General features: G+C 41.9%; 1 protein-coding gene across 1 annotated transcript; it reads right to left on the bottom strand.

The window, feature by feature from the left end:
• Window positions 1–36033: 36033 nt before the first annotated feature.
• LOC131225293 (thaumatin-like protein 1b) lies at window positions 36034–46667 on the bottom strand. Its single transcript, XM_058220802.1, has 3 exons — window positions 46647–46667; window positions 37338–37364; window positions 36034–36717 (listed from the first exon to the last, which is right to left on the bottom strand). The coding sequence occupies exons 1-3, from the start codon at window positions 46665–46667 to the stop codon at window positions 36034–36036; spliced, it is 732 nt and encodes a 243-aa protein (XP_058076785.1).
• Between the last annotated feature and the right edge of the window lie 25422 nt (window positions 46668–72089).

The following is a 72089-nucleotide window of genomic DNA, read 5'->3' as shown; positions in this document are numbered from 1 at the left end:
CATGTCAGGATGTCCCAAACGACGGCCTACTCTCATTAATCCGTCTTGTTTGCTCCTTCTCTCACTCTGAAGCTCGAGACTCACGAATCACTTGTCTAAAATCACTCCTTTCTCGAGCTGTAACACAGTCATCGGGGTATGCGATCACCTCATCGTCGTCGTCGTCATGCTCGTCGATAGCACCTAGGCCCCGTTTAGTGCCTCGTAGATCTTCCCTCATATCCCTCTCCCAATCATTTTGCTACAGCTTGCGTGACTTCACTTCAGTCAACACTCTTCTCATCTCCTCTCTCACTGGCCTTGTACACTTGGATAGTCTTTCACATTCTTGTATCCCCCTGCCAAATGTTCTTTTAGCCTAGACACTCCCCCACTCCGTATCACTTGGCCGCAATAATTGTATATGGCTCCATATTTATTCCCCTCCACTGGTCGTCCATGTTTCCATCTTACGTCCCTTGCTCCTCCTTTTCTCGATCCAGACGACATTTTACTCCCTAATAGTATACAAATTTGTAATAATCGATAAAAAAAGTGCGGACGGGTTGGATTTTACTTTATGAATGCATGTGCATGTGTGGCCCCAGCCTCATCCACAACAGTGCGGTCCTGATTATGGGGCCGACCTTGATGTATTTATTCTTCCATCGCAAGTTTGATGCATGGAGCATTCACATTTGGGCCACTATATCAATGGCTTAGATTACTGAATCATGGGCCCTACTTGTACAAGTAACAACTGTAACCTAAACAAGTCAGGTTCCCAGATCGAGAATATTGCTTCATCCTTCAAAGCTATTGATGACGAATGAGATCTGGATCATTGGTAACTAAATGGATGGATGATCCAGGCCAATTAGAGGGAGCGTCCACAAATTCAATGGCAATAACAAGTTCTCTGATCAAATACTGAGAATATCCGACAAGTATCGGAAATGGGCTATGGACCATCAATAACAGGTCCCAACACATGAAAGGTCCAGATTTTCTAAATGTGCACACATGTAAAGAGATGAGAGGTGCTTGATGGCAAAGATAAAAGCATTTAATTAGGTATTATACAGCTAAAGTGCACCATACTGCCAACAGATGCTTAACACTTTTTCCCTAATCGGGTCCCACCGTTGAAACATTTATAAGGCCCACCATTATGTATTTTTTAGATCCAACCTATTCATAAGTTAACATAGAAATAGATGAAGTGAAAAGAAAAATATCAGCTTTATGGGAAACTTCTTTGGCCCCTGGAAAGTTTTAAATGGTGGATCACTATCCCCACTATTTTTTATGGTGGGGTCCATTGAACTTTAGATCTATCTCATTATTTTTCTCATGCCATAAAACTATCTCTCCAAATGGATGGATGGTATGAATTCAACACATGCATCATGGCGGGGTCCACAAAGCTTGGTGATGTCACTTCAGTAGCGCCCCCTTTGGCGGATTTGGATTGCGTACTGAGTAACTCGGCACCCTAAGCGTATTGAGTAAACTCTGTGGGGCCCAACTTCATTCATGCATGTTATCCAACCTGTTCATCCATTTTACTAGATAATTTTAGGGCTTTAACCAAAAAAAGAAGCCTATAAAAATGTCATGTGGACCACACCAACGTAAACAGTGTGAATTGAACTTCTACCGTTGAAAAGTTCTTGGGGGCTACAGAAGTTTTAGATCAAGATGATATTTGTTTATTTCCCTTCATCCATATCTGTTTGATCCTATGAACAGGTTGGATGAAAAATAAACATCAACGCATGCCTTAGAAAGGTTTCAACGGTGGAAATCAATATTTACACTGTTTCATGTGGTATGGTCCAGTTGCGGTGTGGATATACTTCAATTTTGGTCTTAACGCCTACAATGATCTTTAAAAACGTATGAACGGCATGGATGAACCACATGCATTCACGGTGGGTCCAACAAAGTTTACTCAGTACCATAAGAGCGCACTGAGTAACTCAGTATGCAATCCAATTTCCTCTTTGGCTAGGAATCCTGTCACTATCCAATCCGTGCCCAATTTGTAGGCGTTGTGCTGCAAGCTCAGGTGGGGCCCACTGTGATGTTTGTGAAAAATCCTCCCCGTCCATTTGTTTTGTGAGTTCATTTTAGGACATGATGCCAAAAATGAACTGTATGTAAAGCTCAAGTGAGCCTAAAATATGATAATTAAACATCCACAGTTGAAATATTCGTGGGGCCATAGAAGTTTTGATTCATGCCAATATATTTGTTTTCAATTCATCACAATAGTATTGATGTTATTAATGGTATGGATGGCATCTAAACATCACTGTTGAACCCAGGAAGGTTTCAACGGTAGGAATTTCCCAAACCACATTTTCCTTTAGTACGGCTCACTTAAGCTTTGGATACCTTTCATTTTTTTTACAAGGAGTCCTAAAATGAAATCACAAAATGGATGGACGGAGAGGATTTCTCACAAACATCACAGTGGGCCCCACCTACCCCACCTGAGCTTGCAGCACATGAACAGGAAAAGTATTTTGTAGGAAATCCGCGTCCCTGATCCGCACGCTGCTGAAAGGGATTTGGCTACTCCCCTGCCGTGCTCTATGGGCCCCACCATGAGGTATGTATTTCATCCATGCCGTCCATCTATTTTTATAGATAATTTTATGATATGAAGAAAAAAAAGAGGTATATCCCAATCTCAATTGGACCACATTACAAGAAACAATGCTGAATGAACTTTGACCATTAAAAACTTTTTGGGGGCCATAAAGATTTTAGAACAACCTGATCTTTGTTTTTTCCCTTAATCTGAGTCTTTATGAGCTGATTAACAGATTGGATGTCAAATAAACAGTACAGTGGGCCTTAGGAGGATTTAAATGGTGGATATCTAATCACTACTGTTTTCCCGTGGTGTGGTTCACCTGAGTTTTAGATCTACCTCATTTTTTGTTAAAGCTCTAAAATAATATTTAAAAATTAATGGACAGAATGGATACAACAAATGCATCATGGTGGGGCCCACATAGCACCAGCATGCATCCAAAGCTCAAGTCGGGTGGGGTGGTGTGCAACCAAGTGAGCTTGCACCGTCCAAGCCCACCTGTGGGGTCTAGCATGATTTATGTAATTTATCCACTCCGTCCATCCATTTTAACAGATAATTTCAGGTCTTGAACCTAAAAACTAAGTATATCCAAACCTCAAGTGGACCACACCATAAGAAACAGTATAAATTGAACATTTACCGTTGAAAATATCTTGGGGGCCACAGAAGTTTTGGATCAAACTTCTATTTGTTTTTTACTTTCATCCATGTCTATGTGATCTTATGAACAGGTTGGATGAGAAATAAACATCACTGTGGGCCCTAGAAAAGTTTTAATGGTGGAAGTCGTTATTCAAACTGTTTCCAATGGTGTGGTCCACTTGATCTTTTGTTGCCCTTAAATTTTGGTGGACCGATGGATAGATCAGATGCATTCTTGGTGGGCCCAATAGCATGTACTCAGTACGATCAGAGCGTACCGAGTAACCAAGTACGCATTCCTATTCACGCCCGTGGCCCTCCCGATCCCCAATTTGCGATAAAAACCCCAAATTCCCTCACCCCTTCCGAAATTTTTGAAATTTCATTCCTTCCCAGCGATTTCTCCAAGATTTTCAACCTGAAAGTCTCTCTCCCTCATCCCAAATCAAACAAAACCTCTATTTTTGAACAAAATCTCGGCCCGCAAGCGGTTTCCACAACTTGCAGAGGATTTTTCAATGGAAGAAAAGATATTTTTAGGGTTGAATCTTGCCAGAAATGCCGATCTGCACTCAGCAGTAGTTGAACTCGCATCTTCCTCTAAATTTGGGTGAAAAAACAGGTATTTCTTATGTTTTTTGTGACTTTTTCGCTGACAACCCCCCTTTTATCGATAAAAGTGGGTTGTTGGCTACAGTTCCCACCCGTGGTTGGTGGGAATAGCGATATATCGTCCTGATCTTAAAAATACCGATAATATTGGCAAGATTTTGGTAAAATTTGGAAACGAAACGAAATATTTTGGTTTCGGTGTCGCCAGTGCAGCGACACCGAAATTATCCGCGATATTTCAATAATATCGACGACAATTTGAACACTGCATGCATCACATCCAAATTATGATGAATGGGCATATGCTCCCAATGCGACAATGTAAAGAAGATTGATCTCTTCGAACAAGCAGTAAGGTTAGACTCCTCATCCGTGGTCTTCTTCATCTTATTTCCTATATGCTTTCCGAAGTTGTTTTGTATATTATTCATTTTAACCAATACATGTTATCCAGACAAATGCTTTGGAGCCTACCGATTTTCATCATTCCCATTGAATCGAGATCTTTGGCTCCTAAAGATATGAGCTCTTGGGAGGAATCTTCTGTGCCCCATATAAGCAAACTTCTTTCCATGTTTTAGCCAAACAAAGTCAGTCTCCTCACTACAAACAGGACATGCATACTATCCTCCTGTCCTACACCCAGAAAGGTGTCCATAGGTTGGAAAATCATGTATTGCCCATAATAAAATCGCCTTCATTATAAACCTGTTCTTCCTGAATGAGTCATATGTTATCGACCCTTTCCACAATTCATTTAATTCTTCAATTAATGGTTGTAAATATACGTCGATGTCATGCCGTAGACCATTTTTTTCAGGAATTAAAAGTATTAACATAATGAATTCCTTCTGCATGCATAAATGAGGTGGAAGATTATATGGAACAATCATAACAGGCCAGCAACTATATGAGATGCTCATATGCCTAAAGGGGTTGAATTCGTCTGTTGCAAGTCCCAACCGAACTTTACATGGATCCGCAGCAAAATCACTAAATTTTCTATCTATAAACTTCCACATAGAAGAATCCACAGGATGACACATGTACGAGTCATTTTTAGCCCCATTTGAATGCCACAACATATTCTCTGCAATCCATGATACGCTATAAAGTCTTTGTAACCTTGGTGTTAATGGGAAGTATCTTAGCACCTTCCATGATACATGTAAAACTCTTGATCTTACAACACTATTCACTTTCCATCTGCTTGCTTTACATGTAAGACAACATTCCTTATTAGCGTGATCCTTCCAGTACAGAATACAATCATTATGGCATGCAAGTATCACCTCATAGTTCATACCCAACAAGCTGATCAATCTCTTTGCATTATAGGTACTATCTGGAAAAGAGTTCTCGCTTGGCAAAATCTTCTTAAGCAGTTGCAATAAACTCGTAAAGCTATTATCTAACCATTGATATCTAGCCTTCATGCTCATCAACTCAACTGTCACTGACAACTTTGTATACTCACATTTACACGATGGATATAGGGGTTGTACCGCATCCTCTCTTAATTTATTGTACTGAGTATCATTGTCTATGTCATCTTGAGGCTGACTACCATGTTCCTCATTGACCTCATTCATACATGCATCAAGTCATCGAGTTGAACACGACCAAAAGTATCATTAACCAAATCAACCATTCTAGGCAACAACTCTTCATTACAATTAGTGGCAGATGTACTAGGGGCCTTGGCATTGACACCCATATTGGGAAGTTGTTCTCCATGAAAAAACCAAGTTGTGTATGTATGATCTATACCATTCATAATCAAATGCTCAGAAACTATACTTAGTATTTTCTTCCCACGCACATTACAACATCTAGCACAAGGACAACTATACCAATCAACACCTCTCGAATTCCTTTTCACAAAAATAATAAATGATTCAACGCCTTTAATGTATTCATCACTCAATATATCTTTTGTCATCCAATTCTTGCTCAGGGGCATCAAATCCATTTTTGATATCATGTGCATGCAGCATATAAAAAGTGAGATACAATAAAAAAAAAGAGGCTTTTCATAAACTGTCAAAACATACATACATAACCACATGCATGATGATCCATCCATCCATGATCTAACAATCCATCCATCTATCCATGCATGCATACACACATACACACACATGCGTGATGATCCATCCATCCAGTCTTCCATCCATGCATGCATACATACATACATATACACACACACATAAATCCATCCATGCATGTATGCATGCATACACACACATGCATAATCTGTCCATGCATGCATGCATGCATGCGTTTCATCCATCCATGCGTGCATGCATACATATACACACATACATACATGTGTTTTATGATAAAACCATGCATGATGCATCCATACAAAAATTTAAAAAAAAACCAAATGGAAATTTGTTTTATATAAACAGATTTTTTTAATATTATTATAAACAAAAACTGATTTCCCACCAACAAATGCAACCTATTGATCATAATCATAGACCATAAATAAGAAAACATTGAAATAAAACAGATATCTAAAAAAAAAGGTTGCAATTATTCTTATTCTTATTAAACAGATTTTTTAGAAAAAAATACAAATAATTAAAATTTTCAAAAAATTGAGAGATGAACATGCTTCATCATCATATTAAAAAGTGGGGCCCCGAATACTTACTTTAGAAAAGAAAATTTCCCCTGTTTTCCCAAATTTTCCATTTCGATCTTTTTTGGCCTAAATCCATGTCAATGCATGAGAATTATGCATAAACATTGATTTTAAGCAAAATGCATGAGGGGAATACATTTATTGTCATGGAGGGACTAAGATAACCCGACTTTAATGGCAACAATGCGGGTATAAATGGACAAACATAAGGAGCAGCTGCCATTACCAAGCAGCTACATCTTCATTGGACATTTGGATGAATGGGAAGCATCCCATGGTTCACTGAAGATGTAGTTGCCGGGTTCACTAGTATGATTTCATCATTGATACTAGTTGAATGAACTGACTATGATGGAGTTAGCTAAGTTTGTTTCAGATTGTTTCAGTAATCTCATCGCTTTGATTTTAAAAAAGGATATGCTCCTTGTTATTGTATAACTATAGTTTCTAAATTTGGTTATAAGTTTACATTTTTTTTATTTGCCACAAATGTGTTGTGTTCTAGTGGTGACATGGGGGTATGGTGAGGTTACCAGGGGTTCCCTTAAATACAGGTTGCTCCACTGCATAGTACGGGAACGCATGAAGTACCTCCAACACATTATACATTGGGGGTAGGCTCCCTTCAGATCACTCCAATAAAGTTACTCAGTAAACGGATTATATTTACATGTCAAAATCTATGTTGTAATCCCTACATGGAGTGATGAATATCATTTATAATAAATAATACACACACAGTATTATATAATGCCTACTACTGCATTAACTGAAGTATAAATTTTCACATTTAAATCAAAGTTCAAACTACAACTTAATCAACAAAAAACATGCAGAGAACCATAAGTTTGGCACTAAATCAGCAATCTAATACAAACTAACAAACTGGATCACACCATCCAGATATGCTGGGGGCTGATGGTCTAGGTAATATTGGGGGCTAGTAGCTTGAACCAACAAACCCAAGCAGCTTGAACCAACAAACCCAAGTAGCTACATCTTTAGTGAACCATGGGACGCACATTTTTTCCCTTCTCAAAACCATGAGATTTTTTTTCCTGAAATTTAAAAACAAAATACCCGTCTGAAAAAATTATCAGCAATCATATAGTAGATTCTGAGAGCAGAGACATTTCATCAAACACATGTTGTGCACACCTTAAACATTCATGAAAAGCTTCAGAGGAAGAGCTGAATAGAGATTGGAAAGGAAAGATAGATCATATTCTTTTGGAGGAAAAGAGAAAGAAACACAAGAGGTCAGATTTCCTACAAGAATTTAGTGAAAATGAGCAAGACAAAGGTCTGGAAACTCTAGAGATCCGAGCTTCCGCGCTGATTGAGCTCCAATCCGAGAAAAAAAAAAATGGTATGTCTCTAAAAAGGAGATGGGAAAACTCAAATTCTGAGGATTCAGTGTCATTGAAGCTAGCAACCCGAAAACCTCTCGATTCCTCTCCAAAAAACTATGAAGTGACAAACACAAAGACCTTGAAGATCTCCGATGGTCAGATCCACCTCTACAAACAGGAAAACAGAACAGATTTCTAGAAATTTCAGGAAAAAATCATGATTTCAGAGGCTTCCATTCTTTCTTAGCTATAAACCCTAGAAATCCCCCATTTTCTCTCTAGAAAATCCTGATAATGCAGATTAAGGAGCACGTGGAAGAAACTTAGGATGGAAATTCTAGGGATTTTCATAATGTAGGGCGTTGGAGAGAGAGAGAGAGAGAGAGAGAGAGAGAGAGAGAGAGAGAGAGAGAGAGAGAGAGAGAGAGAGAGAGAGGGCAGAGGAGAGTGGTGTCTCTCGCCGAGAAATGGGGGGAGATATTGGGCACGGCTCTATTTTGAGCGCGCGCCCAATTTTGGGCAGGACCGTGGCTGGTGGTCGGTGCTCTGTGGGCCCCACCATGATGTACATGTTTCATCCATTCCGTTCATCCATTTTTATAAATCATTTTAGTGCATGATACAAAAAATGATAGGGATATAAATCCTAGGTAGGCCACACCACAGGACAAAAATAATGAATGGATATTCATAATTAAAATCCTCCTAAGGCCCACTGTACTATTTATTTGACATCCAATCTGTTGATTTGGTCATAAAGACCCAGATAAAGGGAAAAAATAAGTACCAGCTTGATCCAAAACTTTTATGGCCCCCAAAACGTTTTTAATGGTCAAAATTCATTCAACACTATTTCCTGTAATGTGGTCCACTTGAGATTGAGATATAATTCATTTTTTTTTTCATATCATAAAATGATATATTAAAATAGATGGACGGCATGGATGATACACATACATCATGGTGGGCCCCACAGAGCACCGACCACCAGCCAATGGCTGGTGTTAGGGGGAGTAGCCAATCTGTTCCCCACCATAGCAAACACATGTGATTTAATCTCCATGTTTCCTACCGTATGGTCCACTTTAGCCTTCGATCTAGATGATTTTTGGTTTCATGCCCTATAATAATATTTCAAAATATATTGACGGCTTAGATAGGACACATATTTTTTTAGGCCCTATAGGGCCCCTTATACCCTAAGCGTATTAAGTAAATCCTATGGGGCCCACCATGATTTATTCATCTTATCCACTTCATCCATCCATTTTAACATATAATTTTATTACATAAGCTCAAAATTGAAGCCTATAAAAATCTAAAGTGGACCACATCATAGGAAACAGTATAAATTGAACGTCTACTATTGAAAAATTTTGGGAGGCCACTAAAGTTTTGGATCAAGTTGATATTTTAGTTTTCCCTTCATCCATGTATTTGCGATCTATTGAACATGTTGGATGACAAATAAAAATCACCATAGGCCATAGGAAGATTTCAACGGTGGAAATCATTATTCCCACTGTTTCCTGTGGCATGGTCCACTTCAGCTTTGGATATGCTTTAATTGTGGACTCAACCACTAAAATGATCTGGAAAAATGGATTGATAGTGTAGATAAACCATGACTTTGGGCCACGAGCTTAAAAATAAAGTCAATCCATGACTTGGGTAGGCCACACCACATACTATAGTTGAGAGGGTTACCCACCCATTAAAACATTCATAATCATTTATTGGGCCCACCTAAATGTGGTTCATAGATCCAACCCATTCATTATGTGTGTCCCACTTAAATGAGGAGTCAGCCCAAGTTTCATACACATCCAAAACTCATGTGGGTCATGTGGGCCCCACCAATTAAATGCTTTTATATGTTTTGGGGATGTCTTCACATAGTTTTAGATGCTATGGCCCACCTGAGTTTCGTATACGACTGATTTTTGGACTTAAAGGGGACACATCAAATGCATGGTGTTGATGTTCTACACACATCATGGTGGGGCGCACACAGATTAACCTTATTGGAAGTTCCCATGAGGTGACCTTATAGTACCATTTCATTATTTAGGTAACTCCTTCATGGGTGTTACTTTAACCGTGTAGGGCCCACCTTGATATATTTTATGTATATCAACACTGTCCATATATTTTTCCATCATATTTTAGGATGTGATTTCAAATCATAAGAACTCAATAATATCAGGTGGGCCATACCAATTAAAACAATGATGAATAACTATTAAAAACCTTTTGAAGGCCACAAAAGTTTTGGATCAATTTGATCATTGTAGTTTACCTTCATCTAGATCTTCTTTACATTATCAACAAGTTGGATTGCAAATAAACATTACTAAAACCTTACGATGGGCTCTTTATAATTTTTAATGGCGAGGTACTATATTATCATTCTTTCTAGTGGTGTGGTCCACTTAAGATTTAAATCTACATAATTTTTTATACCTGGCCCAAAAATGGGTTAGAGAAACATAGGGGCGGCAAGGATCATCAAAATCTCACTTTTGTTATCTAACTTCTCAATTTTTCTTGTCAAAATACAAAATCTAGTTTTCTTTTTTAAAAAATATATTATTTTACAATTTGTCAATTTTTTCACAATTTTGTTTAATTTTTAAAATTTTCTTTTTCAAAATATCATTTTTTTATCGAAACCTCACTTTTGTTATCTAACTTTTCAATTTTTCTTGTCAAAATACAAAATCTAGTTTTCTTTTTTAAAATATATTTTTTTTTACAATTTGTCAATTTTTTCACAATTTTATTTGATTTTTTAATTTTTCTTTTTCAAAATATCATTTTTTTAATCTCACTTTTGTTATATAACTTTTCAATTTTTCTTGTCAAAATACAAAATCTAGTTTTCTTTTTTAAAAAATATATTTTTTTACAATTTGTCAATTTTTTCACAATTTTGTTTAATTTTTTAAATTTTCTTTTTCAAAATATCATTTTTTTATCGAAATCTTTTTTTTTTTCAAAATTATCAACTGTTTTTTTTTTCCTTAAAAAAAATTAATTTTTCTTAAACATTGTTAATTATTTTTCTAAGCTTCTCAACTATTTTATTTTCGAAATTCATAAATTTTTTGAGCTTCTTAATTTTTGACCTGAGCATTAGAATAGAGACGGTCTTTGACAATCTTTAATAGAGATGGTCTTTGACAGGGCTATAAGACGGCTAAGGACCATCTCTAATAGAGACAGTCTTTGACGGTCTCATATTACTAGTAAAAGACGGCCAATGACCGTCTCAGATGACCGTATATAAGACGGTCAAAGACCGTCTCTAATGCGGATGGTGTTTAACCGTCTCAGATGACCGCATATAAGACAGTCGAAGACTGTCTTAAATGATTTGTGGACGTTCAACATTTTAAGACTATTAGGGACGGTCAAGAGCCGTCTAAAATTTTAGAGACGGTTTACGGCTGTCTCTAAACCGTCTTTAAACCAAAGAATTTTAGAGACGGTCCACAACCGTCTCAAAATCCATCCTTTTTTTTTCTATTTTTCACGTAGTATCATATGCCAAAGATCCAAGGAAACCAAGTAAGGAATGAAAAGAATCAAATAGTTGAAGTGAAGAAAAGGAATCCTGAATATTGGTCAGAAAAAACATATTCCAAAACTCTTAGTCTAAAAAATGAAAGTTCTGAACGTTTATTTTGGGAACATGCGCAGAAAATTTGAGGCGGTTTGCAAACTTTTTCGAAGTTTGTGCAAAAGTGTGAGTTGCAAAACTATTTAAAGGAGTCCTTAGGCTATTCCAAATCATCTTCTAGGGTTTGGAAAGAGAGAGAAGGCCTAGGTGGAGCGCCGACAACGTTCTTCCACTTTGATTTCTTCATGGATTCTAGTATATCTTTTAATTTTTCTTTTGTTTTTGAGTTATTTATGACTACATAATCTCTTAGCTAGGGCTAAGAGGTGAAGCTGAAGTTTATTTTAATGCTTCATTTGCTTTGATTTAAGTATATGTGGAATTCTTTTTGATTTATAGTTTGATTAAAGGAATATTTTTAGTTTTCTATGGTTTATTGTGACTCAAATTACAATAGATGTTGTGGTAGCTTTAAATATCTTCTTAATTTGTTTTGAGAAGTGTATGATCTATAAAATTCATGATTCATCATAGTCTAGGGCATGGTGGATGATTGGATTCCCTGATATTATCACATGAATGCTTCATGAGAGAATTATGTTGATGGAAAATTTAGATTTTTGGATTTTTACTGCTCTATCATCCAACTAGATAGGATAGGACTCTAATTCCAGTTGTAGCTCTTTGAATTAAGTAAGGTAGCATCTTAATAGCTACATGCGGATCCTTGGCGCCCTAGTTTCCCTTTTATTTTTTATTGTTAAATCATTGATCTCTCAATTCTTCATATTATTACTTAACTCTAGTTTCTAGTTCTAGTTCTAGTTTCTTTTCAGAAAGATACATATATAAGTCCCTATGGATTCGACCTCGGTCTCACCGAGTTATTACTACATCATGACCCTGCACTTGGGGTTGTGAATAGTCGACCTTGGATATAGACCTCGATCTCGGGTACCAACCTCATCCTTGGAGGTCGGCCTCGGGTACCAACCTCAGCCTCGGAGGTCAGCCTTAGATATCAACCACTAGCTCGAAATACAAATATACTTAGAATGTATTGAGATAAAATCTTCCTGATATCTTCGTCGTGGATATCAGGGAGATAACCATGACGTATCCGGAAGAAGATCTCTTCCGTAATACGCAATCACCATCTAAGTGGCATTTCTATATACGCCACCGCTCCCAAAAGCCTATAAATAGACTCATTGCCATGAGTAAAGGTAGACAACAAATATCCCAATTTTTTACTCCTCCTGCGAAACTACCTGACTCCGGCATCGGAGGATCCCCTGCCTTAACCGACGCCCTCAATGTCTTTTCTTGTTTTTCAATAAATCACAGGTACTCCGATTAATAGGAGGTGAGGCAGGATCGACTAGATTTTAGCATCAACATGTCTAATGCCCTCTCAAATGAGAGCTTATTACATTATCAAAGTGTGTAGCCAAAAATAAATATAAATGTAATGCTATCCTTCTCATTTATTTAGAATAACCTTCCATAGAGCAATCAACATCCACATATTTAGTATTTGCTTCACCTGCAATGTCTGTATGGTTGGAGATGGTCAATGCACTACTCATAGTGATGGTTATTATTTAAGATTAACAATAATTTAAGAGATTCATAAGACTAATGTGAGGTTCCGATACATTTCGTACTCCACCACTATGAGTCTTATCAATACGCGCAACCAATATACATGAATGCATGCCTAACATAGTGTGTGTGATCCATCATACGTAGTGATTATCACAATGTGGAATATAGTTCATAAAAAACCCGGCTTGCCCCAAATCCCATACTACGGAGATTCTTCGGTGTGTCCAATGCTACCATGGATTTACGTGAACACCTTAAGACAACACAACACATAAATCGAATGAATTATGTGACACAATTTGTTCATAGAGCGACTATTTGCGACATCTAATCCCAGAAGTGATGTGACACCCCTTACAGATTAGTTACATCGATTCGTGCACTACTGCTCATAATCCATGAAATTACATATTAACTAAGAGGGTCACTTCCTAGAGCGCATTACATCCACGATAAAAAATATATGAATCACTATATGTGAGGCATATAACATATCACTTGTATCAATGAGGAAATAAATCGAATCATGGGAGTATTGAAATTCCAATACACATGCCCAAGCCATAAAGGGAGGAAGCACAAGATGGACCTAATAAAGAAGAAGAGTATCGATAAGCTAACTCAATAAAAGAGAAGAGTAGTAAATAGGCTAACTCAACAAAAATAAGGGGAGATGATCAAAAGCCAACTCAATTTAAGTGGAAACACGTGTCGCTCTCAAAATTTATGAAGGGTAAGCTTATATCCATCACCTCACATAAATTCATAAAAATCATGCGTAATTAAAATCATACATTAACCATAATTCTCAAAAGAATAAATAATTGATAACAATCCATCAATCAATTGCGTGGAAAATCATAGTAATATGAAAGTATGCAAAAATAAGATAAATCATATCAACTCAAATTAGTGTAAGCTTAAAGGAATCTCTCACCTTAGCCTTAGATTAAACCCTAGATCTTGATGTACGTAAACTTCTACATGAACCACGACATCGCTTGAGCAAGAGAGAGACACCATACGAGTGGAGAAGGAAGATGATGATGGCGTCTACGCTTTTTGTTTCTCTTTCTCTCTTTCTCTCTTTATCTTTCTCTCTCTCTCTCTCTCTCTCTCTCTCTCTCCATTGGATGTGGGAGCATGGGTGTATGAGTGGAGAAGGGGATGCACAACCCTTCATAAAGGAGTGGGCGTTTGAGAGGGGTGTGTTTCACATCCCATTTAGATTGAGTTCTCCAATTTGACCTTTTCTGTCGATCTTTCTTTAAATCTAATTTGTCCATTGTATCTAGATCATCGAATAGAGATGATGTATATAATTTTCTTGGTGAACCGAAATTTAGATTGGCCTATCTTGGAAATTCTCTTTGCCAAAACGATCGTAATCTTAATTAATGGTCTATGCTTAATGATTGGGACCTAAATTTGAAGAAAATGTGTAGTCAGGACAAACAAATGATTGGGAAATTTTTGGTGGTTGATCGATGGTGGAAAGAGCCTAAATATGAAATTTGTCACGCCCCGAACTCAGAAACCGGGCTCACAAAGTTTCTGATCGTCGAATCCGGCACCAACAACCTCTGTAGAACCCCATTCTCGGCTCCCAGCACCCATACACCGGATTCCGATCCAGGGATCCTACAAGGAGGATTTTGAAAATAAAATTTCATAAAGAGAAGCATAGCCACAGCATAACCCATAACAATAACAAGAAACATCACCACATATCCACTATAATAAAAAACTTTGAGTATAAGGCATGAAGAGAAATACACTATAGAGATATCAAAAACTTAAGAAGCTTAGCTGCATGCTCCTGCCTCAACTTGACTGCATCCTAACGTTAGCTACAAGCATCTATCATGCATAAGCTTATAGAAAGCTTAGAGGGTAGTGTTAGTGTATGCGCAATATAAGTGTGCTCAGAATGCAAATATTAGAGCAATGTAGAAACATGCTGGCAAGTCCATAAATACCAACAACCTTATTCATGCTATGCAATGCAAAAACATAATAGGCTAATGACATATCTCGACCATGTAATGTATAATCATAGTAACCCAAACACCGAGGGTGCAATGCAATATGTAAAGCAAAGGAATGACGAAGCTTGAGTTTGTAGTGGGGATGATAGTACGTGGTATCGCAAGCTGTGGGGTTCATCACAAGGGACTTCTATCTAAACCAGTCTCATACCTAAATTTGGATAGCTAGACTCAATGTGGTAAACTCCTGATCTCAGGTTGGTCACGCGCCCCAACCGAAATCCTGGCCATTGCGAAGGTACACTTAATGATTTGGTTGCACACATCAGCCCTAGTGGATAGTGGATGAATGAATGAATAAGTCAAATACTGAGTACGCAACCACTTACACAGTAGCCTGCCAACAACTGGTAGCTTACCCAGGCCCTTAAGCCCTGCCCACATCAGCGTCTGCCCACGTGTGCCCACCCATGTGTGTAATAGTGACGGGGTGTCATCATATCAATACCATGCATCTTTAGGATCATCATTGGGGTTTAGTACAATGCTGTCAGTTATACCAAGGCTATGTAATGCAAGGCCTACGTGACCAAGTCATATACAAGATGCAATCATATATCATGTCAGTTCTCGTCTGAATCCACATATCAGTATGGTTCATCTCTGAAAAATCACCGGGGTCTAGTACGCTCTAAATGGCACTGCCCCTCCCCTAGGCACACAGTCCAAGTGAGCATAAGAGACCTCACTATCTGCCTGGCCAGTAGCCTGTCAATACGTATCCGGCACGTCGATAGCAAACCCATTTATGAGCTGGTTAGACTCAGCCTATCATTGCCCCTACCCTCGGACGGGTAAGGCCACACTCCCTTCTAACCGACCACGACATAGTGGGAGATACGGCCTAATAGTATTCGGCACTCGTGCGCTCATACATCCACTCGGTGTCGATGTTGGAGCATCCTCTTGGTACCATAAGGGTTTAGGGATTTTCACTCAGGGACATCTATGGCCTCCCATGTAAAACTAAAATATTTTCAGTGTCTAATCTTGCCATCCACGATATGCCTGTGGAGGCCTCAACCCTGATGTCACTAGGGCGAACAGAAATCATATCACATAAATGCAAGATGCACGAGTCATACAATCCAGTCAAGCATCAGTCCTGCACATACCACGCGCTCATGTGGGGCAACTCCGTCTCTCAGGGAGTCCCAAAAACAACTAGCCCAGTGGCATATGTTATGGTCAATCACTCTTCATAACAAGCATGCAAATGATGCGTATAGCATGTGTCATGATGCATGCTATGCATGATTATCAAACATAACAATGATCGGCCTCACACAATCACAATGGGTCTCACACATCGTAATAGGCCTCATACAATCATAATGGGCCTCATACAATCACAATGGGCCTCAGTTATCGTAATGGGCCTCAAAGAATCACAATGGGCCCCATACCATCACAATGGCCTCATACAATCACAATGGGCCTCGCATAATGGGTCTCATACAATCACAATGGGCCTCACATATCGCAATGGGCCTCATATAATCACAATGGGCCCCATACCATCATAATGGCCTCATACAATCACAATGGGCCCGCACAATGGGCCTTATACAATCACAATGGGCCTCATACCATCATAATGAGCCTTATATAATCACAATGGGCCTCATACCATCACAATGGGCCTCATACAATCACAATGGACCTTGCACAATGGGTCTTATATAATCACGATGGGCCTCATACTATCACAACGGGCCTCATACAATTATAATGGGCCTCATATAATCAAGATGGGCCTCATACCATCACAATGGGCCTCAAACAATCATAATGGTCCCCATGCCATCACAATGGGTCTCATCATGGCCACAAGATGGGTTCCAAGGTTTGAGTAGTACTACAAGGTATGGTGGAAAGCATTATTCTCAATGAGGGCCCAATAAGAGAAAAATGGAAACGGGCTTAACAATGGGCCCTAGGGAGTATGCAACATGGACATTTAACTATCATTGCTCCTAAAGTATGACCCACCTTAGATTCTAACTTACAATAGGGTATGGGCTAGCTATGGGCTCTAGGGAGTTTGCAATGTGGACATTTAACCACCATTGTCTCCTAGAATGCGGCCCGCTATAAAGATATCTCACAATGGGACCTATGGCTCTTAACTAGCTAGAAAAATGGATGGGCATCATAAACATTATGATATACATCATGGTGGAATGAACATCACAAATGGGCCTCACACCATGGTCTCATGTATATCACAGTGGGCCTCGCCACATAGGCCTCAAATACATTGCAACGGGCCTCACCACATAGGCCTCATTACCCGGGCCTCTTATATATCACAGTTGGCCACATCCCATGGGCTTCACATACATCACATTGGGCCACATCGCATGGGCTTCACATACATCACATTGGGCCTCATACAAGGGTATTAAAAACAGCTCATGGCCCATACAATAGCTAGAAAATAAATGGGCATCATATACAATATATTCACACATCATGTTAGGCCTCAAGCAACAGCCTAAAGCCTAAAATACATCAAAATGGGCTACATGAGGGGCAACCCATGGCCCAAAAACATCATGACCAAAGAGAACATCCCATTCATGCATTATGTTGGGCCTCATGGGCCACCCATATGCCCCAATTAAATAGACAAGGCATAACCAATATCCACCAATGTGGGCTTTATAAATCAATCCAAAACTAGACAAGTTGGATGGGCAACAAAGATTCAACCACATACATCACATTGGGTTTATAATCAGCCCACAAGGACCAATACAATGGATGGGCAGCACTGGCATGTGGAGAGACACTAAGGCGGGACGTCCAGCCCCATTTGGGCCTGCCTGGATGTCCAAAAATCTGGACAGCAAGGTCCTTGTGCAATTAGATGGTTAGTGGGCCGTACAAGGTATAAACGGGGCCCATAATCACATAGAAAACACAGGCATAGAGAGTACTCAAAATACCCTCAATCTGGTGGGCCACACTACTTCAAAACAATCAACTAGATGTAGAATTATCTGGGCCTTTGCTGGACATCCAGCCCACCCAACTTCCTGGGCCTACTAGGGTCCTGTAATTACATTATTTGGGCAAAACAATTAATTCATGGTGGCCCGTAAATATCGCAGTGGGCCCCACCAGATGGAAACATGCATAGAACTCATAAAAACAAGGTGGGCCTGCTGCTAGACTACAGGTCCAACAACACCCCAATCAATCTGGGCGTCCATAGGGCCTGGACGGGTAGCCCATAACAAGCACATGGTGGGCCCCAACACTGGACGTCCCACTAGGGATGGGCCACGTCTAAGTGGGCCACACAAAATGGGAGAAACGGCTAGGCACAACACATCATCAAAGTGGGCTATATGGGATAGCCCTTAACTCAGAAAATAAATGGGCAACAAGGTCAATATACACATCAAGGTGGGCCTCACCAATCAGCCCTATGGTCTAAAAAAATAAGTGGATAGAGTGCCTACAATACATGCATCAAAGTGGGCTTGTTGCAACACGAAATGGGCCTCACACAAGGGCCTAATGAAACAGCCCATAGCCCTCACAATGGCTGGAAAATAAACGGGTTCCACTCATATTACCTCATACATCAATAGTGGGCCTCTTGGGTCAGCCCATAGCCCACATACATCAAGGTGGGCCACATGGGGTAGCCCAAAGCCTAGAAAAATGCTAAAGAAGGCTATGTCTAGTACATCCAATGTGGCAGGCCTCTTTGGGCAGGCCATAGGCTTCAAAAATATAGCTGGGCCAAGTGAACAATATACCCAATATAGTGGTTTACAACTTAGCCCATGAAGTCCACCATAATAGATGGATAGTACCTCACCAATAGGAAATTCTAAGGCTGGATATTCAGCCCATTTGGCCCACTAACATCATGAAAAATTTGAGCAATCTGGCCCTTATACAATTAAGTGAAAGGTGGGCCTAACAAGGCATCAAAGGGGCCCAAATACTGTTCAACAAGGAGGTATATATCATACAAGGAGATGGGCCTGCTGCTGGACTTTTAGGCCAGCAGCAGTCCAGTCAATCTGGAGGTCCAAGGGCTGGATGGTTGAGATTAAAATACACATCAAATGAGTCCCACATCCAGGGGGATGGATGACATAGATACAACACATCAAGGTGGGCCTGTTGCACCACAAAATGGGCCTCACTCAAAGGCCTAACATATATCATATTGGGCTTAATGGGACAACCCATGATCCAACCAAATAAATACATCATGGTGGCCCTGCACATGCCAAATGGGCCCCACCAGATGGACAGCCTAAATATACAACACATCCATTAAGTGGGTCGTCTGCCCCAAACGGCGAGGATAAAACATGTACAACCTGGTGGGCCCATGATCAGGACGATCTGGATGACCACATATACATGGTGGGGCCCACGTCTAGCAATGGACAGTGTGGATATACATCATGTGGGCCCCATGTTCCCAGCCTTGGACAGTGTGGGAGAACACATACATCAAGGTGCCTCATGTCTAGGCCCTTGGACTGACGGCCTGGATATAAAACACATATATCATTGGGGTTGGTCCCACCGTCCAGAGCGCTGGACGGTGTGGATATAAGACCCATACATCATGGTCAGCCCCACACAACACCATCCTAAGATGGACGGTGTGAATATACATACATTCAAGGTGGGTTCCTACCGTCTAACAGTTGGACGGTGTGGATAAGACCCATTCATCATGGCTGGGCCCCATTGTGGATAGCATGGACGAAACATATACATCAGAGGTGGATCCACACGCGTGGGACCCACCAGCTTTGAAATAAGATGATATTTATGATTTCTATTCATCCAGGCCTGCTGGATGGTACCAACAGTGCTGGATTGTCCAACTCGTCGTTGGACGTCAGCAGGGTGGGCCCAACACGTGGAAGTTTGGGATAAAATACATGCATCATGGTGAGGTCCATGCAGGTGGGCCACCTTTGGATCAAGCTGATCTTTATATTTCCCATCGGACAGCCCTGCATGATCAACTACTCATGCATACCTATACCGGGCAACAAGTGGTCTACTTGCTGGATTACAAGGTGGGCCAGTCGGTGGTCCCATTGGATGGACAACTACTTACATCAGGTGGTCTGCAAATCAGGGGAGAAAGTGAGAGAGAGAAACACCCACCTATGATCTTGGACTTCTTCCACCAATGGGTTTCAATGCTCCAAGGGAACAAGATTCAATGGTTGAGATGAAGTTTGGAGGGTTGGATTATGAGGGCATAAGGTTGGAATTGGTTGGATTTTTGGAGAAGGGTGGGACGTCAATGGCTCTTGCTAGTGGAGACTGAAGAAGGAAAGAGAGAGGGAGAGAGATAAGAGAGAGAGAGAGGTGTAGCTTCCTAGGCAATGATGATAGGTGTAAGATAATAATTAGTTTTGTAAGAGGTGTGACTCATGGGGAAGAGAAAGGTAATCATGGGCTAGGGGCTAGGGTGGCTAGAGCTAGGATGATGTCATCCTAGCCTAGGCATCATGATTTCTTGCTAGAAAATCTACTTAGATACCTTGGGTCCCGCAACATGCGATCAATGGCCGGGATAATGCACGGGCCGGGTCTCACAATCTAAGCGTCGCATTGATGCACGAGACGTGGCATTGGAACCGCGGTGATGATGTGGTCGCAATGACATAAGTCTCCGGTCAAGCCGACTCAGGTTCACAGGATGCAACTCAGGGTTGCTAGCAAACACTATTTACAGGTCGCGGGTCACCAGAATTTGACCGGAAGAACCACGGGATCTTAAGGAATGATGGGGTACTAGGACACAGGCCTGACAAAATCTCACCTTTTGCGTCAAAAGGAAGGAATTAGTTTTAAGGTGGTTAACATTCAACGGTATAGGATCGTAGATCGAGGCCTAAATTTTTTATAATTTCGTAGTCACATGAGGCAAAAGGATGGGCCAAATTTGAGTGGTGATTGATGGTATCAAGTGAGTAATTTGGAAGTCTAGATTTAGAAAGAGTTGATAGGTGTAAAAGAGCTAACTTCGTGCGCATAACAAGGCGGGGTTCTCACATTTCGCACTCAGTCTATGTGATTAGAAATCTAAGTCATTTATATGAAGGAAAATATCCTACTATGAGTACCCACGAGCTTTCCTCACTTGATAAACACTAAAATCAATGGTTAAGGGACTGATTTGTCAATTGGGCCACTTCTACAATGATCTAAGGACTGAAATTCGACGTGTGTAGTTAATTTATATTTTATAGGAATGGTATAAAATTTCACATCAAACGAACTATGAAAACCATGTGATCTAGAATCCCATGGTCTAGGTAATGGTATTAAGTATTTACGATTTTGCCATATTTTATTTCACCAACTTCCACCATCTATAACATCTGTCTACACCATCCAAATGCATTGAAATTTGGCAGAAATTCTTTTATTTTCATGCTCTTTCCATCGCCTCAGTTTAGGCTTTGATTGCTTATAGATGACGAAGATGCTTTTTTAATGTGTTTTACTGCCACGAGGTCTAAATCAACTATTTTATACATCTAATAGAGAAGTTACCCGATAGTTATGGCATATACCTTACGATTTTCAAACTGAGTAATTTATTTCAATATTTGGGTGGTCCATTCGGCAGATCCAAATATGATGGATGGTCAAATGACATGTTAAAAATAGAAAAACTTGAAGTTTAGTACTCTGATCATGTATGTAGGTGGTTGTATGGTCAATTTTATAAACGGATGAACACAAGTGGGCTTTTAGAGTAATCAAGAGGTAGAACATTTATATCGTTAGATTCAAGTGACTTGTCCATATATGTAAGTGTAATGACCCTGGAAATTTTGTGCTAATCTTTCCTTAGTAGCTTTTTGGGGTAATTGGCGCTATACTCGATTGCTTGTGAAATTTGCATCAATCACTTTAAATTGTATCTGCATGACTCAAGACCTGTAGATTAGTTAGCGCTATGTTACTCTGAAATCTAGGATCCATTGCTAAATCCAGTTGTTCTTGGGAATTTTTGGAAGTTCTGGATCAGACCTGGACCGCGCGTCGAAAGTCCGATAGCGATGATCTTAGGCTATTGCGGTCACCATGTTGGACTTGGCCATCACCTCAAAAATCAAGTCCAGATGATATTCTGGGTCGATTTGATTGAGTCCGGAGTGAAGAGTGTGAGAACGGTTGGAAATTTAATAAGATTTTATGAAATCTGAGTCGTGTCACTTGCGCGACGATTTTAAGCAATCTGACCGTTGGATTCTGACCCAATTTCACCCTTTGATCAGGGAAGGTGGCCCAGGCATGTCCTTGTGCTTGTGGACCTGATCGAGATTCAGTGACCGTTGAATTGAGTGTGGTCTGCCATGGCTGATCTAAAGATCCGGTCGGTACGAAAACTCAGCTTGACCTAGATCCATGGTCAGTGAGCTTAAGTCCGACCTTTCGTGGTAATAGGCCCACCAGAAGTGCTTCGTTGGATCGTGAGAGGCCGGTTTTGGTTATACCCTAAGTATACCTTAGCCCTGGGGTTATTTTCATCAATATTAGGCCTATTTATAGACCTTAAAACCCTAGCTCTCTTTTCCATACGAATTTTTTAACCCTACCTAAGAAAGAGAAAGGAAAAGAGAGAGAAAGTGAGAGAGAAGTTGGTGAATCATCTTAAATTCTTTCTTGTTCTTCTTCATCCTTAAATCTTTACTTTGAATCGTTATTCTGGCGATTCTGAGTTCATCTTTGGGTAAGTTAACCTAACCCTAATCTGTGTTAGAGCTTAGAATAGCCTTGGTGTTGTTGTATCTCATTTCTATTCTTGTCTTAGGTTATCTTGTCGCCATTGACGAAGACATATCGTCTGAAATTAGTTTGGTGTTCTTTTCTGGCTTAAGGTGCGGACTTTAAGTGTATAGGTTATGGTTTTCAAGGCTTTCAATGCCAGTTAATGGTTTATTCTTGCTATGGATGAGATTTCATATGCTAAATGTTATGTTTATGTTGCGTTCCTGATATGCATGTGTTATATTGAGATTTGTGTATTCTATGTGTATGTAGAAAGTACCGTATGCGTATAAAATATGAACCTGTGTTTGCCATGATTATTTGTCATGTATGTATGCTAATTGTATGTGTGACAACTCCTTGGCAAAAGGAATTGTCCAAATGCGTGTATTTCAACATACGTCATGTATATTGAACTATGTATTCTAAGTGTTTGTAGAAATGTCTGAATGATCTAAAGTGTGATATATCAACTTAGTATGGGCGTTGAGAAGAAATTCTCAACTCTCCCACTAGTGTGTATGATTTCCTTCATGTAAGTTACATTCCTTGTTGTTTAAATTCAAGTATTACTTATGCTTACATTCATGTTAAGTTGATATTCTTCAAATGCTTGAGTACCACATGATTTGAGTTGTTGATCCATTACTGTTCTACATTCAATACGAATCTCTGTTGTAGTGTAATGTGTGTGGGACTATGCATTAGTCTAGGAAATCGGTAATCGGCCTTAAGTTCGTGGCTGAGGTTGCTTTCGCCACGTAGGACGTGATTAGACGAACCTGAGTCGTATTTGAGTTGTAGGCAGTGGTTTGGCCACGCGGAGTGTTTGCGCACTCTATGTCGTTCAACCCAACGTGCGCTCATACTAGTCGAGTTCGTCAAGTAACCCGATTATCCGATGTATGTTCACCATGTATGGACGCTACTGTTTGAATCTAGGGTACCCAACTTACCGATGAAATCCTATTAACCATGGTACCTTGATCCGCTAAGACTCATGAGCCTAACATGGTGGTATGGGACACCATGGTCGAGCTGTCGGCCTACGCTGGGGTGACGAGCCTCCTCGTAGTGACCAGTGAGCAACCAAACTCGTGAGCCGATTATGGTGGTATGAGACACTATATTCGTGCTGTCGGCCTACATTGATTAGTCAAGAGCCCTTTTAATGACCTCGAGCATACCTGGATACCGCATCGAGGTGACGAGCCTTAGTGTAGTAACGAAGGTATGATAGGCATGCATTGATTGGTGACGAGCCCTTTGCAACGACCTCAAACCATATGATCGTATGAGATGTTTAGGACTTACGACCCTAAAATGGATCACTGTTTGGATGGTGATATGAGGAAGGTATCTTAGCTTCCCAATCCTGCTATATGAAAAGGACTAATAATAACTTGGTAATGATGTTCATGCACCGCATTTGCATGTGCTTTGTAGACATGGTGCACTTTGAGGCGATGTCATGGGTAATGTAAGATGAAGACGCTGAGGGTGTACCCATGAGGGCATGCATCATTCTGCATACATCCTTGCATTAACAAGAGTACTTATGACATGTTTAATTATTTTGCGTTATCATTACTACTTGATTGAACTGATAACATGTTAACCTTTGCTTTATTATTTCACTGAGTTGATCACTCACTCCCACGTTCTGGGGTGGTGTTAAACACCTACCAGACTCTGTCTTGCTGATGTTGCAGATGTTGAGGCGACCTCTGAGGCAGAGCGGGAGATGGATGATGATGAGGCTGCTTTCTCTTTTATGCAGTTTTCAGACGGGTTCTAGTGAGCCTCGTTCTAATGCGCGGGATGCTGAGATTTCTTTTGGGAAATTAAATGATGTAATCTAATACTTATAATTTTGATAGTAACACTTGTCAGCACGACCTGGTATGTATATGTACTTCAGGGATTTGCACTTGTACACATATTTCTATAAGGCTTCCGCTTGCTTTCTTCACTTATCCCTGAATTATATTTGCTATTTGGCTTAATCTATTCCATGTTTTATGCACTAATACAGACAACATACATCCATCATTAAATATGTTTCATAAGTGATGTTTTGGAACTCGGGAGCTGAGTTATGCTCGACCCTAAATTTCAGGGCATTACAAGTTAGTATCAGAGCATGATTTGGATTAAACCGGACTTGGGTTATGGTTACACACCGCACGTTGTCGCCACTTTAGTGTATTTGGGTGTGAGTTTATTGTAGCTTGTGTGTTTGTGTTCCATCGCTTCTATCGGCGAAAGTTTTCTGAAAACGATTGCCGAGATCAAGTCTGTGCTCTCTCCTGATCACACACAGCAACCCGAAACCCTTCCTAAACCATCTATTAATGAGTTTAGATGGTTTATCATCCTATTTCTACCCTTAAAGCTTCAAGAAATCTCTGTTTGAATCAGATTTCTGTCCGAATGGCCCGATAGGCATCAAATTAAGCAAAGGGGCCGATCGGGGCATTTTCAGTGGGGCTAAGGCGGAGACCCACATCATTTTGAGCATGGGGGACCAGGAGGACCTCGCCCAAACGGCGAGGCATCACCGGATGGTCCAGAGACCGGCGATGCCATCGCCGGCTCGGCGAGGCCTCGCCGATCAGCTGGCTGACGTTTATATGGCCTAGTGTGGCCCTCCCCTCCATGGTTCGGTGATTAAAACATCTTCTAAACCCTACCTCCTTCATAACTCACCCTCCCTAGTTCTCTTTTCTTTCAAGTCTCCAAACTCTTTTAAATCCCTTCCAAATCTTCTTCTTCTTCCATTTTTGTGCAAACCCTATCCACCCATCTCAAAACCCTCACCCCCATTGCTGTTTATCCTTTCTTTTCTTCTCATTTGGGCTCTCAAATTCTCTTTTGGGATCTCAAGTGTGTGGAAGCTTCACCATCTTCCTATTTCTCTCTTTCTCTCATTTCTCATGGCCCTCTTTGAGTTTATCACGGCCATCTTTTCTGTTTCTACCCTTCTTTCTTTGATGGGGAAGAAGAGAGCGCCCATGGATGAAGCCGGGCCTAGCCGCCCAACCCGTGCACGGAGGACAAGAGGTGCCGCCTTGAGCATGTCCGTCACTCGTGAATTTCAGACCAAGCGGGACCTCGATCCTCGAGCTCCCATTGGTAGAACCTTGTTGGCGGAGCTATCGCATGGAGTCTATGAAGGCCGTAGAGTCCTTTTTTAGGCTCATGTTGATCCGCAGCTGTATGGCGAGTTTCTGTTGTTGGAGCGCCTGGAAGGGGCTGGTTGATGTCCCTTGTTTGAGGGCGAGTATCGTGCGAATGCAAGTATTGTTCGAGCTTTTTATGTCAATATTCGTGATCCTTCGCTGGAGCCTCTGCAGTTCAAGATTCCTTGTGGTAGTGGTCGGGAAGCTACGGTCAACGTCACTTTGATATCCCGACTCCTAAATGTGCCACTTGATGAGGTGCATGCCAGCGAGAAGAATTTGAACAGTATGTGTGAGAGGGATCATCGCACCTAATCCTTGTGTGGTCGTCTGGTCGAATGACAGCCTAATAGGAGTCTTCTGGCTACCAACATGATGGACGACTTTCGTTTGCTTCACCACATGTGTACGTTCAATGTATACCCAAGGTGGAGCAACCGCAGCGAGTGTATGCGCCTGATGGTAGATTTCCTGTATCAGGTGGGGCAAAAAGCGAAGTTGTGTGTGCCGACGTACATCCTGCGTCAGATTATTCTCATCGCTCGTTCGACTAGGAGGACCGAATCACTTCCTTTTGGCCGCCTCATTTGTAAGCTTGCTCATGAGTTTGGCTATAGACTTAGAGCAGAGAAGCCGGTTCCTGTTCATCATATTAGCCTGGCGACCCTTAAGCAGATGAAGATTGGTTCTGGTCGACAAGCCTCAGAGAGTGAGGATGAGTCAGAGAGTGATGATGAAGAAAGTTATGTGGAAGGTGGTGCTGAGATTGAGGAAGAAACAGAGCAAGACGAGGAAGAGGTTGAGGCACAGGATACAAGTGAGAGCTCTCCTCCTGTGGCACCAGAGCAGAGCACAGATCAGACTACCAGAGATGCCCGTATTGCTCGGCTTGAGGAAGGGCAAGCTGTTCTACGCCAAGATATCATGGATCTTCGAGGCCTTGTGAAGCATAAGTTTAAGAAGGTGACTCGAACTCTGAAGTCTATTCTGTGTTGCTTGCAGGATAAGGGTGCCCTGCCTCCATCTCCTGATTCCAACGAGTAGTTGTCGTTGTAGTCGTCCTTTACTTTGTTTGTTGTTTCTTTCTGTGTGTAGCCGTTGTTGGCTTTGTAGTTGGAGTTGTTTTATAGTTGTTTGTTGTTACTTGAAGTGTTAGATGTTGTAGTTCACATGCTTTCCTAGTCGTGATTCATGTAATGCTGCACTACTTGTATTGCGACAATTTTATTTAATGGAATGCATTTTGTTTATCTTTGGAGTTGTGCTGTGAATGCTGTGTAGATGGATTATGTGGACGTAGAATCTGACAAGTTGCATCCTTTGTTGAATGTAGGGATGCCTCCTAAGGGTTCAAAGACTTCAGCCCGTCTCTCCTTGATTGAGTCGCTTGCTGGGGTTCCTCCCTTGACCATAGCTAGACGGATCCACAGGCGGGCCCGTCTCATGCCGGTGTTGGGCCGACACCTATGGCTCCTCCAGTCACGCCCTCGGTTCCTGAGCCGAGCCGTGCATCTTCGTCTGCTCCGCTTACTGATAGGTTTGAGCAGATGATGCTGTTGATGCAGCAGCAGCAGATCTAGCAGCAGCAGCAGTAGCACCAGTAGCAGCAGCAACAGGAGTTCCTCTCTTCCATGGCTGACATCTTTGCTCAGTCAGTGGGGGCGACTCCACCTGCTTCACCTATGCCTCCATCTGGGAGCGCCAGTGCGAGCGGCACTTTTGAGCGATTTCAGTGCTTACGACCTCCTACATTTGTGGGTTCTCTTAGACCTGAGGAGGCCGAGTATTGGATTGATCGCATCTCTAAGATGCTGAGACCACTGCATTATTCAGAGGTTGCGCAGGTTGAGCTTGCCTCCTTCATGTTTGAGAAGGAGGCCAGTCTGTGGTGGGACAGTGTTCTTCGCACTGTCGAGGAAGGATTTGTGTGGTCGTGGCAGGTGTTTGAGGCATGCTTCCACAAGAAGTATTTCCCGATTACGTACCGACATGAGAATGAGAGTGAGTTCCTTCGCCTCTGCCAGGGAGGGTTGTCGATGACGGAGTATGAGAACCGGTTCACTGAGCTAGATCGGTATGTGCCTTTGATTTTGGGCGATCAGTCGATGAGGATGCGGCGCTTTTCTGAGGGATTGAGGCCTGAGATCCGATCAAAGATTTGTTGTGCCAGCATTTCTTCCTATGCGGAGTTGGTGAGCATGTCCTTGTGAGCAGAGCAGGACGGGGACAGGTCGTCCCGCATGAGAGAACCGATGGCTCCTAGGCCGCGACCAAATTTTCAGGGTGCACCTTTTCTCGGCAACAGGCCGCAAGCAGATTCTCCTCCTATGCGTTCAGCGCCGCCCGCTCAGTAGATGAGAGCTGATTTTCGCTATTCGTATTATGGGAAGATGGGGCATTTGGACCATTTTTACTTTTCACGTATGCGGGCCAGTGGTTTTACTCCACCGCAGAGGATTAGCCGTCCGATGCCTTAGGTTATTTCTCCTCCATCTCTTCATTCAGCGGCAGCTCATCCATCCTTCAGACCTGCAGTACCTAGCTTCAGGCCACCTCAACGGCCCATGGTTCCTCCGCCGAATCGTCAGCAGCAGGCTCGAGTTCATGCGCTCTCGAGATCCTTCGAGTTGACAACGCACATTGAAGGTATTCCCGTTTCTATGTTGGTGGATACAGGGTCCACTACTTCTCTTATATCTTATGCGGCAATTAAGCATTTGGGTTTGAGAACTGTTCCTATGCAAGGAGTGAAGCTTACTAACGTTACGGGGATTTCCTCTGCTATGAGCAAGCGTTGTATGGATTGTTTGGTCGATCTAGGAAGTGGATCGATCCGTGTTGATTTCTTTGTCGCACCCCTTTATCATTACAATGTTATTATGGGTATGGATTGGCTCACGAGGATGCGAGCTGAGATTGATTGTGAAGCAAGGTCGGTGACCATCCATGGACCTGAGGGCGAGACAGTTACTTTTTCAGTTCAGGTCAGTTACCCTTTTCGTATTGATTATTATACTTCTCTGTTGGAGAGTATGGCTGAATCGGCGTTAGTTAGCACGCCGGTAGTTCGGGAGTTTGAAGATGTGTTTGAGTCGATTCCTGGATTACCTCCTCAGCGTGAGATTGATTTTGCTATCGACCTCATGCCTGGTGCGGCGCCCATTTCATTACCCACCTATCGTATGCCTCCGAGTGAAATGGAGGAGTTGAGGAAGCAGATAGATGGTTTGCTAAATTTAGATTTTATTCGGCCTAGTGTGTCTCCTTGGGGAGCACCTGTTTTGTTTGTGAAGAAGAAGGATGGTTCCTTGCGATTGTGTATTGATTATCGCAGGTTAAATTTGATAACTGTGAAGAATAAGTACCCTTTGCCTATGATTGATGATTTGTTTGATCAATTGAAGGGGGCATGGTACTTTTCGAAGGTTGATCTGCAGTCTGGGTATCATCAGTTGCGCGTCAAGGATGGGGACGTGCAAAAGACCGCTTTTAGGACTAGCTTCGGTCATTATGAATTCCTTGTGATGTCGTTCGGTCTTACGAACGCACCGGCCGTGTTCATGGATCTGATGAACAGGGTGTTTCGGCCATTCTTGTTCTGATTTGTCATTATCTTTATCGATGACATTTTGATTTATTCGGCGAGTCGGGAAGAGCACGAGGAGCACTTAAGAGCGGTTTTGGATACTCTCAGGAAGAATCAGCTTTTCGCGCAGTTCAAGAAGTGTGATTTCTGGAAAGAGGAAGTCAAGTTCCTGGGACATGTGGTGTCCAAGGAAGGGATAGCTGTCGATCTTGTCAAGGTAGCTGCAGTGCAGGACTGGAAGCAGCCTGGTTCAATTACTGAGGTAAGGAGCTTTCTGGGTCTTGCAGGCTATTATCGACGCTTCATTCAAGACTTCTCGAAGATTTCCAGACTGTTGTCGCTGTTGACACGGAAGGATTTGAAGTTTGCTTGGAATGAGAAGGCAGAGGAAGCTTTTCAAGAGCTGAAGGACAAGTTGACGTCCGCCCCTGTGCTAGTATTGCCAGAGCAAGGAGTTAAGTATATTATATATATTGACGCCTCTCGCGTTGGCCTGGGTTGTGTCCTTATGCAGAAGGACAGGGTGATTGCTTATGCTTCGCGTCAGTTGAGGAAATACGAAGAGAATTACCCTACGCACGACCTAGAGTTAGCGGCTGTCATTTTCGCATTAAAGCTCTGGAGACATTACCTCTATGGTAAGGAGTTCGAGCTCTTCTGCCACCACAAGAGCCTTAAGTATATTTTCACGCAGCGTGACTTGAATATGAGGCAGCGCCGATGGATGGAAACATTGAAGGACTTTAAGTTCGATGTTTCTTACCATCCGGGCAAGGCGAACCTTTTACCAGATGCGTTGAGTCGCAAGAAGGCTATTGAGTTTGCGACTCCACTGATGATAGCAGAGTGGGATATGTTAGAGTTTGTGCGAGATTTTGAGCAGAAGCTTACAGTGGTTAAGCCGTATGAGGTTATCGCACACATTCGTGTACAGCCCCTTATCGACGAGAAGATCGTTGCAACTCAGGCAGATGATGAGCTTTTGGTGAAGATGAGAAAGCGGGTTGGTACAGATGAGAACTCCGACTGGAGTGTTAGTTCTGATGGGGGCCTACGATTTCGTGGCTGGTTATGTGTTTCTGACATCTCTGACTTGAGACGGGAGGTTCTTGAGTTAGCCCATAGTTCTAAGCTTGCGATGCATCCAGGTAGCACGAAGATGTATCAGGATATGAGGAGATCTTATTGGTGGGACAATATGAAGGTCCATATTGCTGAGTTTGTTTCTCGTTGTCTCACGTGCCAGCAGGTCAAGGCAGAGCATCGCCGACCTCCTGGGTTGCTGCAGCCCATGCCCATAGCAGAATGGAAGTGGGACTTCATCTCTATGGATTTTATTTCTGGGTTGCCAAGAACGAGGAAGGGATATTACTCTATTTGGGTGATCATTGACCGATTGTCGAAGTCGGCGCATTTCTTACTGATCAGAGTCACAAACTCTGCAGATGAGTTGGCTAGGCTGTATATCAAGGAGATAGTACGTCTACATGGAGTTCCCCTAGAGATTGTGTCTGATAGAGACACGCGTTTCACATCTATCTTCTGGACTCGTATTCAGGAAGCGATGGGTGTGAAACTGAAGTTCAGCACAACGTTTCATCCGCAAACAGATGGGCAGACGGAACGCGTGAATCAGGTCCTGAAAGACATGTTACGAGCCTGTGTTTTGGATTTCAAGGATAGTTGGGATGATTGTCTTCAGTATGCAGAGTTCACGTATAATAACAGTTTCCAGGCAAGTATCGGCATGGCTTCCTATGAGGCATTGTATGGTTGCCCGTGCAGAGCACCGCATTGCTGGGTAGAAGTTGGCGAGCGTAGTTTGCTTGGCCCGGAATTGGTGCGGGTGACTTTAGAGAAAGTTGACATCATTCGACGTCGACTCTTGACAACCCAGAGTAGGTAGAAGAGTTATGCTGATACGAGGCGTCGACCGCTTGAGTTTGAGGTTGGAGACCATGTATTTCTGAAGGTCTCTCCTATGAAGGGAGTTCTGCGGTTCGATAAGAAGGGGTAGCTGACGCCGAGATTTATTGTTCCATTTCAAGTTCTGGATCGAGTGGGAGCGGTAGCATACCGCCTTGCTTTGCCCATACCTCTTGCGGGTGTGCTTAACGTATGTCATGTTTCTATGCTGAAGAAGTACGTTCCTGATCCTTCGCATATTATCAGTTGGGAGCAGGTGCAGTTGAGAGAGGATGCCACTTATGTATTGCGACCGACGCGTATTCTCGACAGGAAGGAGCAGGTATTGCGTAGCAAGGTTATCCCTCTTGTGAAGGTGTTATGGACGCATCGTAGTGAGGAAGGGGCTACTTGGGAATCTGAAGCTGAGGTCAGGAAGAACTACCCTCAGATCCTTGAGGAATATGAGAAGGTATGAATTTCGAGGACGAAATTTTCTTTAGGGGGGTAGATTGTAATGACCCTGAAAATTTTGTGCTAATCTTTCCTTAGTAGCTTTTTGGGGTAATTAGCGCTATACTCGATTGCTTGTGAAATTTGCATCAATCACTTTAAATTATATCTACATGACTCAAGACCTGTAGATTAGTTAGCGCTATGTTACTCTGAAATCTGGGATCCATTGCTAAATCTAGTTGTTCTTGGGAATTTTTGGAAGTTCTGGATCAGACCTGGACCGCGCGTCGAAAGTCCGATAGCGATGATCTTAGGCTGTTGCGGTCACCATGTTGGACTTGGCCATCACCTCAAAAATCAAGTTCAGATGATGTTCTGGGTCGATTTGATTGAGTCTGGAGTGAAGAGTGTGAGAACGGTTGGAAATTTAATACGATTTTATGAACTCTGAGTCGTGTCGCTTGCGCGACGATTTTAAGCAATCTAACCGTTGGATTCTGACCCAATTTCACCCTCTGATCAGGGAAGGTGGCCCAGGCATGTCATTGTGCTTATGGACCTGATCGAGATTCAATGACCATTAAATTGAGTGTGGTCCGCCACGGCTGATCTAAAGATCCGGTCGGTACGAAAACTCAGCTTGACCTAGATCCATGGTCAGTGAGCTTAAGTCCGACCTTTCGTGGTAATAGGCCCACCGGAAGTGCTTCGTTGGATCGTGAGAGGCCGGTTTTGGTTATACCCTAAGTATACCTTGGCTCTGGGGTTATTTTCATCAATATTAGGCCTATTTATAGACCTTAAAACTCTAGCTCTCTTTTCCATACGAATTTTCTAACCCTACCTAAGAAAGAGAAAGGAAAAGAGAGAGAAAGTGAGAGAGAGTTGGTGAATCATCTTAGATTCTTTCTTGTTCTTCTTCATCCTTAAACCTTCGCTTTGAATTGTTATTCCGGTGATTCTGAGTTCATCTTTGGGTAAGTTAACCTAATCCTAATCTGTGTTAGAGCTTAGAATAGTCTTGGTGTTGTTGTATCTCATTTCTATTCTTGTCTTAGGTTATCTTGTCGCCGTTGACGAAGACATATCGTCTAAAATCAGTTCGGTGTTCTTTTCTGGCTTAAGGTGCGGACTTTAAGTGTATAGGTTATGATTTTCAAGGCTTTCAATGCCAGTTAATGGTTTATTCTTGCTATGGATGAGATTTCACATGCTAAATGTTATGTTTATGTTGCGTTCCTGATATGCATGTGTTATATTGAGATTTGTGTATTCTATGTGTATGTAGAAAGTACCGTATGCGTATAAAATATGAACCTGTGTTTGCCATGATTATTTGTCATGTATGTATGCTAATTGTATGTGTGACAACTCCTTGGCAAAAGGAATTGTCCAAATGCATGTATTTCAACATACGTCATGTATATTGAACTATGTATTCTAAGTGTTTGTAGAAATGTCTGAATGATCTAAAGTGTGATATATCAACCTAGTATGGGCGTTGAGAAGCGATTCTCAACTCTCCCACTAGTGTGTATGATTTCCTTCATGTAAGTTACATTCCTTGTTGTTTAAATTTAAGTATTACTTATGCTTACATTCATGTTGAGTTGATATTCTTCAAATGCTTGAGTACCACATGATTTGAATTATTGCTCCATTACTGTTCTACATTCAATACGAATCTCTGTTGTAGTGTAATGTGTGTGGGACTATGCATTAGTCCAGGAAATCGGTAATTGGCCTTAAGTTCGTGGCTGAGGTTGCTTTCGCCACGTAGGACGTGATTAGACGAACCCGAGTCGTATTAGAGTTGTTGGCAGTGGTTTGGCCACGCGGAGTGTTTGCGCACTCTATGTCGTTCAACCCAACGTGCGCTCGTGCTAGTCGAGTTCGTCAAGTAACCCAATTGTCCGATGTATGTTCACTATGTATGGACGTTACTGTTTAAATCTAGGGTACCCAACTTACCGATGAAATCCTATTAACCATGGTACCTTGATTCGCTAAGACTCATGAGTCGGACATGGTGGTATGGGACACCGTGGTCGAGCTGTCGGCCTACGCTGGGGTGACGAGCCTCCCCGTAGTGACTAGTGAGCAACCAAACTCGTGAGCCGATTATGGTGGTATGGGACATTATATTCGTGCTATCGGCCTACATTGATTGGTGATGAGCCCTTTGTAGTGACCTCGAGCATACCTGAATACCGCATCGAGGTGACGAGCCTTAGTGTAGTAACGAAGGTATGATAGGCGTGCATTGATTGGTGATGAGCCCTTTGCAACGACCTCAAACCATATGATCGTATGAGATGTCTAGGACTGACGACCCTAGAATGGATCACTGTTTGGATGGTGATATGAGGAAGGTATCTTAGCTTCCCAATCCTGCTGTATGAAATGGACTAATAACAACTTGGTAATCATGTTCATGCACCGCATTTGCATGTGCTTTGTAGACGTGGCGTACTTTGAGGCGATGTCATGCGTAACGTAAGATGAAGACGCTAAGGGTGTATGCGTGAGGGCACGCATCATTCTGCATACATCCTTGCATTAACAAGAGTACTTATGACATGTTTAATTGTTCTGCGTTATCATTACTCCTTGATTGAACTGATAACATGTTAACCTTTGTTTTATTGTTCCACTGAGTTGATCACTCACTCCCACATTCTGGGGCGGTGTTAAACACCCACTAGACTCTGTCTTAGTTGCAGATGTTGCAGATGTTGAGATGATCTCTGAGGCAGAGCGGGAGATGGATGATGATGAGGCTGCTTTCTCTTTTATGCAGTTTTCAGACGGGTTCTAGTGAGTCTCGTTCTGATGCGTGGGATGCTGGGATTTCTTTTGGGAAATTAAATGATGTAATCTAATACTTGTAATTTTGATAGTAACACTTGTCAACATGACCTGGTATGTATATGTACTTCAGGGATTTGCACTTGTACACATATATTTCTATAAGTCTTCCGCTTGCTTTCTTCACTTATCCCTGAATTATATTTGCTATTTGGCTTAATCTATTCCATGTTTTATGCACTAATACAGACAACATACATCCTTCATTAAATATGTTGCATAAGTGATGTTTTAGAACTCGGGAGCTGAGTTATGCTCGACCCCCGAATTTCAGGGCGTTACAATAAGTTCCTTGGATTGTAATTCTGATGGTGGATTAAGCATATTCATAGGCAGTGAATAAGATGAATGGATTAGTATCTTAATTCAATGTGTACGAGCAGATGTAGAGATCAGGTAGTTAGTTTACTATGATCGGGTGGTCTAAAGTCAAAGTGGATAGTCAAATATCTTTACTTAGTGATGAATAGTTGATTGAACGGTTAGCTATGATGAACAAGTGAGAATACTTAGGATATATGATGATCTTGTCCTAAAAGTCGGGGGTTGGATGACTTGATCTACGGATGAAGATTATTCCCAACAGTCGAATTCAGGTTAGAGAATAAATGCAGGGTTAGAATAGGCTAAATTGGTGACATACACATGTATATACTAAATTAAAGTTCATAGTATCGTAGGAAGAAGATTGGCCCTAATTTTTTTGAAAAAGGTGTTAAAAGTTATTTATGGCATTTTTTAAAGGACCCATTTTTCAGCCGTTTCGCCATACCACGAGGCTACTTTGGTCAAAATTCCTAAAAAAATCATAGAGAGCTTTAAGCTTTAAATCGTAATGATTTTTGGACCATGTTCTATGTACCCACGTGGATTCCCACCAAATGGGCCATGTGGGTCATTCGAAGATGGAGCGATGTGGACCCATCCCCAAGAAATGCAAGGTTGGCCATACATTTACTCAAAACAAACTTCATCTCAATCAATGAAATGGGTCCTTGAATTTTATTAATTTCAATGCATGGATTGCAAAACATTGAGTGACTCATAAGAATCCAACTCCCAAGACCTTATTTTCCAAACAAACAAGAACTCTCAAAGAGTCTATAAAACCTTTGATATGGTAATTAAGTTCATGGGCAGAAGGTGAGGAGGTAGTTAGCACCGGTACACGTAAAAGTACTGGAAGCATCGTCATACGCATAGCTATAAGCCGTCGGGCATGCATTCTTGAAGATCTTTGAGTAGGTTGTGGGCTTGCATGTGGCTGGTGTACCAAATGCACCCCTGCAACAGTACCAGTCAGTGTTGAAAGCTAAACAAGCACTCTTGCACGCGACCGTCGCCCCATCAGATGCAGTGACCTGCAACTCCGGTGGGCAGATCGCATTCACATCCGCTGCACAACCGCTCGTGCCGCAATTGCCTGTACCACCTTGTGGGGTCACAGAGAAAGGCACGTTGAAACCATCTACTAGGCTCGTGTCGTAGAAATCTTTGCCACCATCACCCCCCAAAGTGAACTCCACCAATGTGGCCGGTGGTGCGGCATCCCCACCATTGCATGAAACCTGGCCACTGCCACAGTCGGCAGTGGCGCATGCGAACCTTCCACTAGCATCTGTGGAGCAACGGGTCCTGCCCCAGAACCGGCCGCCCCATGGGACGGGAGCATCTAATGAGACTGATGCACCTTGTGCGAGTTCAAATCCCGTCTGCGGCAACTGGGGCTTGTCGGCATTGTTCAGTGTGCCGGCCCACACTGTGAATGGGCAATTGTTGGTGAAGGTGAACGTTGTTGATTTCGCCCCTGAAATCTCAAATAAAGAATTATAATTAGTCTTTATTCTTGAGATTATCTAACACATTTAAGAGCCTTTGTAGTTTAGCTTATCATTGCTATTACTCGAGCTGTCCTAAATATCCAATCTGTAAATCAGGCGGGCCAGAGAGTAAGCGTGGATTCAGTCAGGTCAGGACCTGAAGGAATAGGAGCCCACCTTGATTTATGTGTTGTATATCCACTCTGTTCATCCATTCGTTTAATTAGGACACGGGACAAAAAATGAAGTTTATCCAAATCTCTGGTGAAGCACACCATGGAAACAGAGGTGAATGAACACCTACCATTAAAAACTTGCTAGGGTCCACTATAATGTTTATTTGTCATCCAAACTGATGCGAAGTTCAAACAGGCTTGGATGAATGGACAATACAAACTTGCTAGTGTTCACTTAGATTTGGATCTGCTTCGATTTTGGGCCACATCCTAAAAATGAGCTGAAAAGCAGATAGATGGCGTGGATATACAACACATGCATCAAGGTGGGCCCCACAGCAATGACCTGACTGAATCCATCTCCAGAGGGTGTCTCCTGATAATAATAAAAAAAATGATGTGCGTCCAGTCATTTTGGGTGGGTCACATTTTTGAAAGAAATAGATGACTAAAAAACACGTCTAGCTAGCAGATCATTTGTTTCCTTCACTATGGCCCACCCGACGACTCCACCTGTCTCAGTTTTCTACTGAGGCATGACAAGGTGCTGCCTGCTCTATAGACAGTTTGGATCTAGCACACATTTGCCTGCTGATTGGCTGGCCTATGCACGCGTTTGAGGTTTAACAGCAAGCATAAGATTAAAAAAAAAAAAAACAAAAAAAGGCATATTCTTTTTCTTGTTGCAGAAAAACAAGAACCTAACATCCCTTGAACGTGGGTAACTATCTATTTACTCTAAAGATCATGGGCTACCCATTTCTCAGCCACCGATTAGACATCTAAGATGGTCACATGAGTTCATTAGGCATGATGGCCTATCCAAAAGGTGGCCCATTAGATCAACACTTACATTCACCACAAACATGTGCCAAATGTAGTATGAAAATGCTTAGGCATTACTACTAACCTACGACGAGGAGAGCCAAAACGAGGGATATGAAAACTCGTTTCTCCATGTAGAATTTCTCTAGCTTGGGTTGGTAGGATGGCGTCGGGTGTTGCATATATATATATATATATATATATATATATATATATATAGGGTGAAGAGAGGGCTGGGTGTGGGAAAATGCTGTATTTGGAGGGAAGATTTTAATAGTTTATCTGTATCTTTCATTGGATTCGAAGATTTTAATAGTTTATCTGTATCTTTCATTGGATTCCACCAAGTTTGGTGTGGCCCTCTGCGTTCATTAACGAGCTTTGTGTGGCAGCGGTGAAGTAGGGACCGGAATCTTCTGCGTAAAATAGAGAAGCTCTGTGGGGCTGACCATGTTTTATATATACATTTACTCCGTACATCAGGTGAGAACCGTTATTTAAACCCTACATATGAAATATTTGGCTAATAAAAAGCTTTGACGGCCTACACCAGTGGGAGTTAGGTAACTGCTTCTAAAACCTCTAAATTCGCACTGCGGCTTGACTGTTATTGGATCAGGATGATTTTATTTTTTTATTTTTAATTTTTAATTTTATTTTTTTTTTCCACTTCATCTTGGTAGATACACCTAATTAACGGGCTCAACGGGTTTGATGAAATATAGAGATCATGTGGCCCCACAATCAAACCTATGGTAGGCATCTATTTATCTTTTTTTTTTTCCCTCACTGGTGTGCTTTCGAAGCGGATTGGCTGGTGTACCACATACCAGTGATATAGCTGGGAGCGGATTGGCTGGTGTACACACACCGGCTATATAGCTGGTGTATTGACATCAGCAAGTTCTGTGGGTCCCATCATGAGGTATGTCTTATATCCAAACTATCCATCCATTTTGCAGGCTTGAGCCAAAAAATAAGACAGATATAAAGATCAAGTGGACCACACTGCAAAAAAACAGTGGGGGATTGAACTTCTACCATTGAAACCCATTTGGGGGTCACAAAAGTTTCGGATCAATATGAAATTTGTTTTTCCTCTTCATCCATATATTTTTGACCTTATTAATAGATTGGATGGAAAATAAACATTATGGTGGGCCCTACAAATTTTTTAACAGTGAAAATCATTATCCTCGCTGCTATTTTTGGTGTGGTCCATTTGAGCTTTGGATATGATTCATTTTTTTTTCTAATGCTCTAAAATGATCTCGAAAAATGGATGAATGATATGGATATAATAAATACATCATCATGGGGCCCATTTAATTTTGATCTTATTCGAACCGTTCGTACAACTCGGAGCTCGAGGAGCATCGGCGCTCATCCTCGTACGACACGTATCTACACCAACTATATAGCTGGTGTGTGGTACACCAGCCAATCCACTTCCGATATAGCTGGTGTGGGTACGTGTCGTGCGAAGACAAGCGCTGACGCTCCTCGACCTCAAGTAGTAGGAACGGTTCAAAAGAGATCAAAGTTACATGGGCTCCAAAATGATTTATTTATTATATCCACACCGTTCATCCATTTGTCGAGATCATTTTAGAGGATGAGCTAAAAAATGAATCATATCCAAAACTCTATGACCACACCACAAATAGCAGTGGGGATAATGATTTTCATCATTATAATACCATAATGTTTATTTTCCATCTAATCTATTCATAACATAAAAAATACGTGGATGAAGAGGAAAAACAAATATCATATTAATTCAAAACTTCTGTGACCCTGAAAAGGAGAGCTTAAAATGTCCTAGAGCGGGGGCAGGGGGGCGTGTGAATAGGACTATGCTAAATAATCGAAATAAGTGCTGAATATATAAATAAATCAGAGATCCCAGTTACTTAAGTATTGAAATGTTGATTCCAAAATATTTCGTAGGACAACCTTTACTTAGAACTTTAGGCAGGACAACCTTATTTTATGAATTTCTTTAAAATCGAAACCCCAAACTTGCAAGAGTAAATAAAAATAAAATATTACAACATTTACCACTCAACTTTAAATTAAATACAACCATTCACCGCATAAAAAGTAAAGACATCCAACACATAACACAAAGGATTATAGTGGTTCGGTGCTTTAAAAACAGCCACACCTACTCCACTCCCAAAATTACTCTGTACATAATTTTAGCTTTTACTATGAAAAAGGTTTTTCCAGGGTTACCTTAAAACCTGAAACAATTTTTGTGATTTTCATGGGCTATCACAATCAAACCCTCGCTGAGATTTTCAGGCTATCTTAGACAAAACCTACACTAAGATTTTTAGGCTATCTCAGAAAAACCAAAAAGAGTTTAGAATATATACTTATCTTCACCGTAGAAGACGTATAAGAAGCTTGTAGCTAAAGAACTGCTTTCTTGAATGTAGATTGTTCTTTGTTCAGTCAGATAGAAAGGGTCTAGGGTTCTATTGATTTTAATTAAGTTCAAACTAATGACTACTTGAATCAATTCTCTTAAATCTCAAAAGAAGAGTATAGTTTGCTCTCTTTAGAATCAAACTTAAAAGATCTAAGATTAAGGAAATTGAAAAGAGCTATATAATTAAATTATAAATACCGTTCAATAACTTGCTAATAACTTTAGCTTCTCTCTCTCTCTCTCTTGTAGAGGATTTTGATAATTAACTTGCATATTTCGAATTGAGAGAGGAACTCAATTTATAGGCAAAAAAGTTGAAACTTCGGCTAGCCCGAGATAGTCTTCGACTAGCCCGAGCGGACTAGATTCAGTTCAACGGATTTCAGATCGCGCGGGATAAGATTTATCCAAAATTTGGATGGTCCGAGGTCACCTTCGGCTGGCCGAATACCAGTTTGGCTAGCTAAATTTGAACCAAAGAATGAGGTTGCTGGAATTTGACTTGAAGATTCTCAAGCTAGCCGAATTTCAAGCTCCGGCTAGCTGAACCAAAACTCGGGCTAGCTGAATTTAAAATAGAAATTAGTTTTGCATCGGGTTTGAACTTGAGCTGGCTAAGAAACCTTGGGCTAACCGAACTAAAAGTTAGGTTGGCCGAATTCCAAGCAGAATAATTTTAAAAACCCAATTTTAAACAATTTTGAAAGAACCTAGTCCTAAGGTCTTTCTAGGGTTTTATACCACATGAGATATATCAAATATCTGTACTTCTTTGACTAGAATGAAGTTTCGGATTTCATCTTGACTTTGAGCTTGATCTTTTCTTGAACTTGCGCTTAATCTTCTCTTAATCTGAGCTTGATCTTTTCTTAATTCTCTTAATCTTGAGCTTGATCTTCTCTTAATTCTCTTAATCTTGAGCTTGATCTTTTCTTGATTCTCTTAATCTTGAGCTCGATCTTCTTTTAATTCTCTTAATCTTGAGCTTGATCTTCTCTTGATTGAGCTATTGTCAAAGTTGTTGTAGCTATACAAAATTTGACAACTAAAGTGTACTTAAACAATTTAGCACTTACAATCTCCCCCTTTGTCAATTCCATGACAAAACAAATATCATAACAAATATGATAAGAAAAATTTGATCACCGAAGTCTTGTATCTTGTCATCTGAAGTCTTGTAAAGAATCTGATGAAAGTTCAACAAGTTCAACAAGCACTCCCCTTGTGATATAAACATATAGCATATATAGCAATCCATATATGTGGCATTCATGTCATTGCATTATGTCATTCATACACAATACATTCATTCTCTCCCCCACAATATACCAATAACACATTAATTTGCCAATAACATTAGTATAGCATCTTTAGAATAACATAGCATTGGTAGCATTGGTATTTGAATTCTATAACCACACAACCACTCTCCCCCCTTTTGTCACAAGTTGACAAAGGAAGAATAGGATAACGAGCATTAAGTAAATGAAATAATCAATACCAAAGATCATGTAGAAGGAGAAATAAGTACTAAGCATATGAAATCATTAAGGAAAGCATATGAAATAGTTTAGAGTTTTAGGGGTAACAAGTGTTAATGTAATCATCCAAGCACCAAGACAAAAAATAAAGTTAAGTTACAATCCCATGAAATGTTTGAAAAAGGCAAGAAAATCTGGCTCAATCTGACCTAGAGGAAGAAGGAACAGGCATCGATGGATCATTCTGGCGCAAACTCCTGGTGATGTGATGGAAGTACTTTTTCACGTACTTCATTGTAGACTTTTGGGTTTGTGCCAATGAAACCTGCGACACATGCAAAGCTTCAACTTTCTCTTACAGTGTTGTAAGTCTCTCATCAAACTGAGAGGGCTGGTAGTCGAAATGAGCTTGATCATTTGACTCATCCAACTCATCAAAAATATCATCCATTGTAGTGTCTGTAGCTGACTGTACTCCCTCCTCTTCTTCTTGTCCAAGAAGAGGTTTAAGGTTCATCATATTTATATTGGAATTGTTAAATGGGAGCTCAGATTCCGATGCCTCGAACGATGGAATTTGAACACTATAATGAAAAGCGAGGCAAGTCATAAGATAAGCAAATGGAATCAAACCGTGCTTAGGATACAAGCGAAATTGAATGATGTTGTAGCAAATCAAGGACGACAAACAGACATGTATGCCATACACAACAGAATGAAAAACTCTAACCATGAAGGAAGTAAGATCAGTCATATTCCCAGCTCAAGGATAGACATTGGACATGAAAATCCGATGCAACACGCGATATTTGGGGAGCATTTGGTTTGCGGGGAGGGCATTACTCGACCGCCATTCTGCATTGAAGCATACATTGGGTGATTACTTGTTTTTCAGAATTGGACATTTTTTCTGCTAATGTGGCAATGGGTTTGCCATCATCCACACAAACTATGTCCATTAAAGTAGAGATAATTTGCGGTGTAATTTGGAATGTCCCTTCAACAAATTTAACAGAAAATTATAGATCATCAAGGGACACATCACAGATTGATGCATACATTCCTTGCACAATGGAGTGGTAAGCCGATCCACCCCATCCCAAAATGTTCTCCCAACTGACTTCAGAGAGTATAGGAACAAGACAAAATCGAGCAATATGATCTAAATTAACTGATTTCTCAATGATTATGTCACTAGTGCGGAAATCCTTAACATAATCCATATCATCATCCGGTGTCCTTATGGTATGTACACCAAGCTGAGTTGATCTAAAAGATGAACTAAAACGATTTTTGCATGCTGTACTCTTGGATTTATGCTCCATAACAGATTGCACGAGAAAAAAATATCAAAGAGAGTGATAGGAGAAAAAAGAGTGGATTTGTTTTTGAAAAAACCCACCTCAAACAGGGTTTTAAATGATAGAAAAATTATTCAAATGTGATTTGATAGCATTAAACCACAAAATAGTAGAAGAAATTTGAAGAAAAACCACTTACTAGCAAGATTAGAAGATGGGTTGGTTGAGTGGGGCACCAGCTAGCTGAGAAAGAAGATATGAAATGAATAGAATTTGGGATTTTCCACCTTTTTAGGTGAAATCCGCACGTCCATCGACTAGCCCAAGAATGTACTCGGCTAGTCGAAAAATCACAAAATTTTGATTTTTAGACTAATTTATTTTATATTTAATTTTAATATCATTTTATGCATTTAAAAAAAAAATTTAAAAATTAAAAAAATAAACAAAAAAATGCATAAAAAGAAATAGGATAATTATTTAACAATGCACAAGCCAAAATTATGCTTTAAGTTGGAAAATTTAGTTTTGTCAAGTGGCTTAGTATGTTTGCAAGCTGCTTCTCAGTTTGAATGTATTCAAGCATGATAGACTTGTCTTCAACCGATTCTCGAATATAATGGTATCATATATCAATGTATTTCGTATGAGAATGTTGGATTGGATTTTTGAAGATATTAATTGCGCTTGAATTATCGCAATACAAACTCATTATATCTTGCGTAATTCCATAATCAAATAGCATTCTTTTCATTCAAATTAGCTGAGTGAAGCATTTCCTGCTGCAATATATTCAGCTTCAGCTGCAGAGAGAGATATAGAATTTTATTTCTTGCTGAGCCAAGATACTAAGCAGTTTCTTACGTAGAAACATCCACCACTAGTAGATTTTCTATCATCAATATTTCTTGCCCAGTCTGCATCAGTATATCTAACAATTTGTACAGACGTATCATGTGGATACCATAGTCCTAAGTTCGCAGAACTTGTGATATATCTAATCATCTGTTTAACAAGAGTTAAGTGTGATTCTTTAGGAGTAGATTGATATTTAACACATATTCCAACACTAAATGCAATATCAGGTTTACTAGCAGTTAAGTACAGAAGACTACCAATCATACTTCAATATAAACGGGATTCTACACTTTTACCTGATTCATCATTTGAGAGTTTAAGTGTCATACTCATTGGAGTATTGAAAATTTTACCATTCTCAAAACCAAACTTTTTTACAAGGTTCAATGCATATTTGGTCTGTGAGATGAACATTCCATCTTCAAGTTGTTTCATTTGTAATCTAATAAAATAGTTTAGTTCGCCAACCATACTCATTTCAAACTTGGATTTCATTAGATCTGCAAACTCAATAGATAAGTTAGTGCATGTAGATCCATAAATGATATCGTCAACATAAATCTGAACTATCAGAATATGATCATTATGTTTCTTGACGAATAAGGTTTTATCAACATTACCCGTGATAAAATTATGACCGAGTAAAAATTTAGTCAATTTTTCATATCATACTCTAGGAGCTTGTTTCAAACCTTAAAAAGCCTTTTTAAGATGGTAGACATGAGTCGGAAGTTTGGAATTTTCAAAACCCTTTGGTTGTTCAACATATACTTCCTCATTCAAATCACTGTTTAAAAATGCACTTTTAACATCCATTTGATAAATTTTAAATTTTTTATCCCATGCAATCGAAATAAATAATCTTATAGATTCAAGGCGCGCGACTGGTGTAAAGGTTTCATCGTAATCAATACATTTCATCAGTTTTATTTTAAAAAATCCACTTGGTTCCTATTTTGACCAGAAACGAAAAGCATTTGATTTGGGAGAATTTCTTATTTAACATCGATGAAGATGGAACAAAGAGAATATTCATCAATTTCATTTATTCTGAGTTCATTAACATCCTCTTAATCCTTTGATTCCTAGATAGAATCTTTTAATAAAGAGAAAAATAAATAAGTCAAATGTAATCAAAATGTAAATTTTAGTAGCATTCCAGTGCGTTTTCATCAAATCTCCAGGGGAGACGAGTTATGCGAGTTTCCCATGCTATGATCCCTTGAAAATATCTGAAATAGCCTAATCGTCTGAAAGAAATTTTAGCATAATGAATGCTCTCAAAGATTACCAGCACAACTCATATAGGAGTTGCACGGCCGACGTGTCACGCCCCAAACCCAGAGATCGGACTCACAGGAATCCCAATCACCGAATCCGGTGCCGACAGCCTCCGTAGTACCCCATTTTAGGCTCCCAACACTCATACGCCAGATTCTGATCCTGGGATTCTACGAGGAGGATTTTCTAACATACATTTATCTCGTAAGAAGCATAACCACAAGTTTACCCAAATCACAAAGGACACATCATCATCACATATCCAATAATATAAACATTTGAATATAATGCGAAAAGGGAAATACATATGTCAAAATCAAAGCTCCATAAGACTGCTGCACACTCCATGGTCAATGCTATTGCAACCTACCGCCACCTGCACACATCTATAGTGTGTGCACAAGGTAAGTACTAAGTAAGCAATATCAGGGAAATCAGAGTAAACGGAAATATTGACAAGCTCATAAATACCATCAGCCTTATCCAGGCTATGCAATAAAGAAATATAATAAAAATAATATCATATACTGATGAAGCATTGTAGAGCAGCTATGTAATGCGAAGATAGCAAGCTAAATATTAGATGCCGATGATGCAATGCAATGTGCGGTGTGAATGAAATGAGCAAGTTGGAGTGAAGTCGAGATGATAGTATGTAGTATCGCAAGCTATGGGGTCCATCATAAGGGACTTCTACCAAACTAGTCCCATACCTAAATTTGGATAGTCAGACTCAATGTAGTAAACTCCTTATCTCAGGTTAGTCACGCACCCCAAACGAAAACCTGGCCATTAAGAAGGTACACATAACACATAATTGCGCACCACCAGCCCGAGTGGATAATGAATGAATGAATGAATGAATATATAACTCCTACTCAATAAGTCCACATATCAGTACTCTGAGAAATCACTGGGGTCTATTACACTCCAAACCAGATTGTCGCCCCATCATGCACAACAACGTGAGTGGAAGAGACCTCACTATCTGCCTGTCGATATTAGGCCCGACTTCTCGATAGCAGACCCATTCCTCGAGTTGGTCAAACTCAGCCTAGCTTTACCCCCTCCTCTCGGGCAGGTAAGGACGCACCCCCCTCCAACCGACCACGGCACAGTGGGAGATGCGGCCTAATGGTATACGACCCTCATGTGGTCATGCATCCACTCGGTCTAGACGTTGGAGCAACCTATGGAACCAAAAGGGTTTAGGGACTTTCACCCGGGGATATCTATAGCACCCCATGTAGAACAGATTTTCGGTGTCCCGTCTGGCCATCAACGATATGCCTATGGAGACTACAACCCTGATGTCACTAGGGCCTACAGTAATCACAACACACGATGCAAGATGCATGAGTCACACAGTCCAATCATGCATCAATCCTATGCATACCGTACGCTTATGTGGGGCAACTCTGCCTATTATGGAGTCCCATGAACAACCTGCCATAGTAATGGCCAACCATATCTCATAATCAAATATGCAGATGATGCGTATGGTCATGTATAATGATATTATGCTGTCACATACTCAGAATCGGCCTCCACAATCGAAATCGACAATTGGAATCGGCCTCGACATATGGAATCGGCCTCCATAATTGGACTCGGAATCGATGATCAAAATCAACGATCAGAATTGACAATCGAAAATGGCCTCGACAATGACCTTAACTAATAGAATCAGTTTTATCAATTGACTCGGCCTCGATAATTAGAATTGACAACCGAAATCAGCCTCGACAATTGGAATCAGCCTTATCAATCGGACTCGGCCTCGACAAACAGAATCGACGTTCGGAATCGACAATCGAAATTGGCCTCGACAATCGGCCTCGACTAATGAAATCGTCCTCGTTAATCGAAATTGGCCTCGTCAATCGGACTTGGCCTCGATAATCGACGAGAATGGCCTAACAAGGCCTAAGGTAAGGTCACAATGTGGACATCCAACCATCATTGCCCATCAATGTGGACATTCAACCAACATTGCTCCCAAGGAGTGGCCCACATAGGGTTAAACATATAGTGGGCCCATGGCCTCACACAAAGGCCTAATACACATCGCAATGGGCCTCATACAAGGGCCACATACACATCACTATGGGCCGCATCACATGGACCTTGAATACATCACAATGGGCGTCACTTAAGGGCCTCGAATATGTCACATTGGGCCTCGCCCATGGGCCTCAAATACATCAAATTGGGCCTCATCCATGGGCCTCGAATACATCACAATGGGTCACAACCCATGGGCTTTAAATACATGATAGGTGGGCCCTACACAAGGGCCAAATATACATTATAGGTGGGCCCTGCACATGGGCCTCATACACATAAAGTGGGTTGCATCAATGGGCCACATAAATGGGCCGCATAGATGGGCTACAAATATATCAAGGTGGGCCTCATAGATGGGCCGTAAGTATTTTAAAGTGGGCCTCACTCATGGGCCTCGAATACATCAAGGTGGGCCTCATAGATGCGCCACAAGTGGGAGCTTGAAGTACATCTAAAATCATTTCAATAGTGGTGGGTGCAACATGTGCATCACTATGCACTATCATAGGGGTACATGGCTCACTAATGTGATTAGCACTATCCAAACATTGTCCATGTACATCAGCATGTCCAAACATTATCCAGCACCGTCTGTAACGCCCTGAAATTCGGGGGTCGAGCATAGCTCAGCTCCTGAGTTCCAAAACATCACTTATGCAACATATTGAATGATGGATGTATGTTGTCTGTATTAGCGCATAAAACATGGAATAGATTAAGCCAAATAGCAAATATAATTCAGGGATAAGTGAAGAAAGCAAGCGCAAGACTTATAGAAGTATATGTGTACAAGTGCAAATCCCTGAAGTACATATACATACCAGGTCGTAACTGACAAGTGTTACTACCAAAATTTATAAGTATCAAATTACATCATTTAATTCTAAAAGAAATCCCAGCATCCCGCGCATCAGAACAAGGCTCACTAGAACCCGTCTGAAAACTGCATAAAAGAGAAAGCAACCTCATCATCATCGATCTCCTGCTCTGCCTCAGAAGTCGCCTCAACATCTGCAACATCAGCAACTAAGACAGAGTCTAGTGGGTGTTTAACACCGCCCCAGAACGTGGGAGTGAGTGATCAACTCAGTGGAACAATAAAGCAAAGGTTAACATGTTATCAGTTCAATTAAGCAGTAATAATAAAGCAGAACAATTAAACATGTCCTAAGTACTCTTGTTAATACAAAGATGTATGCAGAATGATGCGTGCCCTCACACGTACACCCTCAGCGTCTTCATCTTACGTTACGCATGACATCACCTCAAAGTGCGCCACGTCTACAAAGCACATGCAAATGCGGTGCATGAACATGATTACCAAGTTGTTATTAGTCCTTTTCATACAGCAGGATTGGGAAGCTAAGGTACCTTCCTCATATCATCATCCAAACAGTGATCCATTCTAGGGTCGTCAGTCCTAGACATCTCATACGATCATATGGTTGTAGGTCGTTGCAAAGGGCTCGTCACCAATCAATGCACGCCTATCATACCTTCGTTACTACACTAAGGCTCGTCACCTCAATGCGGTATCCAGGCATGCTCGAGGTCACTACAAAGGGCTCATCACTAATCAATGTAGGCCGACAGCACGAATATAGTGTCCCATACCACCATAATCGGCTCACGAGTTTAGTTGTTCACTGGTCACTACGGGGAGGCTCGTCACCCTAGCGTAGGCCAACAGCTCGACCACAGTGTCCCATACCACCATGTCCGGCTCATGAGTCTTAGCGGATCAAGGTACCATAGTTAATAGGATTTCATTGGTAAGTTCGGTACCCTAGATTCAAACAGTAGCGTCCATACATGGTGAACATACATCGGACAATCGGGTTACTTGACGAACTCGACTAGCACGAGCCCACGTTGGGTTGAATGACATAGAGTGCGCAAACACTCCGCATGGTCAAACCACTGCCGACAACTCTAATACAACTCGGGTTTGTCTAATCACATCCTACGTGGCGAAAGCAACCTCAGCCACGAACTTAAGGCCGATTACCATTTCCTGGACTAACTTATAGTCCCACATACATTCCACTACAACAGATATTCATATCTACAATTTAGAATAGTAATGGAACAACAACTCAAATCATATGGTACGTAAGCATCTGAAGAATATCAACTTAACATGGATTTAAGCATAAGTAAGACTTGAAATTAAATAACAAGGAATATAACTTGCACGAAGGAAATCATACACACTAGTGGGAGAGTTGAAAATCACTTCTCAACGCCCATACTAGGTTGATATAACATACTTTAGATCATTCAGACATTTCTACAAGCACTTAGAATACATAATACAACATACATGACGTATGTTGAAATACACACATTTGGACAATTCCCCTTTACCAAGGAGTTGCCGCACATACAATAAGCATAAGTACACGACAAATAATCATGGCAATCACATGTTCATATTTTATACGCATACGGTACTTTATACATACACCTAGAATACATAAATGTCAATGTAACACATGCATATCAGGAACACAAAATAAACATAACATTTGGCATGTGAAATCTCATCCATAGCAAGAATAAACCATTCACCAACATTGAAAGCCTTGAAAACCATAACCTATATGATTAAAGTCCGCACCTTAATCCAGAAAAGAACACCGAACTGATTTCAGACGATATGTCTTCGTCAACGGCGACAGGATAACCTAAGGCAAGAATAGAAATGAGATACAACATCACAAAGACTATTCTAAGCTCTAACACAGATTAGGGTTAGGTTAACTTACCCAAAGATGAACTCAGAATCACCGGAATAACGATTCTAAAGTGAAGGTTTAAGGATGAAGAAGAACAGGAAAGAATCTAAGATGATTCACCAACTTCTCTCTCACTTTCTCTCTCTTTTCCTCTCTCTTTCAAAGCTAGGGTTAGGAAAATCGTATGGAAAAGAGAGCTAGGGTTTTAAGGTTTATAAATAGGCCTAACATTGATGAAAATAACCCCAGGGCTAAGGTATACTTAGGGTATAACCAAAACAAGCCTCTCTCGATCCAACGAAGCACTTCCGGTGGGCCTATTACCACGAAAGGTCGGACTTAAGCTCACTGACCATGGATCTAGGTCAAGCTGAGTTTTCGTACCGACCGGATCTTCAGATCAGCCGTGGCGGACCACACTCAAATCAGTGGTCACCGAATCTCGATCAGGTCCACAAACACAAAGACATGCCTGGACCACCTTTCCTAATCAGAGGGTAAAATTGGGTCAGAATCCAACGGTCAGATTGCCTAAAATCATTGCGCAAGCGACACAACTCAGATTTCATAAAATCTTAATTAATTTCTAACCGTTCTCACACTCTTCACTCCGAACTCAATCAAATCGACCCAGAACATACATGGACTTAATTTTTGAGGTGATGGTCAAGCCCAACATGGTGACCGCAACAGCCTAAGATCATCGCTATCAGACTTTCGACGCGCGGTCCAGGTCCGATCCAGAACTTTAAAAAATTCCCAAGAACAACTGGATTTAGCGATAAATCCCAGATTTCAGAGTAACATAGCGCCAACTATTCTACAGGTTTAAAGTCATGTAGATCCAATTTAAAGTGATTGATACAAATATCACAAGTAATCGAGTTTAGCGCTAATTACCCCAAAAAGCTTTTAAGGAAAACAGAGGTAGTACTCGGGTCTTGGCATAAAATTTTTTGGGTTATAACACCGTCCAGCACAATCTGAACGGTGTGGATGAAATAAATACATCTTGACAGTCCCACGCTGGTAAAACAGTGGATGGCTTGGAGAAATATATGCATCATGGTGGACCCTTGAGATGGACGGCACAGAATGAAGTACATGCATCAAGGTGGGGTCCACGTCCCCTGGACTGGACAGAATGGGTAAAATACTTACATCAGAGGGCTCCACCATCCATTGCTGGACGGTGGACAGCGTGAATAAAACATATACATAATGTGTGGGCCCCACGCAGTGCTGATATAGCACATACATTAGGGTGGACCCCACCCCTGCACATGCAGCACATGTGGGGCGGGTCTCAGCCAAGCAAATGGAGGATGGTGGGAATATACCCATACATCACGTTGGGGTCCACCTTCCTCAACTGATGGATGACGTATATGAAGATAGAATAAATACATCATGGAGGTATCCCACCATCTAGATGATGGACGGCTGGGATAAAACGCTTACATCACAAACACCTACATCACACGCGGGCTCCACACATGTGGATACACCACATACATCATAGTGGAGTACGTTACACTGTCCATCAGGTAAAGCACATACATCATTGGAAATTTCCACCGTACAGAGTCTCTGGACGGTGTAAATAAAATAAATACATCTGGTGGGTCCCACCTTGCTATCCATCTAGACAGTGTGGACCCCGTACACATCACATGCAGGCCCCACTGTCCACGTGGACGGTGGGTGAGGAACATACATCAAAAGGGGACCCGCCGTCCACAGACTTGCTGACATCAATCCCACGACTATACAGTCGTGCAACGGACACCAGTCAATCCATTTCGACATAGGTGGGTCCCATGTGGGGCACACCATAATGTTTATTTTCCATCCAATCTGCTCATAAAATCATAAAGGCCTGAATAAAGATGAAAAAATTTCGTTTCATTCCAAAACTTCTGTGACTCAAAAAGGTTTCAATGGTAGACATTCAATCCACTACTACTTTTGGTGGTGTAGATCACCTGAGCCCCATGTATGCCTGATTTTTGGGGAATCCCTGTTCCCAAAGGGGACCCATGAAATGCAAAGTACGCATGTACAACATACATCGAGGTGGGGCCTGTGTTGGGGCCCACCATCCTACCCTTAAACAAGCAGCAATGACGCTGCTTGTTGCAGCGTCCAGAGGATGCTAACAACAACAACGTCCCACATACATATATTTTTATTTATTTTATTTTATTTTATTTTGTTTTTGTTGTTTTTATGAGGTTTTTCGTAGGTGAGGCCCACATCAAAGGGATCCATGCCAACTATTGGTCTCCCCGGCTCGTAATAGATCTAACAAGTCTAATATGCAATATTTTTCGGCGTATAGAAACATCATAGCGGGCCTTAACAGTTTAAATCACCTAAAATTACTATTTTTAACATTATGGCCTGCCAGAGATTCAGATTGGCTTCATTTTTTTTTGGCTCATCGCTTAAAATGAGATGGGAAAAAGGGTGGATGGTGTGGATTGAATATATACATCAAGGGTGGGGCCTGCTATGGGTCCCACACTCCTCCCTATTTAAGCAGGCTAGGATGCTGTAGCCCTAGACGCTGGTAGCAGTGTCCTTAGCCACCATTTTCCACAGGTGGGTATGCATCCCCTCACCCATGCTGTAATGGGATTTCACCACCTATGTCGGCCCACTTGATGGACGACATGGGTAAAATGCATACTTCATGGTGGGGTCCATCCAAGTGGGCCACAAGGCCTTATCTTCATCATAAAATGAAAAAGAGGGAGAGAGAAAGATCGAGAGATGGAGGGCTCTGCCACTATGAGCCCTCCTAAGTTACAACATACATGAAGATGGGTTCCAAATGGGATCCATACCATCAATCGGTAGGCCCCACTTGATCCATCATAAAAAAACAAAAGCTAACCTACAAATCACCCACCTTTGATCTTCTTAGACTTCTTCTTCCACCGATGCGTCATAGAGCTCCATGGAATGCACTTCAATGGTCGAGATGATGCTTAGATGGTGGAGATGGGAGGTAGGAAGGTGGGCCACACTAGCTTCTCCATGAAAGCCATGGACGTTGGGTGCTTGAGTTGCTTAGGAGGAATGAGAGAGAGAGGTTATAAGGAGTGAGAGGGATGGGTAGAGTGATGGGTGATGTGTACTTTGACATGTAAGGGATGAGTTGCTTTGGTAAGGGAGTGATGTGATATGTTCTTGACCTTTGATGTATACTTGATTGATGTGACATGTTGTAGAGATTCTCTTGGGATTGCAAATGCGCAGTGTTTTCCTCGAATTGAACGCGAGTCCATATCTCCTGGTCCGGGTATCTCCTCGGCGTGTAATACGCGGCGTCGGAACTGCGGTGATAGCACGGTCGCTAGGGTATAAGTCTCAGGTTGAGCTGACTCATGTTTGCAGGACTCAGCTTAGGATTGTGCGTAAACATCAGATAATAGTCGAAGGTTGCCGGAATTTGATCGAGAGGACCGCGAGAACCTATGGAATGGTATGGACTAAGATACGGGTCTTACAGCTCTCCCCTCCTAAGAATAATTTTGTCCTCAAAATTTAAATGACAATAGTACCAATACAGTGCTCACAAAGGGAGTAAAATCCTATCAGAACACAACATATCAACATAATCAAACACCTAAAAGATGGGGGCAATGCCCACGAATCTCAACATCTTGATCCCAAGACACCTCATCACCACTATGATGATCCCACTAAACCTCAGATCCCGAATCAGAAACGATCAAAACTGGAATACTATGCAGCCTCACAATCTCAACGGTAGGGAGGTATATCAGAGAATCTCTAAGTTATTTGAACTTGGGGATCTAACCATTCTAAGTTCTCAACAATTATAGAGTGTACGTGTAACGCCCTGAAATTCGAGGATCGAGCATAACTCAGCTCCCGAGTTCCAAAACATCACTTATGCAACATATGTAATGATGGATGTATGTTGTCTGTATGAGTGCATAAAACATGGAATAGATTAAGCCAAACTACAAACATAATCCAGGGATAAGTAGAAGTCGCAAGCAGAAGACTTAAAGAAATATATGTGTACATGTGCAAGTCCCTGGGATATGTATGCTCTGCCAGGTCATAATTACAAGTGTTTATCTTCAAAATACAAGTATTAAAATGAAATTATCTATTCCAAAAGAAAACCCAGAATCCCCGTCGATCAGGACACGGCTCACATGAACTCGCCTGAGAACTGCATAAAAGAAAATACGTCCTCATCATCCTCGTACTCTTGCTCTGCCTCAGGGGTCGCGTCATCATCTACATCTAAGATAGGGTCTGGTTGGTATTGAAACACCATCCCAGAATGTGGGAGTGAGTGATCAACTCAGTGGAACTATACAGTAAAAGTTAACATGATATCAAATCAATCAAGCAGTAATGATAAGGCAATACAATCAACATGTCCTAAGTACGCTTGTTAATGCAAGGATGTATGAAGACATGATGCATGCCCTCGCCTGCACTCCCTCAGCATCTTCATCTTACGGTACGCATGACAACCTCCTATAGTGCCAACGAATCCTATGCACATGCAATACGGTGCATGAACATGATTACCAAGTTGTTATTAGTCCTTTTCATGCAGCAGGATTGAGAAGCTAAGGTACCTTACTCATATCAATTTCCACACAGTGATCCATTCTAGGGTCGTCAGTCCTAAGCAGTCTCATACGATCATATAGTTCTAGGTCACTGCAAAGGGCTCGTCACCAATCAATGCACGCCTATCGTACCTTAGTTACTACTCTAAGGCTCATCGCCTTAGTGCAGTATCAAGGTATTCTCGAGGTCACTACAAAGGGCTCGTCACCAATCAATGTAGGCCGACAGCATGAATATAGTGTCCCATACCACCATAATCGGCTCACGAGTCTGGTGTGCTCACTGGTCACTACGGGGAGGCTCGTCACCCCAGCGTAGGCCGACAGCTCGACCACGGTGTCCCATACTACTATGTCTAGCTCATAAGTCTTAGCGGATCAAGGTACAATGGTTAATGGGATTTCATCGGTAAGTTTGGTACCCTAGATTCAAACAATAGCGTCCATACATGATGAACATACATCGGGACAATCGGGTTACTTGACGAACTCGACTAACACGAGCGCACGTTGAGTTGAACGACATAGAGTGCGCAAACACTCCATGTGGCCAAACCACTGCCGATAACCCTAATACGACTTGGGTTCGTTAAACACGTCCTACATGGCGAAAACAACCTCGGCCACGAACTCAAGGTCTGTTACCGATTTCCTGAACTATTCCATAGTCCCAAACACATTCAATTATAACAGATATTCATATTAACAATTTAGAACAGTAATGGAACAACAATTCAAATCATACAATATGTGAGCATTTGAAGAATATCAACTTAACATGAATGTACATATAAGAAATACTTGAATTTAACCAACAAGGAATGTAAATTGTATGTAGGAAATCATACACACCAATGGGAGAGTTGAGAATCTCTTCTCTATGCCCGTAAATAGGATAATATATTACACATTAGATCATTCGGACATTTCTATAAACACTTAGACTACATATTCCAACATACATGATGCATGTTGGTGATACACACATTTGGACAATTCCTTTTGCCAAGGAGTTGACACGTATACAACTAGCACAAGTACATGACTATTAATCATGGCAAACACATGTTCGTATTTCATACATATACGGTACTTTCTAGATATACATAGAATATACAAATCTCAACATAACTCATCTATATCAGGAACACAATATAAACATTGCATTTGGCATGTGAAATTACACCCATAACAATACTAAACCATTATCTGACATTGAAAGCCTTGAAAACCATAACCTATACGAATATAGTCCGCACCTTAAACCAGAAAAAGCGCACCGATCTGATTCAGACGATAAGTCTTCGTCAACGGCGATTAGATAACCTAAGGCATGAATCGAAATGAGCTACATCAACACATAGACTATTCTAAGCTCTAAAACAGACTAGGGTTTGATTAACTTACCCAAGAATGAACTTAGAATCGCCGGAATAACGATTCAGAAGTGACGGTTTAGGGATGCAGAGTAACAAGGAAGAATCTCAAGATGATTCACCAACTTCTCTCTCACTTTCTCTCTCTTTTCTTCTCCCTCTTAGCTATGGTTTAGGAAATTCGTATGGAATAGAAAGTAAGGGTTTTAAGGTCTTTATATAGGCCTAACGTTGATGAAAATAGCCCCAGGGCCAAGGTATACTTAGGTTATAACCAAAACGGGTCTATTTTGATCCAACGGAGTGCTTCCGGTGGTCCTTTTTCCATGTGCGATCGGACTTAAGCTCACTGACCATGGATCTAGGTCAGACTGAGTTTTCGTAACGATCGGATTTACAGATCAGCCGTGGTGGACCAATCTCAATTCAACAGTCACCAAAACTCGATCAGGTATACCGGCACTAGGACATGCCTGGGCCATCTTCCCTGATCCGAGGGTGACATTGGGTCAAAATCCAATGGTCAGATTGCTTAAAATCTTCGCGCAAGCGACACGACTCAGATTTCATAAATTCATATTTAATTCCTCAGCTTCCTCACACTCTTTACTTCGGACTCAAATAAATCAACCCAGGACAACATCTGGACTTGATTTTTAAGGTGATAGTCAAGCCCAACAACGTGACCATAATTGTCTAAGATCATCACTATCGGACTTTCGACGCGCGGTCCAGGTCCGATCTAAAGTTTTCAAATACTCCTGAGAGCAACTGGATTTAGCGTTGAATCCCAGATTTTAGAGTAATATAGCGCTAACGATTCTACAGGTTTTAAGTCCTACAGATCAAATTTAAAGTGATTGATGCTAATTTCACAAGCAATCGAGTTTAGCGCTAATTAACCCACAATTAACTTCTCAAGAATTTGAGGTAGTACTCGGGTCTTAGCACGAAATTTTTTGGGTCATTACAGTAGGGTAGCTATCAACAGATACATGATGTTATCCTCAAGTATTCTCAAGTTATGCTCTGATACCTACTTCTATCACACCCCAAATTTGGAGATCGGACTTACAGGAATCCCGATCGTCGAATCCAGTGCCGACAGCCTATGTAATACCCCATTCTCGGCTTCCAGCACTCATACGCCAGATTATGATCCTGGGATCCTATAAGGAGGATTTTTCAATGTACATTTATCTTGTAAGAAGTATAACCTCAAGTTTACCCAAATCACAAAGGCAACATCATCATCACATATCCACTAATTTAAACATTTGAATACAATGTTGAAAGGGAAATATATATGTCAAAATCAAAGCTCCAAAAGATCGCTGCACGCTCCATGCTCAACGTCGCTGCAACCTAACACCACCTGCACGCATATATCGTGTATAAGCTTATAAAAAATTTAATGGATGGTGAAAGTATGTGCATAAGGTAAGTACTAAGTAAGCAATATCAGAGAAATCAGAGTAAGAAAAAATACTAACAAGCTCATAAATACCATCAGCTTTATCCAGGCTATGCGATGTAGAAATATAATAAAAATAATATCATATACTGATTAAGCAATGTAGAGCGACTATGTTATGCGGAGATAACAAGCTAAATATCAGATGCTGATGATGCAATGCAATATGTAGTGTGAATGAAATGACCAAGGCGGAGTGAAGTCGGGATGATAGTACGTAGTATCGCAGGCTATGGGGTCCATCATTAGGGACTTCTATCCAAACCAGTCCCATACCTAAATTTGGATAGTTAGACTCAATATGGTAAACTCCTAATCTCAAGTTAGTCATGTACCCCAATCGAAATCTTGGCCATTGCAAAGGTACACGTAACACATAGTTGCGCACCACTAGCCTAAGTGGATAATGAATGAATGAGTATGTAACTCCTACTCAATAAGTCCACATATCAGTATGGTTCCTCTCTGGGAAATCACCGGGGTCTATTACACTCCAAACCAGATTGTCGCCCCATCGTGTGTAACAAGGTGAGTGGAAGAGACCTCACTATCTGCCGGCCGATATCGGGCCCGGCTCGTCGATGGCGGCCGTTTCCTCGAGCTGGTCAAACTCAACCTAACTTTACCCCCCTCCTCTTAGGCAGGTAAGGCCGCACCCCCTTCCAATCGACTACGACACAGTGGGAGACACGGCCTAACGGTATACAGCCCTCATGCGGTCATGCATCCACTTAGTCTAGACGTTGAAGTAACCTCTAGAATCAAGAGGGTTTAAGGACTTTCACCCAGGGATATCTATAGCACCCCATGTAGAATAAATTTTCAGTATCCTGTCTGGCCATCCATGATATGCTTGTGGAGGCTACAACCTTAATGTCGCTAGGACTTATAGTAATCACAACACACAATGTAAGATGCATGAGTCACACAGTCCAATCATGCATTAATCTAGTGCATACCGTGCGCTCATGTTAGGCAACTTCGCTTATTAGGGAGTCCCATGAATAACCTGCCCTATGCAATGGCTAACCATATCTCATAATCAAACATAAAGATGATGCGTATGGTCATGTATTATGATGTTATGTTGTCACATACTCAGAATCGGCCTCTATACTTGGAATTGATCTTGACAATCGGAATCGGCCTCGACATACGAAATCGGCCTCATCAACCAGACTCAGCATCGACAATCAGAATCGGCCTCAACTAACGGAATTGGCCTTGTCAATTGGACTCGGCCTCGACAATTGGAATCAGCCTCGATAATCGAAATCGACCTCATCAATTAGACTCAGCCTCGACAATCGGAATCGACAATTAGAATCGGCCTCGACTAACGAAATCGACCTCGTCAATCGGAATCGGCCTCAACATACGAAATCAGCCTCGTCAATCGAACTCAGCCTCGATAATCGGCGAGAATGGGCCTAACAAGGCCTAAGGGAAGGTCACAATGTGGACATTCAACCATCATTGCCCATCAATGTGGACATTCAACCAACATTGCTCCCAAGGAGTGTCCCACAAGGGTTAAACATATAGTGGGCCCATGGCCTCACACAAAGGCCTAATACACATCGCAATGGGCCTCATACAAGGGCTACATACACATCACTATGGGCTGCATTACATGGACCTCGAATACATCACAATGGGCCTCACTCATGGGCCTCAAATACATCACATTGGGCGTCGCCCATGGGCCTCGAATACATCACATTGAGCCTCACCCATGGGCCTCGAATACATCACAATGGGCCTCACTCATGGCCCTCGAATACATCACAATGGGCCACAACCCATGGGCTTCAAATACATAATAGGTGGGCCCTACACATGGGCCTAATATACATCATAGGTGGGCCCTGCACATGGGCCTCATACACATCAAGTGGATTACATCAATGGGCCGCACTAATGAGCCTCATAGATGGGCTACAAATATATCAAGGTGGGCCTCACAGATGTGCCGCAAGTATATCAAAGTGGGCCTCACTCATGGGCCTCGAATACATCAAGGTGGGCCTCATAGATGAGCCATAAGTGGGAACTTAAATTACATCTAAAATCATTTTAATAGTGGCGGGTGTAACATGTGTATCATTGTACACTATCATAGGGGTACATGGCTCACTAATGTGATCAGCACTATCCAAACATTGTCCATGTGCATCAGCATGTCCAAACATTATCCAACACCGTCTAGCACAATCTTGATGGTGTGGATAAAATAAATACACCATGGCGGTCCTAAGTTGGCAAAACAGGTGGACGGCTGGGAGAAATATATGCATCATGGTGGACCCTTAAGATGGACGGCACAGAATGAAGCACATACATCAAGGTGGGGTCCACGTCCCCTGGACTGGACAGAATGGGTAAAATACTTACATTAGAGGCTACGCCGTCCATTATTGGATGGTGGACAGCGTGAATAAAACATATACATCATGTATGGGCCCCACGCAGTGCTGATATAAGACATACATTAGGGTGGGCCCCACCCCTGCACGTGAAGCACGTGTGGGGCGGGTCCCAGCCGAGCAAATGGAGGACGGTGGGGATATAACCATACATCACGCTAGGGTCCACCTTCCTCAACTGATGGATGGCGTGCATGAAGATAGAATAGATACATCATGGAGGTATCCCACCGTCCATATGATGGACGGCTGGGATAAAACGATTACATCACAAACACCTACATCACACGTGGGTTCCACACATGTGGATACACCACATACATCATAATGGAGTACATTGCACTATCCAGCAGGTAAAGCACATACATCATTGGCAATTTCCACCGTCTAGAGTCTCTAGACGGTGTAAATAAAATAAATACATCTGGTGGGTTCCACCGTCCTATCCATTTGAATGGTGTGGACCCCGCACATATCACATGCAGGCCCCACTGTCCACGTGGACGGTGGGTGAGGAACATACATCAAAATGGGACCCGCCGTCCATAGACTTGATGACGTCAATACCACGACTATACAACCGTGCAACGGACACCAGTCAATCCATTTTGACATAGGTGGGTCCCACCATAATGTTTATTTTCCATCCAATCTACTCATAAGATCATAAAGGCCTGAATAAAGATCAAAACAAATTTCATTTCAATCCAAAATTTCTATGACTTAGAAAGATTTCAATGGTAGACGTTCAATCCATTACTACTTTTGGTGGTGTGGATCACCTGAGCCCCATGTACAGCTGATTTTTGGGGAATCCCAGTTCTTAAAGGGGACTCATCATATGCACGGTATAGATGTACAACATACATCGAGGTGGGGCCCGTGGTGTGGCCCCCTGTCCCACCCTTACACAAGTAGCAAGGACACTACTTGTTGCAGCGTCCAAAAGATGCTGATAGCAACAACGTCCCATATAGATATATTTTTATTTATTTATTTTTATTTTATTTTTGTTGTTTTTGTGAGGTTTTTCGTAGGTGGGGCCCACATCAAAGGGATCCATGTCGACCATTGGTCTCCCCGGCTCGTAACAGACTAATGAGTCCAATATGTAAATTTTTTGGTGTATAGAAACATCATAGCGGGCCTTAATAGTTTAAATCACCCAAAATTACTGTTTCCTACATTATGGCCCACCAGAGATTCAGATTGGCTTCATTTTTTTTGGCTCAATGCCTAAAATGAGATGGGAAAAGGGGTGGATGGTGTGGATTGAATATATACATCAAGGGTGGGGCCTGCTGTGGGTCCCACACTCCTCCCTCTTAAAGCAGACTAGGATGCTGCAGCCCTGGATGCTAGCAGTAGCGTCCTCAGCCACCGTTTTCCATAGGTGGGTATGCACCCCCTCACCCACATTGTAATGGGATTTCACCACCTATGTGGGCCTACTTCATGGATGGTATGGGTAAAATGCATACTTCGTGGGGGGGGGTCCATGTAGGTGGGCCACAAGGCCTTATCATCACCATAAAATGAAAGAGAGGGAGAGAGAAAAATTGAGAGATAGAGGGCTCCGCCACTATGAGCCCTCCTAAGTTACAAAACATACATGAAGATGGGTTCCAAATGGGATCCATACCATCAATCAGTAGGCCCCACTTGACCGATCATAAAAAAAACTAACCTACAAATCACTCACCTTTGATCTTCTTAGACTTCTTCTGCCACCGATGCGTCCTAGAGCTCCATAGAATGCACTTCAACGGTCGAGATGATGCTTCGATGGTGAAGATGGGTGGTAAGAAGGTGGGCCACACTAGCTTCTCCATGGAAGCCATGGACGTTGGGTGCTTGAGTTGCTTAGGAGGAATGAGAGAGAAATAAGAGAGAGAGAGAGGTTGTTAGGAGTGAGAGGGATGGGTGGAGTGATGGGTGATGTGTACTTTGACATGTAAGGGATGGGTTGCTTTGACTTTGGGTTGCTTTGGTAAGGGAGTGATAGGATATATACTTGACCTTTGATGTGTACTTAATTGATGGGACATGTTGTAGATATTCTCTTGAGATTGCAAATGTGTGGCATTTTTCTCGAACTGAACGTGGGCCCACATCTCCTAGTCCGGGTATGGCCTCAGTGCGTAATACGCTGCGTCGAAACCGCAATGACGGCGTGGTTGCTAGGATACAAGTCTCGAGTTGAGCCGACTCAGGTTTGTAGGGCTCGGCTTAGGATTGCGTGTAAACATCGGATAAAGGTTGAAGGCTGCCGGAATTCAATCGAGAGGACCGCGGGAACCTAAGGAATGATACGGACTAAGATACAGGTCTTACAACTCTTCCCTCTTAAGAAAAATTGTCTTCGAAATTTAAATCACAATAGTACCAATACAGAGCTCACAAAGGGAGTAAAATCCTATCAGAACACAACATATTAACATAATCAAACACCTAAAAGATGGGGGTAATGCCCACGAATCTCAGCCTCTTGATCCCAAGATGCCTCATCACCATTATGATGATCCCACTGAACCTTGGATCCTAAATCAGAAATGATCGAAACTGGAATGCTATGCAGCCTCACAATCTCAACGGTAGGGAGCTATATCAGAGAATCTCTAAGTTATTCGAACTTGGGGATTTAACCATTCTATGTTCTCAACAATCAAAAAGTGTAAGGTAACTATCAGCAGATATGTGATGTTATCCACAGGTATTCCTAAGTTATGCTCTGATACCAACTGTCACACCCCAAACCTGGAGATCAGACTCATAGGAACCCCGATCGTCAAATTCGGTGCCGACAGCCTCCGTAGTACCCCATTCTTGTCTCCCAGCACTCATACGCCAGATTTCAGTCTTGGGATCCTACAAGGAGGATTTTCCAACGTACATTTATCTCGTAAGAAGCATAACCACAAGTTTACCCAAATCACAAAGGCAACATCATCACCACATATCCATTAATATAAACATTTGAATACAATGTTGAAAAGGAAATACATATGTTAAAATTAAAGCTCTAGAAGACCGCTGAACGCTCCATGCTCAACATTGCTGCAACCTAACGCCACCTGCACGCATCTATCGTGCATAAGCTTATAGAAAGCTTAGTGGATGGTGAAAGTGTGTGCACAAGGTAAGTACTAAGTAAGCAATATTAGAGAAATCAGAGTAAGCGGAAATACTGACAAGCTCATAAATACCATCAGCCTTATCCAAGCTATGCGATGTAGAAATATAATAAAAATAATATCATATACTGATGAAGCAATGTAGAGTAGCTATGCGATGCGGAGGTAGCAAGCTAAATATCAGATGTCGATGATGCAATGCGAATGAAATGACCAAGGTGCGGTGATGTCAGGATGATAGTACATAGTATCGCAGGCTATGGGGTCCATCATAAGGAACTTCTATCCAAACCAGTCCCATACCTAAATTTGGATAGTCAGACTCAATATGGTAAACTCTTGATCTCAAGTTAGTCTCGCTCCCCAACCAAAATCCTAGCTATTGCGAAGGTACATGTAACACATAGTTGTGCACCACCAGCCTGAGTGGATAATGAATAAATGAATGAATGAGTATACAACTCCTGCTTAGTAAGTCCGCATATCAGTACGGTTCCTCTCTGAGAAATCACTAGGGTCTATTACATACCAAACCAGATTGTCGCCCCATCGTGCGCAACAAGGTGAGTGGAAGTGACCTCACTATCCACCTGCCGATATCGGGCCCAGCTTGCTGATACCGGACCCATTCCTCGAGCTGGTCAAACTCACCCTAGCTTTACCCCTTACTCTCGAGCAGGTAAGGCCGCACGCCCTTCCAACTAACTACAACATAGTGGGAGACGTGGCCTAACGGTATACGGCCCTCATGTGCTCATGCATCCACTCGGTCTAGATGTTGGAGCAACCTTTGGAACCAAGAGGGTTGAGGGACTTTTACCTAGGAATATTTATAGCATCCCATGTAGAACAGATTTTTGGTGTACAGTCTGGCCATCCACGATATGCCTGTAAAGGCTACAGCCCTGATGTCGATAGGGCGTATAGTAATCACAACACACGATGCAAGGTGTATGGGTCACACAGTCCAATCATGCATCAATCCTGCACATACCGTGCGCTCATGTGGGGCAACTCCGCCTATTAAGGAGTCTCATGAACAACCTGCTATATGCAATGGCCAACCATATCTCATAATCAAACATCCAGATGATGCGTATGGTCATGTATCATGATGTTTTACGATCACATACTCAGAATCAGCCTCGATACTTGGAATTGGCCTCGACAATCAGAATCGGCCTCGACATACGAAATTGGCCTCATTTATCGTACTCGGCATCGACAATCGAAATCGACAATCGAAATCGGCCTCGACTAATAGAATTGACCTTATCAATCGGACTCAGCTTCGATAATCGAAATCAGCCTCAACAATCGGCCTTGATAATCAGAATCAGCCTCATCAATCGAACTTGGCCTCGATAATCGAAATCGACAATTGGAATCAACAATCAGAATCGGCCTCGACTAACAAAATCATCATCGTCAATCAGAATTTCCCTCGACATACAGAATTGGCCTCGTCAATCGGACTCGGCCTTGACAATCGGTGAGAATGGGCCTAACAAGGCATAAGGGAATGTCACAATGTGGACATCCAACCATCATTGCCCATCAATGTGGACATTCAACCAACATCGCTCCCAAGGAGTGGTCCACATAGGGTTAAACATATAGTGGGCCCATGGCTTACACAAAGGCCTAATACACATCACTATGGGCCGCATCACATGAACCTCAAATACATCATAATGAGCCTCACTCATGGGCCTCGAATACATCATATTGGGGCTCGCCCATGGGCCTCAAATACATTACATTGGGCCTCGCTCATGGGCCTCGAATACATCACAATGGGCCTCACTCATAAGCCTCAAATACATAACAATGGGCCACAACCCATGGGCTTCAAATACATAATAGGTAGGCCATACACATGGGCATAATATACATCATAGGTGGGCCCTGCACATGGGCCTCATACACATCAAGTGGGTTGCATCAATGGGAAGCACTAATGGGCCTCATAAATGGGCTACAAATATATCAAGGTGGGCCTCACAGATGTGCCGCAAGTATATCAAAGTGGGCCTCACTAATGGCCCTCGTATACATCAAGGTGGGCCTCATAGATGGGCTATAAGTGGGAGCTTGGATTACTTCTAAAATCATTTCAATAGTGGCGGGTGCAACATGTGTATCACTATACACTATCATAGGGGTACATGGCTCACTAATGTGATCAGCACTATCTAAACATTGTCCATGTCATCAGCATGTCCAAACATTATCTAGCACCGTCTAGCACAATCTGGACGGTGTGGATAAAATAAATACATCATGACGGTCCCACGCTGGCAAAACAGGTGAACGGCTTGGAGAAATATATGCATCACGGTGGACCCTTGAGATGGACGACACAGAATGAAGCACATGCATCAAAGTGGGGTCCACGTCCCCTGGACTGAACAAAATTCGTGAAATACTTACATCAGAGGGCTCCACCATCCATTGTTGGACGGTGGACAACATGAATAAAACATATACATCATGTGTGGGCCCCACGCAGTGCTGATATAACACACATTAGGGCAGGCCCCACCCCTGCACGTGTAGCACGTGTGGGGTGGGTCCCAGCCTAGCAAATGGAGAACGGTGGGGATATACCCATACATCACGCTGGGGTCCACCTTCCTCAACTGATGAAAGACGTGCATGAAGATAGAACAAATACATCATGGAGGTATCCCACCATCCAGATGATGGACGACTGGGATAAAATGCTTACATCACAAATAACTACATCACACGCGAGCTTCACACATGTGGATACACCACATACATCATAGTGGAGTACACTGCACTGTCCAGTAGGTAAAGCACATACATCATTGGGAATTTCCACCGTCCAGAGTCTCTAGACAGTGTAAATAAAATAAATGCATCTGGTGGGTCCCACCGTCCTATCCATCTGGATGGTGTGGACCCCGCACACATCACATGTTGGCCCCACTGTCCACGTGGACGGTGGGTGAGGAACATACATCAAAAGGGGACCTACCATCCACAGACTTGCTGATGTCAATACCACAGCTATACAGCCGTGTAACGGACACCAGTCAATCCATTTCGACATAGGTGGGTCCCATGTGGGGCCCACCATAATGTTTATTTTCCATCCAATCTGCTCTTAACATCATAAAGGCCTGAATAAAGATGAAAAACAAATTTCGTTTCGATCCAAAACTTCTGTGACTCAAAAAGGTTTCAATGGTCGACATTCAATCCACTACTACATTTGGTGGTGTGGATCACCTGAGCCCCATGTACAGCTAATTTTTGAGGAATCCTAGTTCCCAAAGGGGACCTATCAAATGCATGGTATGGATGTACAACATACATCGAGGTGGGGCCTGTGGTGGGGCCCACTGTCCCACCCTAAAACAAGCAGCAAGGACGCTGACAGCAACAACGTCCCATATACATATATTTTTATTTATTTTATTTTTGTTATTTTTGTGAGGTTTTTCGTAGGTGGGGCTCACATCAAAGGGATCTGTGCCGACTATTGGTCTCCCCGGCTCGTAACAGATCTAACGAGTCCAATATGCAATATTTTTCGACGTATAGAAACATCATTTGTGGGCCTTAACAGTTTAAATCACCCCAAATTATTGTTTCCTATATTATGGCCCGCCGGAGATTCAGATTGGCTTCATTTTTTTGGCTCAATGCCTAAAATGAGATGGGAAATAGGGTGGATGGTGTGGATTGAATATATACATCAAGGGTGGGGCCTGCTGTGGGTCCCACACTCCATCCTCTTTAAGCAGGCTAGGACGCTGCAGCCCTAGACACTGGCAGCAGCGTCCTTAGCCACCGTTTTCCACAGGTGGGTATGCACCCCCTCACCCACGTTGTAATGGGATTTCACCACCTATGTGGGCCCACTTGATGGACGGCACAGGTAAAATGCATACTTCGTGGTGGGGTCCATCCAGGTGGGCCACAAGGCCTTATCATCACCATAAAATGAAAGAGAGGGAGAGAGAAAAATCGAGAGATGGAGGGCTCCGCCACTATGAGCCCTCCTAAGTTACAAAACATACATCAAGATAGGTCCCAAATGGGATCCATACCATCAATCGGTAGGCCCCACTTGATCCATTATAAAAAAATAAAAGCTAACCTACAAATTACCCACCTTTGATCTTCTTAGACTTCTTTTTCCACCGATGCATCCTAGAGCTCTATGGAATGTACTTTAATGGTCGAGATGATCCTTGGATGGTGGAGATGGGAGGCAGGAAGGTGAGCCACACTGGCTCCTCCATGGAAGCCATGGACGTTGGGTGCTTGAGTTGCTTGGGAGGAATGAGAGAGAAATGAGAAAGAGAGAGGTTGTAAGGAGTCAGAGGGATGGGTGGAGTGATGGGTGATGTGTACTTTGACATGTAAGGGATAGGTTGTTTTGACTTTAGGGTTGCTTTTGTAAGGGAGTGATGGGATATGTACTTAACCTTTAACGTGTATTTGATTGATGGGACATGTCGTAAAGATTCTCTTGGGATTGTAAATGCATGGTATTTTCCTCGAACTGAATGCGGGCCCACACCTCCTGGTCCGGGTATCACCTCGGCGTGTAATACGCGACGTTGGAACCACTGCGACGGTGCGGCCGCTAGGGTACAAGTCTCAGGTTAAGCCGACTCAGGTTTGTAGGACTCGGGTTAGGATTGTGTGTAAACATCGGATAAAAGTCGAAGGTTGTCGAAATTTGATCAAAAGAACCGCGGGAACCTAAGGAGTTGTATGGACTAAGATACGGGTCTTACATGACAAGTTTTGCGGGCCAACGCCACTTGCTATGAGTAGCGTAGCCCTCCTTCCTTCTCTCTATCTTCAATACCTGTCAAAGAGACTGAACTCCTGAACATGTGATCTCTCAAATGAGGGGGTATTTACAGGCATCTGCATGTGTGAGCCCTCGATTCCTATGCCATGGATCCCACTTCGTACCAACAACTCATCCCTTTCTGGCCCGACTTGCAGGACCAGGCGTGACTCAGGTGAGTTGCGCGGATCCACGCAACTTGGGTCCCGCACAACTTGTACTGCTTTCCCTCTCTCTCTTTTCATACTTCTCTCCAACTTCCTCTCTATAATCAATTTTGATTCCTGAACAGATGCCCTCTTGATCCAAAATTTGATTTTCCTGAATCAATTTGATGGATCAAACTTGCCATGGAGAACCTGAGTTGCATGAAACCCCACAACTCACTGACCCGCGTAACTCTCTGACGGCGTCTCGAGCCTATAAATATCAACTCCTTCCAATCATTTCTTTCTTCCAGTCTCTCTATCTTCCAGCGATTCCCTTTTTTTCTCTACACTCTTGCGCAACTTGCTCACGCAAGTCTTCCAAGCAACTCATCCGCACTTAGTTCTTTAAATTCTTGCCCTGAAACTCTGCTAAAATTTCTAACTTTTCTAGACTTAACCATTTTTCGATTTTCCCAACTATGGCTCACACTAAGAGAACTTTTCGTGTAATATAACCACCCACGGATCGTCCCTCTCATACTAGCCTCCCAAACTATCCTCCAACTTCTGATCCTTCACCAACTCCTACAACTCAAGTGGCCCCTTCTTCTCTTCCAACCTAAACAACTACCCCTTCTTCCCTAGCTCAAGCAACTACTCCTTCCCCAGCTCACGAAAGTCCACCATGTAAGCGAGTTAAGGTGACCAAGAAACGACCCGCATATATAAAGGAGCCAATCCTACATGTCCTTAACTTCTTCGACAGAGTCAAGTTACTATCTTGGCCAATATGTCAAGCAATCATCTTTGGAGCCATAGCATCACCTCCAAAACAAGGTCAAGAAGTCGACTGGGAGACTTGGCTGGAATTAATAGCCAATCTATGCATAGACATCATTTGATCGCCAATAAGAGAAGACACACCACCACCCACTCTTTCACAGAAGAAGCGGAAGAAGTCAAAGCAACAGATACTCCAAGAAAAGATCTAAGAACACAAAAAGAGGGAACTTCCGAATTCCTGGGACACGGAAAAGGTTCATGATGGCTTCATAAAATTCAACAGCCCTCTAAGGGACAAACTGGTGATAATTCCTTTGCACATTCGAAGACATCGGTCCATTCTTAAAAGTGAGCCAACGGATCGAACCTTGTAAAGCCGCATGATGTATACTCTGAACTGGTCGATTTGAGAGCCCCGAATGTTAGAGGGCATTCTTTAAGAGAGAGGATTAAAACAACAAATTGGCGAAGTATACCTGATGTGATTCTTAGTTCTATGTTACAACCCCCATGCATGCTTTTCTACATTTTTTTACGAGACAATACGCCAACGTTTTAGAGAGAGAAGATCGTTGTGGGGATCTAAAGAATTTTGCATGCGAGGCTTCCTAACGTCTCGTAAATATTACGCCAACTGGGCCAAGGCTATCCTTACCAAACATTCCGCAACACTAATGCATGTTGGCCTCTATGGTGCTATTGAAGCAACTTCTGAATACTTTTACAGGGATCACATGATTTATAAGAGTTTTCTGAGCTATTGGTGTCCCATCACAAGCTCTTTTCATCTTCCTTTGGGTGAAGTCAGCATCACTTTGTGGATCTTCACAAGATGGCAGGTTTACATGTGACAGGTTATTTCTATGATGAATACGTTCCTACCAATGAAGAATTCTCGCATTTTTCTTCTTCCAAAAGACAAGCGCTAGTATCAGATGCTACTATCAAACTTTTCAGGGAGATGTCCAAATTTCCCGACACCGGCAAAATTTCTCATTTCCTTTGGCTGGCTCATTTCTCCCAAGAGCTGCGGTACATTCTTCTTCTTTTCATTGTGATCTTCATACATTCGTTAATCATCATTTTTACTCATGATCTCCCTTCCTTGGCAGGTTTACGAACAGCAATTCGGATGAACTGGAAAATGAGTGTCGTAAAATACGAAACCCGTCAGAATTTTCATACAAGGGTGAATAAGCGGCTTTCTTAGCATACTAGCTGAGTACGGTAATGCTTCCAAGTTCCAAATGGGCGGACGCTATCAGACCATCTGTATTTATCATTGTAGGCGGATTGGCAGAAGGATGAAAATATTTATTAGCGCCCCCTATAATTTGCTCATTGTACCGAGCCGTCGGAGACGTTGCTGCACACTGCCAAAATCCATCTGTCAGGGCTAGTTCAACATTCACCCCGTGGCACTACTTTTCTGGATGACTAGGTATATATTTCCCATGGACATATGATGACCTAGAAAAAGCTTTTGTTCATCCCTCCTGACTCCCCTTATGCCATTATCAGAGGAGGATTATGCCAAAACGAATGTATGAATGGGTCATTGATGCCTTTGAGTCAACGAATGCTATTGATTTTTACCAGTTCTCATTTGCCCAATATATTGTGGATCAAGAAGTCGTCAATGATGATAAACTCCCTCTGGCCGAGTGAGTATTTTTCATATCAATACGGTTTAACAGCCTGCCTTTACAAGAAGGCAGTGAGTTTTGGAGTGAACCGTATTACCTCAACCGATTCTCACGACAATTCGGATATGATCAGACCATTCATGACCATTCAGAAGAAGTAACTCGTAACATGCGCTGTTATGGTATAGGGCCGTTCAACTAGGGCTTAATTTGGAGACAACTTCTCGCAGCCCGCATCAACTCAAAGTTCATTATACTAGGTTTCGGTTGTTTTGTTCGCATGACTTATCCGTGGACGCGGTGGTGGGAACATCAATCATTCCTCATTCGCCAATGCTTGCTAATAAATTCATTGATATGGATCCCAACCCCTCGACTTAGGAAACACGATAGAAGAGATGGGATAGGCTATACTATTGAACATGATCATGCTCCTGCTCCTGGTGATATTTACGTAAATATTTCTGTAGGAGAACACATTTGTGAACCTAAACCAGCTAACACTCTTGAAGGCTGGATTACTCATGGGTTTTCATTGGCGCATTTCAAATCTTAGAAAAAGCCTACAACTAAGGAAAATGCCCCCACAGACGTCGACGAAGAAAGCGCCCAACCGATGTCACCAAAGCACCTCATATTTCGGCTTTTACAGATCCTATTCCCACCCCAGAAGCTATTGGGCCTTCAGAGCCCCAAGAAGTACATTCGCCTATCCCATTGCCACCTCCTCGTAGAGAATCCTTATTGTCTGTGACCCGGTCACAAATGCAAGAAAGATCTTCTATCTCCCCCATGTCTATTGTTACAGAAAACCCAGCCTCTGCCGAAAGGAGGGAATCTATGTGGAAGGGAAAATAAGTGGTTATCGAAGAATCTCCTCTGAGATCATCATCATCTTCATCATCTTCTGAGGAAGAAGATGAAGAGTTTGTCTCTTGCAGTTCTACTTCTACTAGTCAGGCATCCTCTTCCAGCGGTTAAGGAGAAGTAGGTGAATCAGATGCCGACACAGAAGAAGTCAAGGTCATAGAAGGAGTGGAAGAAGGGGAAGTGGATATTGGTGAGGATGACAAAATTGGAGCAACTACTAGAATTGACGAACAACTTCCCCAAGCAGACATTCCTCAGGACATCACCGAAGATGTTGGTGAGGGAGAAGAACTCTTGGACTACGGGGACTATGAGGATACAGTTGGAGCTGACTTAACTATTTCTTTCAGCAACAATTATTCTCCCCTCCTCCATTTAGCACCTTCAAATCTCTGACTGATATTGTGACATCTCCAGAGATTCTCCCGGCTCTCGTGAATACAGCTCAAGTGACTTTTCCCACCTCTGGCTCCGATAAGTGTTCTACTAAAAAGAAGAGAGAACCTGTAAGTACTATGTTTTCTAGCTCCTATAATTGTAAAATTGTGTAGTGCCAAAACCTCTTGGAATCTGTCTCTTGTGTAGCTTATCTACATATTCAAGACTATGCATCTCATGTACAAGAACAAAGGTCTTTACCTCAAGAACTTCAAATGCAAGATCAAGAGATATACATGCTCAAGTATAATACCATGGGATAGTTCACTCTTTCAAGCTTCAAAGTTCAAGGTTTCAAAGCTTCATCTAAGGCAAGACAATAGTCTTTACTTTGGTACTCAAAGCTCAAGGTGAAGTACAACTCAAGTACCTCAAGCTCAAGCTTCAATGTATTTCAAATTCAAGCTTTAAAATGTTTCAAGTTCAAGCTTCATCATATGTCAA

Source organism: Magnolia sinica, chromosome 14 (assembly GCF_029962835.1).
Source record: "Magnolia sinica isolate HGM2019 chromosome 14, MsV1, whole genome shotgun sequence".
In the NCBI taxonomy this organism is placed as follows: domain Eukaryota; kingdom Viridiplantae; phylum Streptophyta; class Magnoliopsida; order Magnoliales; family Magnoliaceae; genus Magnolia; species Magnolia sinica.
Note: the sequence above shows the minus strand (reverse complement) of the source record. Positions and strands in the feature narration are given on the sequence as shown.

Bases quoted from the DNA above. Each gene is read 5' to 3' on its own strand.
- LOC131225293 (XM_058220802.1), bottom strand. From the start codon at position 46,667: ATGTCGAGGCCGATTCCAATT. The intron at 37,365-46,646 runs GTCGATTTCGAT...ATGATCTGCTAG, and splicing joins TGTCGAGGCCGATTCCAATT to CTAGACGTGTTTTTTAGTCA. The intron at 36,718-37,337 runs CTTTCAAAAATG...TCTTTATTTGAG, and splicing joins TGTTTTTTAGTCATCTATTT to ATTTCAGGGGCGAAATCAAC.